A 72,089-nucleotide genomic window follows, 5' to 3' on the forward strand; every position below is an offset into this window, starting at 1 on the left:
AAGCCACCCCACATGCACCCTCCCTTCCCAAAGACATCTTCACTCCAGACAGTCATCTTCCACTGGGCTGAATGTGAAGTCACTAGAACAGAGGCTATGATAATCCAAACCAGGAAGAGGGCTGTGTACCTGCCCTAGATGCTGTAAGAGACTCTTTGGGAGGTTTTGCACTTAACTTCAAGACGTCCTGAGGGAGCCAGCCGAGTTGGAGAAAATGAGACCACAGGGTTAAGTGACTTTCCCAAGGTCACAGAGCTGAGCAGTACTGGGCTCAGATTTCAGCCCATGTCTGTCTGTGAGACTCCACAGAGCCCTGAGCTCCACGAAGAGGCCCTGCCACATCGCTTGGCTTCTTTGTTTTTTAATAAAGCAGTGCCACACCTTTATTTTTCTGTAAGAATAAATCAGAGAGTATGGAGACTTCTCAAATATCCCGTTCCCATACAGGGCACGGCCGCTCTTGCCGTCTGCATCCCCCACTGGAAAGGTCCACTGATAGCCCTCCCCGACACGCCCTGATCACCCACAGCCCATGTTTACCTTCATGGCGCACACATTCTGGGAGTGTGTGTTAAAACGACTTTTGTATGTCTATGCTTTTTTGAGACAGAGTCGCCTTGCTATGTAGCCCGTGCTCACTTGAACTCACTATGCAGTCTAGGCTAGTCTAGAACTCGGAGCAGAGCAATCCGCTTGCCTCAGCCTTCTGAGTGCTGGCATCACAGGGGGTACCAGCATGTCTGGCTTAGGTATCCCCATGACAGCGCCACAGGAGAGTCATCTCACTGTGCTCCGGAGACACACCTGTTATCCCAGTGCTCAGGAACTGGAGACCAGAGGATGAGAAGGTCAAGGCCATTCTTGACTCATAGCTACACGTATTGAGCTTGAGGCCAGCTTGTCTTTTTCCTGGAATATCAGAATACCATGGAACTGGACTGCACAGTAAATTGTCTTCTAAGATTGGCTCCACGCACAGTAAAGACATTCGAGTTCCCACCACGTCTTTTCAGGGTAGATAGCCTCTCTCTCTCTCTCTCTCTCTCTCTCTCTCTCTCTCTCTCTCTCTCTCTAGCACTGACTAATATCCTATAGAGTAGATTGCCATAATTTGTATAATTTGTTCATTCACCTACAGGATGATGGGATTCTGAATTGAGCATGGTGACCCATACTGTAATCCCAGAACTCAGGAAGTTGAGACAGAGGGATTTTCATGAGCTAGGGGGCCAGCCTAGGGTACATATGGAGGCTACTCTACCCTATGGAGATCTTGTTACAATCAAATAAAACAGAGCAAATGAGCCCCGCCGAGCTCTTAACAAGTCCCTGTGATCTGGACCCTGTTACCACATGGGTCCTCTTTTCCCTTCTGTCTGCCCATCACTCAGTATTCCCTGAGCACTGTCATGGCTTAGCGAACATTGCTGCTGGGTACTGTGGAACATGCTTCTTATCTGAGCACGTGGGAGACTGAGGCAGGAAGACAGCGAGTTCCAGGCCACCCTGAACTATAACGTGAGACTGCCTTAAATCTCCACACCCTAGTAAAGAACATTGCAGCAGATGGGCAGTGGTGGGACACACCTCTAATCCCAGCACTCGGGAGGCAGAGGCAGGCAGATCTCTGTCAGTCATGAGCTAGTTCCAGGACAGGTACCGAAAATCTAAAAAAAAAAAAAAAGACATTGCAGCCTAAAGCTTTAGCTCCAGGGTGACGGTGTTGGGGTGTGGATACGTATGGATTACAGGGGTCTTGCTGTGTAGACCAAGCTGACCTGAAACTCACTATGTAGAACAGGAGAACAGGCTGACCAAGGACCTACTGCAATCCTCCTGCCTCGGCCTCCTCAGTACTGGAACTACAGATAAGAGCCACCATATCAAGTTGAAGCAAAGCTTTTGGGAGGTGACAAGGCTTAGGTTACGGCAGGAGAGTGAGACCCGGCTGATGCGGTTAGTGTCCTTATAATAAGAAGAAAACACGGACGCCCTAACCTCCATGGACACATCACCAAGGAAAGGCCCTGTGAGCAGGCTGCAGGAAGGCAGCCGTGCACTAGGGAGCATGAACCAGGAAGCACGCACCGGGGAGCTGCTCTCACCAGGGGTAGGATCTCCTTAGACATGGACTCCCCAGACTCCAGAACTGTGAGAAATAACCACCTGCTGGGTGTCCCTTGGTCCACGGGAATCTGTGAAAGCAGGCTGTCCCCGTGTGTTGTCTGTTGCTCTGGTAAACACCATAACTGAAAGCAACTTGGGGAGGAAAGGGTTTATTTCAGCTTACAGGTTATATGGCATTCCTCGCCGAGGGAGGCCCAGGCAGGAGCTAGAAGAAGAAACCAGGAGGAAGGTTGTTCACTGACCTGTTCTCTTGTTTGCTGTCTGCTAGTTTTCTTACACAGCCCTGTCTCAACCGACTAGGCATGGTGCTGCCCACCGTGGTCTGGGCCCCCTTCACCAATCATCGGTCAAGACAATTCCTCACAGATAAGGCTGTGGTTGAGGCAACTCTCCCATGAGGCTCTGGGTTGTGTCAAGTTGACAAGAAAACAAGTCTAGCTAAGACAATCATTCACCATGAGCGACCAAGGACAGTAAGGCCTTGGAGGACGCAGAAGCCATTTACACCCATTTTTTTCACAGTTCTACCCTCTCAGATCCTCCCTCCACGAATACTCACGAAGGTGAGGATAGGTGTGGGCAGAGGATGAAGTATTGACTGAGAATAAGAAGCCTTTGAGAACCTCTCTGGGCTAGTGAGGGAGCGCAGTGGGTTAAGGTGTTTGCCTCTAAGCCTGCCGGTCCCCAGGATCAATACATTGGAAGAATAAATTGACTTTTACAAGTTGTCCTCTGACCTCTATGAACATGATACCCACAAATAAATGTAATAAAAACAGCGATCAAATTGCAATGATTATTTTATGGGTGACATGTATAAGCATAAAATTGCCGTTATTACTGTAGCAAACCCCTTTTCTTTCATTTTAAGACCTAAACTTTTACAGAAATGAGAAAGCTAATGTTACTTCATGGACTGGACAGTTTATAATATAAATAAAAAAGTTTCAGATAAATTCCTGGGATGCAGTTGTATAAGTTACAAAGGGGTAGGAATAAGCAGGGTGCATTTCTGACCCGTGAGTCGGAAGTCACAAAAGGCAGTGTCCTAATCCTTCCCAAACATCGTAGGAGCTCTGTTTGAAATAGGAACACTCTAGCAGACAAAGCTCACGGCTCGCCAGCATACCACTGCTGGGGAGTTGCCACGGAGTTGGGCTCAGCCACAGAGTTGGGCTCAGCCACGGACCTCTGAGTTCCACAGGCGTGCAGTTGATTCCCAGCCCCTGGACCACTGCCCACTCCTGTGAGAGTGTGTGCCCACTGCTCTCGGTCTCGAGAGTTGCTTGGTGCTCTGCGTCGCCAAGTGAGTCAGCACACAGTTGGGAGTGGTCCAAGGGCTCCTGCTCTTTGCTCGCCGGGGCTGTTTGCTGGCGATCACAATCCTTCCACATTATTGGTGGCTCTCAGTGACATTTAATGGAGCTTCTGGGGTGGCGAGTGAAAACTGGGATCTCAGAAAATCAAAACCTGCGATGACACACAGGATCTTGCTTACTGCAGATTTAAAAACAGCAGAGGACCTCAGTGTCATTCCATGGGGAGAATCAGCCCCTGGGTCACCTGTCTGGAAGCTAGGTGGAAGAGAGGGGGAAAGGACAAGCTGGCAGTCTTGGGACCATGTTTCCAGTTCTTCCTATGACTTCAAGCCCATGTTCATGCGCATGCACAGCCTACTACTCTTTGCGAGCACATTTCTGCCCATTGTCTTACCTGGGCCTTTTTTTTTTCTAGTTGTTTCTGATCCCCTCCCCCATCTTTTCATTATTTTCTTGGGTTGGCTTACAAAGAACTAGGTTTTGCTGTGACATTTTCATACATAGGTCATTCTAGTCATAAATAGGCCATTCTAGTCATAAATAGGCCATTCTAGTCATACATAGGCCATTATAGTCATACATAGGCCATTATAGTCATACATAGGCCGTTATAGTCACACATAGGCCATTATAGTCACACATAGGCCATTATAGTCATACATAGGCCATTCTAGTCATACATAGGTCATTATAGTCATACATAGGCCATTATAGTCATACATAGGCCGTTATAGTCACACATAGGCCATTATAGTCATACATAGGTCATTCTAGTCATACATAGGACATTATAGTCATATAGAGGTCATTATAGTCATACATTGATGTGGGAGTGTCATATATCAATCTGTTGATTTCATTGGTTAAGCAATAAAGGAACTCCTTGGCCCTGATAGGTTAAAAGATAGGTAGGAGGAGTAAACAGGAGGAAGAGGAAGTGAGGTCAGACTCTGCTCTGCTCTGGGGCAGAGACGCCATGCTCAGCTCTCCCGGGTAGACGCGATAGCTCTGCTCTCTGAGGCACACGCGATGAAGATGGACATAGGCTAGAATCTTCCCAGTAAGCGCACCTTGGGGTACTTATACACATTATTAGAAATGGGCTAGTCCAGGTGCGAGAATTAGCCTGTAAGGGCTAGAGTTCATGGGCCAAGCAGTTCTTAAATGAATACAGTTTGTGTGTTGTTATTTCGGGCATAAGCTAGCCAAGCGGCCGGGGTGTTGGGGACGCAGCCCCGCCGCTCCTATTTCAACAATACATAGGCCATTCTATTCATACAGAGGCCATTCTAGTCATACATAGGACATTATAGTCATACATAGGTCATTCTAGTCATACATAGGTCATTCTAGTCATACAGAGGCCATTCTAGTCATACATAGGTCATTCTAGTCATACATAGGCCATTATAGTCATACATAGGCCATTATAGTCATACATAGGTCATTCTAGTCATACATAGGACATTATAGTCATACAGAGGCCATTATAGTCATACATAGGACATTATAGTCATACATAGGCCATTCTAGTCATACATAGGCCATTCTAGTCATACATGGGCCATTATAGTCATACATAGGACATTATAGTTTGTTCTTGTTCTCCTCCTTCACTGTCCTCTCAGGCTCCCTCTTTCCTTCTACTTTCTTGCCCCCCATTACACTCTTTCTCTCCTCTCAAACTCCTTTTACTCCCCTTCATCCCAAGTCCCTCCCTTTTTGTTTTAAAGATTTACTTTAAAGTATGTGACTGTTTTGTGTCTCTGTGTGGGTATGTGTACGAGTATCTGCAGAGGCCAGAGGTGTTGGATCTCTTGGACCTGGTGACAGCTGTGGCTGTGAGGAACCAGATGAGTTGGGAACTGAACTTGGGTCGTCTGCAGGAAGAGCCTTAACTGTTGAACCATGTCTCCAGCTCCCAGAGCTCCCTTTCTACTTCAATGTCTCTCTCTCTCTCACACACACAGATTTATTCTAGACTCCATATATGACAGAAAAAAACATGCTATGGTTTTCTGAGTATGGCTTAGGTCATGTAACGTAACAGTTTCCAGTTTCATCCATTTCTACAACAATTTTCATTCTTTGCCTATAAAAATTCCATTGTAGGGGCCAGAAAAAACGGCTTGGCAGGTAAAAGGGCTCGTCATCAAGCCTTAGGGCCTGAGTTCAATCCCTACAACCTGCATAGAGGAAGGAAAGGGCCAAGTTGTTCTCTGATCTCCACAGGTACACTGTGGTCCCATACCCACCCACCTACATATAAATAAACCAATAAGTTTTAAATTCTATTGTATATATGGAACACATGTTCTTTAACCATCTGTTGATTGACATCTGGGTTGTTCTCTAGCTGGCTATTGTGAATAGTGCAGCAATAAACGTGTGTGTGTGTGTGTGTGTGTGGTTTGTGTGGTGTGTGTGTGTGGTCCGTGTTAAGTTCTTAGGACCCTCTACAGGTCAGAGGACTGTGACCTCACTGGATATCGTGCTGCAGGGTCCTGTACCAAGAAGTGGCTGCCCAGCAGACTCTCCCTGGGTGCCTGGGGGCGGGGGGGGGGCTGAAGGGGGGGACGCCTGGGGTAGCTGGGGAGGCCTGGGGCTTTCTCCGTCTCTTGGGGGGCACAAACGTGTTTTGCCACAGACTCCAGGCATGGGGCAGAACAGAAACGGCAGAAGCATGAGACTGAGGACAGGAATGGCTTCTGTATGTCCACAGAAAGGAGCTTCCGTGTGCTGGCACGTGTAGCCCGAATACAGGTCTGCGGTATTTAGGGAAAGGCCAACAGCCAGAGATGCCACCTGCCCTGCTGGGCTCCCTTTCCACTGTGCAGCCTCTCGGACGCTGTTCTTGCCATGAGGTTCACAGGGCAGGGCTCAGGCCTGGGGTAGCTCAGGATGGCTGCAAGTTCCAGACACCGGCAGGGGAGACTCCGCAGGGTGGGCCTCGGGTCAGCCGAAGCCTAGCACCCGAAAGTGAGGATTCTGGAGCCAGCCCTGTGGGCAGGGACACCGACATCACCCGAGGAGAGGGAATGGAGGCACTGGGGAGGGCCCTGAGGCTATGGCAGTACTGGCGCGCGCAGGTCCTCCAGGAGCTTCCGCAGGCCACCTCCGCAGGGGACGAGAGCTCGGCTCAACCGCCCTTGCGTGGTTTCGGCTCACAAGTGTGCAGCGGTCGCCGTGCACAGCCGGCCCCGGCAGCCGCCTCGGGGACACATGGGGCCGCTGCGGCCCCTTTAAGATGGACTAAACTCGAACTTTCCGTCACGGCTTCTTGGGGCGCACTTACGTCACCCTTCGGGGACGGGCCTGACGTCAGCGCGCCCTCCGCGAGGGGGCGGGGCCGATGACTCACGCGCAGTCCGGCCTTCGCCCCGCCGGGCTGCGTGCACGTGAGCGCGCTGCTCGCCCGTTCTAATTTTAGCAATGAGGTGTCAGGGTCGTGTGAGGTGAGGCTGCGGGGTCCCTGCGGGGACAGGGTCACGTGAGGTGGGGAGGCGCCCCCTCGGGGGAGGGGGGAGATGGGTCACGTGAGGTGGGGAGGAGCCCCCCTCGGAGGAGGGGGGGAGATGGGTCAGTGAGGTGAGGGAGGCCTGCGCGGGTGGGGGCCTCCCAGGGTCTCTGTGGCCCGAGTCACGTGATGTAGGAGTCCCCTCAGGAAGGGGGAGATGGGGTCATGTGAGGTGAGGTGGGAGCCCCCGCAGGGGAGGGGGAGATGGGGTCACGTGAGATGAGGGGGCAGGTCCCAGTGTGGGTCCTCTTGGTGGTTGGTGGTAGTGGGGTGTCTCCAGGGTCACATGACGTGACTCCACAGAGTCTCCACAGCCCTGGTGTTCCCAGGTTCGTGTGAGGTGAGGCTGTGGAGTCCAGCGTGGATCCCCTGGAGGGGACTGGGTCACGCGAGTTGAATCCGTGGGATCACCTGTGGAATTGTGGTCACGCGAAGTGCGAGCATACACAGCCCAGAGTCAGTGCCAGTCAAGGAAAGTCAGTGGAGCCATGCTTTTTCCAAGGGAAGCAAGTTCTAGAAAGTTCTCTGGTGGGTGAACCGGACCAGAGTTCGAGTTTAGGCAGTGTTGGGATTGTAGTAGAAAGCCGTGAATATCTTCGTGCTCTAGAGACAATGTTGAGTTCCAGGCTGGCCCAGCCGACTGCTGAGGAGACTTCCATGAGGAAAACAGGACACACACATGCCTCCGTCATCCAGAGTGCCCAGACCAGGGATGTGTGGTTAGACCGGGAGGGAAGACATAACCGGCACACCTGCTTCCTCCAACACCACTTGGAAGACAGGACATGACCGACCCCGCCCACCCCCCTGGCTCACGTGGGAGGGTGACTGGAGGGTCCTGGTGTGACCTTGGAGATTTGTTGTAGAGTGGGACCCGGACTGAGGGTACCCGAGGGACCTTCCAGGAACCAAATATGAGTTTAGTGTTGAAGAAATAAATGCCAGAAACCTTGTAAAATTGATGCTCAACCCTGCATTGGAGAGAAGTACTAGAAAAAAAAAAGCCTTTTCAGCAGAAAACTAGTGGGAGGCTGCTTGTTGTTTCCCTGCTGGCTTAGGTCTGAAATAATCACACAGAAACTGTATTAATTAAATCACTGCTTAGCCCATTAGCTCAAGCTTCTTATTGACTAACTCTTACATATTTAACCCATTTCTATTAATCTGTGTATTGCCACATGGCTGTGGCTTACTGACTAAAGTTCCCAGCATCTGTCTCCAGTGGCTACATGGTTTCTCTCTGACTCCACCTTTCTTTCTCCCAGCATTCAGTCTAGCCTTCTCCTAGTTCTGTTCTTCCCTGCCATAGGGTCAAAGCAGTTCTTTATTCATTAACCAATAAAAGCAACACAGAGACAGAAGGACCTCCCACACCAGAACATGAGCAGTTTGCTGTGTCCCAGTGAGTGCTTTGCGCTAGTGACAGATCTTAGGATTATTACATGCCGATTGTCTCCAGAGGCTGTAAAAGGCCTTTGGCCTTTGTGTAAGGAGAAGTGTTTAGTGATAAATGGTAATACAGGAACAGTGTCTAATGGTTAGTGCTTCAGTTTTTTCTTTCTAACCTCCTTCCCCGCTTTCAGAGAGAATCTGATGTGAGTTTTTTCATTTGCTTTCCAAAAATAAACACCCCACTGTGAATGTGTACAAATGCATGTGTACAAGTATTTTAAAATTTATTCCCATAATGATCCACCTTTAACCAGTTTAAAAGCCCTGAACGTTCAAATCTAATGTTGGTATTTTTGACATACCTGTATTCATACAGCCATCTCATGACCAGTGGTTCTCAGCCTTACAAATGCTTGACCCTTTAATACAGTTCCTCATGTTGTGGTGACCCCAACCATAACATTATTTTTGTTGTTACTTTAGAACTGTAATTTTGCTACTGTTATGAGTCATAATATGATATGCAGGATACCTGATATAGGACCCCTGTGAAAGGGTCTTCAACCCTTCCCAAGGGGTCATGACCCACAGGTTGAGAACCACTGCTCTTGACTCTAGCATGAAAAAAATGTATGTGCTGTTGACAGTTAAGCTGAGGATTTCGGTGTATTCTATAGCCAAATTGTACCTTGAGTTGTCTTTATTAATTTCAGTTTTGGAGATACTCTAAGTTGTACAGGTTGGCCTTGAAATTGTGATCTTCTTGGCTTCACCTTCACAAAGACTGTGCCACTTGGCCCAGTTTTTCTCTGCCGCCATGCACAAGCAGGGGCATCCCCTTCGAAACATTCATTGTAGAGGATACATTTGGAGGTCAGAGGCCAAGGGGCTGGAGAGAAGGCTCAGTGGTTAAGAGCAGCTTGAAACTTTCTGTAACTCCAATTCCAGGGGATCCAACACCTGCACACAGGTACACATGCCAGCAAAACAGCAATGCAAATAGAATAAAGATAAATTATTAGGAAAAAAAAGAAGCTTACCTGCCGTACCATCTTGCTCTCTATCTTTATTCCTTATTTTTCTACTTCCATCTCTCTGATTTTATGCCCGACTGGTCTGCCTTTCTTGGACCACATTTTTCATTTCCTCTATAAACTTTCTATTTTGGAAGGGTTGGGTTTTTTTGTTTGTTTGTTTTCTGATAGATTTGTGAGACAGGATTTTTTTGTTATACAACCCTGGCTGTCCTGGAACTCACTGAATAGACCAGACTGGCCTCAACTCAGACCTGATAGATTACCTGTGCCTCACAAATTCTGGGATTAAATGCATATGACCAAGTGTAGTGGTTCACATCTTTAATCCCAGCATGAAGGGGGCAGAGGCAGGTGGATATCTGTGAGCTCAGGACACCTCGGTCTACAGAGTGAATTCCAAGACAGCCAGAATTGAATAATTGAAAATGGCCATTTAAAAAAAAATGGCAAATGAACGAATGCATATCACCATAACCATCCCTACCTTGGAAGCTTTAGTTTGATAAGATATGAATGACACCGAATCATGTTCTCAGCCGAGCTGGTGTGTGTGTGTGTGTGTGTGTGTGTGTGTGTGTGTGTGTGTAATTTGTAAGAACCTTACTCTGGCGTTCTCTTAAACAGGTGTTTGTTGGGGTTTTGTTTGTTTTTTTGTTTGTCCACCAAACTTCTGTATTGTACTCAGGTTACTGGAGAGAATACAAGCTCCAGGCTTAACCTAGGTTGACTCAGGGTAGAGTGTGGTAAGAATTGCCAGCATACTCGTGCACGTTTGCTCCTTGCTGGGTCTGGTGGTGCAGGCCTGCAATCAGGTACTCAGGAGGATAGGAAGTCAAGGCCAGGTTGGGCAACTTTATGAGGCCTTGTTTCAAAATAAAATTTAAAGAGGTAGATATGGCTTAGTCTGTGTGAGGACCTGGATGCATGTAATTTATACATAGATATTAGTAGTAGTAGTTCAGTCTTTTCATAGAAAATTGGCCATTTGCTGTTTTTAAATTATTTGTGCCTGGGGATAGGGTATTGATGTGGAATGTCCTTCTGTATATGTGTTGCTTTTATTGGTTAATGAATAAAGCTGCTTTGGCCTATGGCAGGGCAGAATATAGCCAGGCTAGAAGAGATAGATAGATAGATAGATAGATAGATAGATAGATAGATAGATAGATAGATAGATAGATAGAGTACATGGAGTCAGAGAGATGCCATGTAGCTGCCGAAGGAGACAGACAATGGAACCTTACCAGTAGTACACAGCCTCATGGTGATACACAGATTAATAGAAGTGGGTTAAATTGTAAGAGTTAGTTAGTAAGAAGCCTGAGCTGATAGGCCAAACAATGTTGCAATTAATATAGTTTCTGTGTGATTATTTGGGTCTGGGTGGCCAGGAATGAAAGAGCAGTCTCTGTTTACAAGGCATGAGGACAACGTGGAGTTGGCTCTAACCTTGCACCATGTGGGTTCAGGTATCTCAAGCTCAGATTCTCAGGCTTGGCAGGTACCTGCTGGACCATCTAGCTGGCATGTTAAACTTTTGGTCACCTGCTTCTACCACCCACGTGCTGGGATTCCACACCTTTACTACTATAACCAACACCAGATTTAAGGATTTATTTATTTTTATCTATATGAGTATTTGGCCTGCATATGTGTTTGTGCACCACAAACATGCTGGTACTTGAAGAGACCAGAAGAAGGTATTAGGTGCCCTAGAACTGGAGTTACAGACTTGTCATAAGGTTCCTGTGGGTGCTGGGAATCGAACCTGGGTCTCCTGGAAGAGCAGCTATTGCTTTTAACCCCTGAGCCATCTCTAACTCTTCTCTCTTCTCCTTAGTCCCTGTGTCACCAGATGATAAGCACCATGAAGTCAGGCCCTTTGTATTGTCAGTGCATGGTACATGAGTGTTGTTGGATTAGTGGATCACTATGTATGGTGGGTTAGATAAAGTTACAATAGGATCAAAATCTGGGAAAGCCTACAGTGTTCTGCTTGGTCAAAGTCACAGGTGGTTTTGGAAAATGGAATGATTTACTTATGCCTTAGATGAAGAATCTGTATGTAAAATACAGGCCAGATTTCATTTGAGAAATACCAGCATCAAAACCAAGTCCAATACCTCTCAAGACATACTATCAGGAGAGAGCCACTAAGAAGACTGTCATACAGTATCATAAAAGATACCATCCCAACAGATGAACAGTTAATTCTCAACACAGAAAACACAAGAACAACAAGGAGCAAAAAAACAGTTAAATGAACTAAAGAAAGCGACACAGGATCTGAAAGGGAACTGACAGAAATCATGGACCTTTTGAATTGTTAGTGTCAGACAAGAACAGAAGAAAAAAGCATGAAGAGAAAATCCAAGAAATTTAGGTTTCTCTTTTTAAAAAAAATCAAACATTTGGATTATTAGCATACCTGAGGAAGAAGAGCTACAGGTTGTGGGCATTAAAAAAAACTTAGTAAAATAATAACAGGAAACTCCCCAAATCTTTGGAAAGACATGGACATCTAGGTGCAAGAAGCATTTAGAGCCTGAAACACATCTGACCATAGAAGTAATAGTTAAGTTGTAAAGAGTACAAGACAGAGTGCGGCTAGCTAGTAACTGCATGGGAGAACACTCATTTAGTCACCTGGCAAATGAAAACAATGAGATTCCATTACAGTTGAGAAATAGTTTTTTTAAGGTAGAATTTGAAGAGCAGCCCTTATCATGCTTGTACTGTTAGAAGTAAATTAATACCACTAATAACCTTTGTGGGACACAGTATGGGAGTTTCTCCAAACATGAAGGGTAGAATGACTATCAATTAGCTATCACATTTATGGATTTTTTTTTATCAGAAAATGGAACCAGCATACAAAAGAGATATCTGCATGCTTACTGACATTTGCCGTAGCCAAGGTGTGGACTCAGCCTAGACTGTCAGTAACTGAAGGTCGTATGTAAGCAGTGGTGTTACTGCCATAGAAATGGTGGTAGCAGAGGACATGGTGCGTGGGATAATTACAGTTGTGTTTCTTTACACATAAATAGAAAAGGGTTTGAAACTAGAAGTGCTATTGGGGACTGGAACGGGGACCAAGGGGAAGAAGACATAATGCATTCATGTATGGAGATGCCATAGTAAATCCCATTTTCACAGTTTTAATAATAAAATGGTGGCAGATATAAAAACAGAATATTCCATTTCTGTATTATGCCATATTTATTGGAGGGAAAATGAAGATGAATGTCATTTTTGAGATTTTTAGATTAATTTTTAATTTTGTGTGTGTGTGGGGATGTGTGCGTGTAGGTGCAGGTGATTGTGGAGGCCAGAGGAGGACGCCAGCTGGAGTCAGAGTTAAATCAGCGGAGGGTCCAAGGACCCTAACTCTGGGTCTTTGCATGTGCTCATGCTCTTATCAGTCCTGGGTTCGCAGTGTTAAGTGATTTGTCTTGCTGTAAGTTTATTTTGTCAATGAAATAGAAGAATACTTTTCAACATTTTAGAGACAAACTTGGAGAACTAGTCAAGTACAATGTCTTTTGTTTTGGACTTATTTTCTATTAAAGAGACAAAAGTTATTATAAAGGTTCATATGGCACCCAATCTTTCTAACTATCTTTTCAATCCTTAGAGCTTATCAAATACAAGAAAGTGTCCACTACATTATTGAGCTTTAATGACTAGCAAGTAACTGTAGAAAGTTATCACCACCATATTGTTTTTGAGCTGTGATCTTCATGTGTAATCTGGCTTGGGACTGGACGTCTGTCCCAGACTTTGAGCATTCAGCTGCTGCTGCAGCTCTGCACCACCTAGCAATCACCAGTTACGAAATGGATCAAGTCTCTCTTCACCTAGAATTTCTGTGTCATACGCTTAACTAGGTCTGGTCTTCCTACCCCCTCAAATATTTCAGTTCAGTTTTCTCTTTCTACACTAAAAACTTATCAAGGCAACATCTCTATTATAGTTTAGATATCTGCTAAACACTTGCCCAGGTAAAGATACATAATTTCATACATCAGTAGAAGGAAAAGAAAGTCATTTTCCAGAGAGGGCCTGAAGATGAGATGAAGCAAATGTCAGACAATTAGCAGTAAATACTCTGGTCCCCTGGGGCTGTGGCCTGGTGTGTGAGAGAACTTGCTGAACAAGCGCGAGGATCCACCCCAGGACTTGTGTGAGAAGCTAGGATGTGGTAGCTCATTGGCCAGCCAGCCCCCTAACTGAAAAACTAAGCTCCAGATTTAGTGAGAGACCGTAAGAGGACAAGGGCAGAGTGCCCGTGCCCAGGTAAGCTTCTGCAGACACAGCACACAAAATGCCCTGTGGAAGGCGCACATGCTAGAGGACATGTGTACCAGAGTGCTGCTGTCTGTTTCCTCTAGCCCCATGTTGGATGGCCAAAATGGTATTGTTTGGTTTTTAGTCTTTTGACTTTTTGGTCTTTTGGGGGCCCGCCACCCAGCACCCAAATAAACCACACATGGAGACTTATTCTTTCTTATTGCCTGGTCTTAGCTTGGCTTGTTTCTTGCCAGCTTTTCTTAAGTTAAATTATCCTGAATACCTTTGCTCTGGGCTTTTTTCTTTTTTTACTTCCTTGTATCTTACTTACACTCTTACTCTGTAGGTGGCTGAGTGACTGGCCCCTCACATCTTTCATTATTCTCATGCTTCTCCTCATTTCTCCTTCTATTTATTCTGTCTGCCAGCCCCACCTATCCTGGCTCCTGCCTTGCTATTGGCCGTTCAGCTCTTTATTGGGACCATCGGGTGTTTTAGACAGGCAAAGAATCACAGCTTCACAGAGTTAAACAATACAACATAAACAAAGGCAACACAACTTAAAATAATATTCCCCAGCAAAGGAGCCTGTGTTCTAGTACTGATAGTTCCTCCTTACTAGCCCTGAGACCAAAGCTAGTTCCCACACCTCCTTTGCTACCTCATATAAATAAGAAGGCTCTAGAACTTGTAAAATTCCATTTCTTCTGTGTCTATGGTTTTTAGATTTGAACCTTTACCACCCTCTTTTTCTGCTTTCACTAAATCACCCCCACTGTTTCCTGCCTCTGTTTCCCAGGCAGGATTCTAAGTTGGGTAGCTAGGTTTCCCTCACACACTTAGGAACAGAAGCTGCCCTTTCAGGACTGATCTTGTTCTGCCTGACTCCCATGCTGGCCCTACCACTATCTCTTCACCCTGTCAGTGAGCTTAGAGTGAATGGCTTTACATTTCGCACTCTCTACCTGGCTGGTCTACAGTTAGTAACCAAGGCTTTCTGAACAGCTGCAGTGTAGAGTCACCACGATTCCGGTTTCCCTTTATCTTCCGTGAGGAACTTCTAACTTACGTTTCTTCCAGTGTCGTCACTTTCTTTTCTTTATATTCTCTTTTGACAGTCTTACTATATCCCTGGCTGGCCTGAATATATATTAGCTGTGTATTTCAAGGTGGTCTCCAACTCAACAGCAGTTTTGTCTCAGCTTCCCTAGTACTCAGTTTAAAGGGATAGGTCACCAGGCTTGGCTTTTCCTGGCTTTGTTGTTGTTGTTTTGTTTTGTTAAAGACATAGTGTCTTAATTACTGTTCTATTGCTATGAAGAGACACCATGACCAAGGCAATTCTTATAAAAGAAAGCATTTAATTGGGATTGCTGATAGTTTTTGAGGGTTAGTTCATGATCATCATGGTGGGAAGCAGGCAGGCATGGCACTGGAGAGGCAGTAACTGGGAACTTTACACGCTGATCTGCAGGCAGTAAGTAGACACTGGGCCTGATGTGGGCTTTTGACAATGACACATCCAACCCTTCCCAAACAGTTCCACAGTGGGACCTAAAGGATTTGAACCTGAGGGGGTGCAGACAGCTGATCTGGAGGTAGCTGTCCTTGTAGAATCCAGCTGTTGTTTGTCAGCTGAGCTCTGGGCCTGCTTGTCCATCCATTCCTGGTCGTAGTCTTTTGTATTCTCTTTGTGTTTCCTACGACTGCAGCGTGTCTTTCCCACAGGTGGCGAATCATGCATACGATACGTATCACAGTAGTCACAGTACAATTTAGGCAGTTCTGTAGACTGAAGAGTAAAACAAACAAAACCATAAAGCATGCACGTGAGTGGTATGCTTCCATTAATGTTAAAGAAATCTTGTAAGGAAAATTTGGAAACTAAAGGAAGTGTTAGTGATAGCTTCATGGTATTTGGGATGAGAAGTCAAAAATTATTTTTCCACTAAAACTAACCAAACAACAAAATAAATATTAACCTATGTGGTTGTTTTGTTTGCTTGTTTGTTGACAGGGTTTCTCTGTGTTGCTTTGCAGCCTGGCCTGGAACTAGCTCTTGTAGACCAGACTGGCCTTGAACTCACAGAGATCCACCTGCCTCTGCCTCCCAGGTGCTGGAGTAAAGGCATGCGCTGCTACCACTACTCGGTTTATTAACCTGCTTTGTATAATCTCTTCAGGAGAAGGACACAAGGCTTTGAGAACTTAAGAAAATTTGTTTGTGTCTTTAGTACTATTTATTGTTTTCTTTATATGTGAGAAAAGCATTAAAGTTTGTAAAAAACATCAAATGTAAATAAACTCATCTTTCTTTTCATTTTTTTCTCTTTTTTTTTCTTTTGAGACTGTTTTTGTTTTTTGTTTTTTTTTTTTTTTTTTTTTTTTTTTTTTTTTTTTTTTTTGTTTTCTTTTATTTTTTTTTGTTTTTTTTTTTTTTTTTTCTTTTTTTCTTTTTTNTTTTTTTGTGTAACAGCCTTGGCTACCCTGGAACTCACTCTGTAAACCAGGCTGGCCTCAAACTCAGAGAGACCCGCCCGCCTCTGACTCCTGAGTGGTTAAAGGCTTGAACCACCACCATCTGGCCAAACTCAAGGCTTTTACAGGAACAAAGAGGGAGAGTTTAAACTGTCTCCAAGATGTGTGGAGTTGGAGTGAAGCAATCCAGATGCTAAGATCTTTGTGTGTATACCTTGGCGTATAAGACATTTTCCTCTGGGAGTGCCCTCAGACATAGAAAGCTGGACTTGCTCAGTACTGTAGTCTTAAAAACCATGTGGCTCCTTTATCTCAGGATCTGATGCTCAGGTGTCACGCTGGATTGTTCCAGGGCTGAGTGATTCAGATGTCAGGACAGTTCTTTACCACATCTCTTGCTAGTAAGTTTTGGAAATTGAGAGGGTCTGAGTGGAAGAAACACTTAGATTAGAAGACAGTGTGTTATTCTTAGATACTGTGAGTGCAATAGTCTTTCACAAGGAATTATCCTATCCTGGAAATACGAACAATGTACAACATTTTCCTGCTCCAGTATGTCTGTACGTGCCTACCCAGCAGTAACACACTTCCTCCAACAAGGCCATACCTATGCCGCAAGGTCACACCTCCAGTAATGTCACTCCCTAAGGGTCTATGGGGACCATTTTCATTCAGACCACCACAGTTTATGTAACTTACATGTTCTGGGTGGTTTTGTGTGTCAACTTGAGACAAGCTAGAGACATCGGAGGAAGTGAGATCCAGCTGTAAAGCATTTTCTCATTTAGTGATCAACGAGGGAGGCCCAGCCCATGGTAGGCGGTGCCATCCCTGGGCCGGTGGTCCTGGGTTCTATAAGAAAGCAGGCTGAGCAAGCCATGGGAAGTCAGTCCATAAGCAGCTCCCCCCATCATGGCCTCTGCATCAGCTCCTGTCTCTGGGATCCTGCCCTGTTTGAGTTCCTGTCCTGACTTTCAGTGATGAACAGCAATGCTTAAATGTAATGAAGCCAAATACATAAACCTTTTCCTTCCCCAATGTGTTTTTGATCCTGGAGTTTTGTCGCAGCAACAGAAACCCTAAGACAAATTGTCACCAGCATAGTGAGATATTGCTGTGACAGACCTGACCATGATTTGGGAAGGATTGTGAAAGGACTTTGGAACTCAGGGCTAGAAGAGCTATTGAGCGTTAAAAGCTCTGTGGGACACTGCGGGAACTTGGAAGATAAGAATGTTAAAAACCAGTGCAGGAAATGGAGGCCTGGCTTGTGAAGTTTCAGAGGGAAGTTTAAAGACTAAGGGGAGCCGGGCGGTGGCGGTGCACGCCTTTAATCCCAGCACTCGGGAGGCAGAGACAGGCAGATCTCTGAGTTCGAGGCCAGCCTGGTCTACAAGAGCTAGTTCCAGGACAGGAACCAAAAGCTACGGAGAAACCCTGTCTCGAAAATTCAAAAAAAAAAAAAAAAAAAAAACCCACGCCAAAAAAAAAAAAAAAAAAAAAAAAAAAAAAAAAAAAAAAAGCTAAAGACTAAGGGGACATTTGTTACTTTGAATTAAAATCCTGTGGTTCTGGTTAGCTGGGGCTGAAAAATCAGCTCTGATGGACAAGATACCAGAGCTAGTAAATCGAAGCCTTGCTTTTCTAGGATGCTTGATGCTGGTCGGCTAGAGCTAAGAAAAAGCAACGATTCAGAAGAGGCCAGCATCACTGAGGTGAAATCTTCTAGTAGATGTTTCCTGAGAGCACAGAGAGGCTGTGTTCTAGAAGTGGTCAAGGTTGTACTTCGTGCTGGCGGCCAGATTTGATTGATAACGTGTTAGAGTCACCCAGGTGGTTCTGGTTTTGAAGGCGTGAAGGGATCACGGAGAGCAGCTGAGGCTTGGCGCTGTGAGGCCAGGAGAGGTTATTTGTGAAGGTACAGCCCCTTTTCTTTCTTTCTTTCTTTCTTTCTTTCTTTCTTTCTTTCTTTCTTTCTTTCTTTCTTCCTTTCTTCCTTTCTTTCTTTTTCTTTTCTTTCTTTTTTTTTTTTTTTTTAAAAAAAAAAAACAGGTTTCTCTGTGTAACAGTTCTGGTTGTCCTGGAACTCATTTTATAGACCTGGCCTCAAACTCAGAGATCTGCCCGCCTCTGCCTCCCAAGTGCTGGGTTTAAAGCTGTGAGTGACCATTGCCTGGACTTTTCTTCACTACACAATTGTAGGCACATTATAATCCTTTTCAATAAAATGTGCAAACACATTATTGCATTTATACTGGAAAAACAACTTTATTTTTAAGTTGGGTCTTCCTGGGTAGCTCAGGCTTGACCTCTTAACTAGTGTTCTCCTGGCCTCAACCTCCAGAGTGCTGGAATCATAAGAGCTCAGAAAATTCCTTTTGAAATCTAATCTACAGGGAAACACTCTTCAGATATTTATATGTTTGAGAATGTGGGACAACTATGTAGCCTTTAGCGACAGATATCAGAACAAAAAGCTCATCCAGATACAATGTCTCATAACTATAATTCCCACAGTTGGAATATAGGCAGTGAATCAGGGTTAAAGGTCATCATCAGCTACATATCCAGTTTGAGAATAGACTGAGCTACATGAGGTGTAGTTTGATTTTGTTTTGCTGTTCTTTTAAATGGTGCAGAGAGACAGGTGCAGTGGCTCCAAGAGTTAGGACTCGCTGTGCAGCATGAGGACCAGTCCTCAGAACCTGCTGCAAGGGACGGACTCAACCCTGGAGGGTGCCCTTCGCTTTCATGCGCACTCACCCACAGAATAATCATTTTTAATGCTAAACATGGACTCTACAAGGAACCAAAACAAGACATGGCAAACCTGGGATCCAGGCGAAAGCCGACACTAAGAATGAACCAGAGTGGAACCACAGAAAACGGAAATCAGCAAGTGAGGGTAAAATGGTGGGAGATAGGGACATTAAACATTTTTATAAGGTGAACCAGAGGAACAAATAAGAAAACATTACGTTACTAATAACTAGGATGGTAGAAATATACGTTTACTAGCCCGGTGAACTTAGGTTGAGAGGGGTACAGGGAGGCTGCCTTTGTCCCAGTGACCTCCCAGCTTGGCAGTTGTTGCTATGGGAATTACCTTTTAAAACCCAGTTTTGTAAGCTGTAAGTTGAAAGTGATTCTGTTGGGCTGTGGCAATGGCTTGGTAGATAAAGTACTTGCTGTGCAAGCATGAAAACCTGAGTTCAGATCCTGCCAGTCCATGTAATTGCTGGGTGTGGTGGTGTGTACCTGTAACTACAGTGCCCAGACAACAATCTCGGGGCTTGCTGGCCACACACAGGCACACTCACACACACCCTGTAATTTTGCCACTTTAAAGGGCTATTATAGAGGACACTGTGAAGCAGTGTGAAAATAGCACAGTGACATACAACTGTGATTCCTAAAATTTTGGGAGGTAGAAGCATGAGGATCAGGAGTTCAAGACCATTCTCAACTGTAGAGCAAGTTAGAGGCCAGCTTGGGCTACATTTTTAAAAAATGGGGGTCAGGGAGAAAAGGACATAGCCTGGCAGTCGAGTTACTTCCATATCTCTGAAAAACACACTTCCATTTGTTTCTAGTCTTTTCGTGATACCTTGGATAATGGACTGAGTTGTTTCACATTCTTTCTTGTTTGTTTTCCAAGATGGTTTCTCTGTGGAGCCTTGGCTAGCCTGGAACTCACTCTGTAGACCAAACTGTCCTTGAACTCACAGAGACCCACCTGGCTCTGCCTCCCAAGTGCTGGGATTAGAGGTGTGCACTCATTCTTATTTATAGTCTGCATCATGAAGTATTGCTAAATCCTGACTTAATTACAGAAATCAAGTCCTGGAGATGGGACTCAGTTGGTAGAGTGCTTGGCTAGCAAGTGTGAAGTTCAGGCTTGCGTCCTCAGAACCAGAACCACATAAGCTAGGCACAGTGCTGCACACCTATGATCCCAGCTCTTGAAACGTAGAGGCAGGAGGATAAGAAATTCAAGGTTATCTTTAGCTCTATAGCAAGTTGGAAGGCAGCTTAGAATTCATGAGACTGTATCTTTAAAATAGAAGAATAAAAAAATCTACATTTGCCCTGTAGTATCAGTATTTCTTGAAAGGAAACACCATGATGCTTGTGAAACATTTAGTATTAAAAATATAAAACAAATTATTCACAAGTTGATATTTGAAAAATCTATATTATAAAAGTATGCATTTTGTTGTTGGCGGCTATTCCCCATCCCCAGATTTGTTTTTGAGATAGGGTCTCATTTTCTAGCCTAGCCTAGCCTCGAGTTCTCCATCCTCATGCCTCCACCTTGAGTGTACAGGGACGGCAGGTGGTGACGTCACCCTGGCTTGTGCATTGTACCTGGTCTTGTTATTACTGGTGACTATAGTAGCAGTGATCATCAGTGTTTATTCCTGCCTTCTCCATCTACTCTTTGGGGTTTGTAGTGATGTAGTGCTACTTGGAACGATGTGACGGAAGAGACTCGAATGAGCATTTACCTGTCAAAGGGACTTTGCACAGAGTGGGGGGTGGGAGCACTAGTACCCCCTTCAACCCGTGTCATGGGTAATAAGTTAGACCAGAATGGCCAATCCAAACTATAATATACAGGTGCGGGAGTTCCAGATTTACAGCTCTGAGCTCAGTAAAATTTCAGCAAGTTAAGGAGATTGGCCTTGAAGTGCCACCCATTAACTCTGCCCAAGAGAAGACGTAAGGAAGAAGCGCTGGGCGGGAGAGATGAGCAGTGACTAATAGTGCTGACTGCAAGCAAGCATGAGGACCCGAATTTAGATTCCAGCCCCTAGGCAAATAGCTGGAGCAGGGACAGGAGGATTGCTAGGACTTGCTGACCCCAGCCTAGCTTCAGGTTCAGTGAGAGATCTGTCTCCGAGGAATGAGGTAGAGAGTGGTAGAGCAGGACACCCTTCTCTGGGCACCACATGCAGGCCCTACTGGCACACATCCTTCCTAGTGATGACAGGTGGTGTATACGTGTATATAGTGCATTTTAGTAATATTTGTCCTCATTACACCCCTTGTCTCCTTCCCACCTCTTCCTCTTTTCAACTAATTCCTAATAAATGAAGGTATCACTAAAACCTGATAGGAAGCACAAAAGTATCAGTGAATCATCCACAGGAAGTAACAAAGAGGGACTGGAGAGATGGCTCAGAAGTTAAGAGCACTGGCTGCTCTTCCAGAGGTCCTGAGTTCAATTCCCAGCAACCACATGGTGGCTCACAACCATCTGTAATGAGATCTGGTGCCCTCTTCTGCCCTGTGGGCATACATGGAGGCAGAATGTTGTATACATAGTAAATAAATCTTTTTTTTTTTTTTAAAGAAGTAACAAAGATACCTTTAGACAGTTCCACATGGGTGTACTAAATTAATTTTCATATTGCCAGGGATAAGTGAAGATGGACTAGTTGAATCCTATGCACTGATTCTGTGGGCAGTCCCAGACTCCTGCAGGATGGATGTAGAGTACAGGGATACGCAGGCGACCTTTTGGCCCCAGTCCCACTGTCTGGGCCAAGGTCTTTGCCTGAGCAGAGACAGTGCTGGTAACCTCTGGGAGGGAGCCTGCTATGAAAGCCAGCCCAATGCCAAGACTTCACTGGTAATTGTTCCAAAGCCACACAATCACTCTGAGAGTTAACTCCAGTGGAACAGACCAGCCAGGCCTTTGTAGACCCTTCGTAGCAGGGTCTGACCACAGTGAAGCTCAGTGCCCTTTCACACAGAAAAACTTCTGTGATATGACAGAGCACTGTTTTGACCAATTTGCTGAGGCTGGTCTGAGACCACAACAACCAACTAGTTCTGAAAACCAAAAATAGCCTACAATCTAATTCAAGACCCATAGAGAGTGACCATCCTGAGTCACCCAACTCACTTGCTTACATCTGTTATTTTTGGAAAACTTTAGTGGGATTGAAAGTGCTTAGTTGCTGGTCCTTCCCTCCAAACAAGAGCACAAAGTCAGGAGCTAGGTCATGTGGCTTTGTCTGGCTTACCACAAAGACTGCCGCTGGTGTGATGTGGTTCCGTGGCTCTGGGAAGCCCGCTGCCAGCTGGGGTGGGCTGGTGAGATTCGAACTGACTGAGCTGCTGAAAGGGTCTCGCCCTCACAACCTTTCCCACGAAGCTTGGCTCCCTGAGAAGCAAGTTAACCTGCCCACAGGTTCTAGTAGATAAGAATTTCCGTGGGGTGGATGAAAAAGGAGCCTATTTCCCTCAGTTAGGCTTTATGTCTACTTAAGATGTTGAACTAATTTTACAAGGGTTTATAATTTTCTTCTACAATTTTATTTATTTTGACAATTTAAATGTATGCAATGCATTTAATATCCCCCCCCCCCCATTACTTTCTCTTGCCTCCCTCCCCTCCCGCTTCATTCCAACTAGTACAGCCTGACTGGGAAGTATTTACGAGTGCATAGAAAACCTAGCTACTTGCCAGGAGCTCCACTGCTTAAGAAAACGTCTCCCTCTCCCTCAGCAAGCAGTAGTTCTCAGGGCTCAGAGGGTGGGGAGGCCTGTAAACTCTCTCCTATCCGTGATGCAGTGTTGACGGGCCCAGTACAGCGCAAGCGACTGCAGATACTCTGAGCTAGTGACGGGAAGACAGCTACCATCACATTCCTCCCCTCTGAGCCCTCTCACGTTCTCTCAGAGGGAATTCTTCTGTGGTGGTCTCTGAGTTTCGGAGTCAGTGATGTTGCTCTCCTGGAGGGCTAAGCAACCACTTATTTCTCGGTGCTTTAACTGGATATGAGTCTTTGGAGTAACTGCTGCCCACTCCAAAAAAAAAAGCGCTTTGACCACAGCTGAAAGCAATACTAATCTATGGGCATAAACATAAGTATTTGGAAGATGTTCTGATGGGCCCAATATATCCACTGAGAAAAACACAGTAGTGCACCATAAAGCCTTACCCTCAGGGCCTATGGACTCCTGAGACACAGGCTTCTGATTCGGTTGTCAGTGCCACGTATAAATTCCCTCCTATGGAACAGGCATGAGATCCAGTCAGAAGACAGTTGTCCTCGTAACAGTTGTGCTCCTGATGCTTTGGGGGGCACATCTTGACTGTCAGGTTAGTAGGATAGCACACAGGGTTCATGCCTGAAGAAGACTGTTTGGTGACTTTTCTAACTCCCGGCATGATGAAACCAGGGAGAAAGCTTATACGTTAGTTCTACTTTGATTTCTCTATCTACAACCATGGAGTGTGGGATTTTGGCAATATCATCTTATCATCTTGTTTTGGTGATCGTAGTCTGTATTGTTTGGGAAGCCTCAGAGGTCATATTAACTCACAAATCATAGGGAGGTTCAGCACACAAATTTTCATTTTAATAGCCTCTGCTTTCTGGGGTACATGCAGTTAGTTCTGCTCAAATGCTTTTTAAATGAAAATTTTAGTTACCCTACAGAGTATTGGTTTCCTTTTGACTTTTTGATCATTCCTTAGTTTTGGTTGACCTTTTCTTATTCCTTCTTCTCCTCATCCCCCATTGCTGTGTGACAAGACTTTTCCTGGGGAGATGCAACCCCAACAGGAAGCCCATGACAGAAACAAGTATGGATACCACCAAAGTCCAATTTGGTGAACCAGTAAATTTTATTGGTGTTGCTTTCAGGAGTATTGGTGAAGGATTTCTTACAGGAGCAGAAATGACTCACAGACAGCTGCATCACCAAAGCCCACCCCTGCATGGTGACAGCTCACAGAAGCTGGACACCTGGAGCACACTGCACAACCTGCAGGCTGCTCAGCAGGTTGGAGGCTGTCTGTTGAGGTGCTCAGTTGGGCTAAACCTCTTCCAGGCAGTAGAGCTGGTTCCTGCTTCTTCCAGGCAGCTGATCTGCTCTCACAGTCTTCTTGGCTGTCTCAGAGTGACTCTGCAATCTTTACTATGGCAGGGCAGAGCCTAGTGAGTCTGGTCAGTATCAGGGACTTCCTGAAGCTATTTTGAGTTGTTTAACCTTTCACTTTAAGGCACTTCCCTGCAGGACAGAATGTTTCAAGATTTTGGAGGAAATTTATTCAACACCCATCTCTTTCCAAACCTCTTCACCCATAGCATTTCCCCTCCATTTATAGTGTGGACTGTAACTCTTACGAATGTATCTCAATTTATCAAATAGATTACCTTTCCATAAACATTATTTTCATAAGCACACTACCAAGTTTCTCTAATTCTTACCACTCCAACTTTATGCCTTGTTTCTCTCCATCCACTGCTGCTCGGCATTCTTATTCCTGCAAAGGGCCAAGGTCATTCTTCCTTAGCCTCTTCGCATCCACTGTTTGCTTAGCCTGAGTGGCCCCTTCCCCTCTGTGCAGTTAGCTTCTTTTTGTCACTTATGTCTCTGTTCAAATATCCCTTGGAAAAAATTATGATCATTTTGGCTCAAAGTCCATCTCCATCAGTTCTCCTCCAATGTATCGCCTCATTTGGTCATCTTTAGAGCATGCCTGACTACCTAATAACTCACCATTTAATTTACTTACTGTTTGTTATCTACAGTGAAAAGTCAATGAAAACAGCAAGTTTCCCTGCCTTCTTGCAGCCCAGCTGTGCTGTAGGTAGTGTCTAGCATGTTACAGCAATAAGTGCATGAATCGTTTCAAATTTGCCACCTTTCCCAGAGACCCCATGCCTGGACGGCACAAAGGCTGACGTGTTCAGCAGCTCTGTTGCTGACAACAAGCGTGGGCTACATGACTCATGATTTAAGATTTCAGTCATCTGGCTTGGCACTCTCTAATTGATCCTGTCACTGAATAGCTGCCAAATACCCATTTCACTTAAGTTAGTTCACCTTGAGACCAAAACATGATAAGGACATAAATAAAATTTTAATATTAAAAAAGAAAGATGAGATGTGATTTAGAATAAACAAGCAAAAAAAAGTATCTGTTTTGAGCTAGTAGCTTTCAAGGTAATTACTAACAGGAAAAAAAAAAAAAGCCCTGAAAATAAAAGCCCCACTCTCCCCTATTTACAATATTAACTGGGAAACCAATGCAATAAGATGAGAAAATTAAGACTGGGACAACAGGCCAGGCATGAAAGTCGAGGGACTGTGGCAGCTCAGGTGTGGTGGGCGTGACTGGCAGGCCTGGCCCTTTCTCCCATACCCTCTGCCTTGTTCAAAACCGTTACATGCCTGGGTTTAGGGTTCTGAGCCAGTAGTTTCCCTTTCAGCGGTGTATGGCTATAATCTCTGCACTCAACTCATCAGCCTGGGCTGTGTGGGAGTTCCAGGCCAGCAAGATTTAAAACACAGAAGAAAAAGAAATTATCTCTGTAGATAATGATTACCCATCAGAAAACTACTTCTCCCACTCCTCGTATATTCATATTCATTCTCATTCTCTCTCTCTCTTTTGCTTGAAGCTCACTATGTATTCCAGGCTAGACTTGAACTCACCACAGAGATCCTTCAGCCTCTGCCTCCTGAATGCTGGGACACAGCTGAGTGCCACCACACCAGACCGCTGCTAATGTCTGTATTCCTTTATTTATGGTTCTAGCCTAAAACATGGAGAAAACAAAGGACAAATATGCTACAAGCTGCAACCTTATACGGTAACTGTCAAGCCATCTTTTCACAAGCGACTTAACAGAACCAAGGGATCTGAGAAGGGCTAAACCAAAAAGCAAGGTTTTTTTTTTTGGTATTTTTGCTTTGTGAATGAGTGGTTGTCCTTTGCTAAAGATTTTGCTGTAGCTAACTCCCTTTCTGTTACATATTTGGGGATTAATTCCCACAGTTCAGAACTGTTTTGTGAGAACAGTTTCCCACTGGCCAGGCCTTGTTCCTCTCTCCTGGGTAAATGCAGACTTCTGCCTTCCTGCAGTTTTCTTTATCAGCAGGCATTTGGTCAGTGCTTAGGGTCTAGGCATAGAGATAGTCACAGATCTCCAAGGACATCTAATTACTACCTGCCCAAGCTGCTGTTCTGGTTTTACCCCACAACCAGAATGGCTGATAGCAGCATAGCCCAAAACTGATAATTTAGAGGCCTGGGTATCTTCCTTGTTTAGAGCAGTAAGTCTAACGCCAGACTTAGGCCCATAGAAACTGCAGCGTCTGGTGTATGTGCTATCTGATCAAGAGCCATCCAGTTTCCTCCTTACTGTTTACATAGGTTGCCTGGTTACCTGGTAGCCTCTATGCTTGCTGGGAGAAAAGAAGCGGTGCACTGATTTAAACAGTCTGTGCCCTATTCATAATTTTACTGAAAATAAACCTTTTAGCTTTTACTTCCACCTAAAAATGTAGCAAAGCACACTAACCTGTGTATTATCAGAATTCTGATAACTTAATCCCGTTCTTAACTAACTTTCTCATTAAGGAATTCACTGGATGTGCACGGATCTCTCTCTCTCTCTCTCTCTCTCTCTCTCTCTCTCTCTCTCTCTCTCTCTCTCTGTGTGTGTGTGTGTGTGTGTGTGTGTGTGTGTGTGTGTGTGTGTGTGAAAACTCTTATCTGATTTTCTATGGAGCAAAAGAATTCAGGCCCTGGAACCTGCTAGGGCTGGGGAATCACCGGTTTTAAGGATCTATATGACTGGGAACATTTGTAATGGGTAGAACTAGGGACAATGTAGAACAGGAGAACAGGGAAGAATAAGGATAGAGAGAAGAATAAAGAAACATGGACAGATGGTTCCTGTTGTGAGTAGATTTCTTACCTCTCAGATCTTTACCCTCAGATTTTAGCCCCCCCTTTAGTTATTTGTGGCATCTTTAATTGAACCCCCTTACAAATAAGAAAACATCATCCCTGCTCTTAAAGACTTTGATATTTTTCTTCTAGAAAACAATGCACGAAAAGCTTCTCAGAAACCATTCCTGGCAATGTTCATTTAGAGTATGCATACCACCGTCTGTGCTGGCAGGTCCTTGGGTGTTCTGTGTTGTAGGCTTTCTGGGAACTGGGACGCTGGAGCTCTTCTGAAGGACATTGTCGTGTGCTAGCCTGTCCCAGTAGATTCTCCCTCAGAGCCGGAGCTCCAGCTCTAACAAAGCAGGGATTTTTATACGATTTTGGATTCTTTGTCTCCCATGTATGTCTGCCTGGGTGTTTTAAACTGCTAGCAGGTAGATCAAGGATGATTGGAATGTGGAGGAAAGGAAACGAATAGGTTGTAGGAGAGCTGTGGTGGAGTTGCATGTACACACAAGGACACTGACCATCCTGTGTCTGTTTCCTGTTTGTCTTAGCTCTGGGGGCCCTACCAGTGTAGGTGGAGCAGTGGTAGAAATGACTAGTGATTGGAACTGACTCAAGACCAAGTTCCCAGCACAAAGGAGACTTATCTGCTCCAGAGGGCCAGAAGGCAGGGATAAGGAGCAAACACAGGAGATAGGGGAAGAGGGAGAAAGGGAAGGGAACAAGGGAAAAGGGGCAGGGTATTCGTCCTGGAGGGAAGGAGAAAGGACAGCCTCTGAATAGAGAGGAGACAGCCATGGCACATAGGAAAATGGTGGATTATAAAGGTAAAATGGGAAACCCTGTGTTAGGATGAGGTGTTTAATTTTAATACGGGAATGTTAATTAGGTGAGCCAAAGGGGGCTTTTGATTGCTTTACTTCAGTACTTTGATAGCTAGACCTTGGTAATCAGCCTCAGGAGGAGGAAGTGGCCAAATAAGGGAATAGATTTTGGTGACTAGCTTTAGGAATATAATCTTAATGGCTTTTAGCAAGGCAAGGGAATGGGGGAGAAGGACAAGACCAGGCAGAGCCATGCTCACCACACTCAAGCTGGTCAGAGTCCCTTCAGTGACCATACAGATAATTGCAGGACTAAATTAAGAAGTAATGGCTTAATTTATGGTGGAGAAATCTCAATCAAGGATAGCATCCATGTGTTATGGTTACCGCTCACTGCTCTGGTCTAGGTCCACAGTGACAGCAACAGGTGAAGAAGTAAAAGAAGAAATACATATTGCTTGATAAGCAGAGTGTGAGGGACTGGACAAATGATTTGTTGTATAAAGTCCTGTACAACAGGCCCTGAGTTTTGATTCCTAGTAATTGCATAAAAGCCAGGCTTGTCACCCCAGTGCTAGGGGAAGTGGTAGAGACAAGAAGATCCTGGGGGTTCAGTCTAGCTGAAACAGGGAGTCCTGGGTTCATGGAGAGAGACCTTGCCTCAGAAAATAAGGAGGAGAATGATAAAGAAAAACACTTGAAGTTGACATCTGGCTCCACAAGTTGGCATGTACACACACATGTATGCACACATACACGCATGAACATGTGTGTATGCACACACATACACACACACACACAGGCCTCACATGAAGGAGTGAGTTTAAGGTTACAGACAAGGCAAGTCAAAAGCAGCTGTAATTGTTAGTGGTTAGCATCATAAAAACAACAAAAAAAAGGTCTGACACTTTTCACTGGGACAACAGGAAAAGTACCTGAGGGGGAAAAATCCAACCTATTAAAGGCTCTGTCTTCTGACATTGCAAATGCGTGTTAAAGGAGAGAGTCTTACCTGACTACAGAGAGCATGGAGAGCCTCCCTGCTTGAAAGCAGCAACCTGGGAAGTGTTTTTTCCCCAGGGTCAGCCTGGAAGGTGTACAGGAGCTGGTGCAACTCTAGTCAAGGGACCAGGCTCCATCCCACAGCGGACAGAGAACCACTGAGGTAACCGTGGAGACCCCAGAATATTAGAGATACCAGAGCCAGTAGCTTTGGAGCCTGTCCTAGAACTCACTCTTGTAGACCAGACTGGCCTCGAACTCACAGAGATCCACCTGCCTCTGTCTCCTGAGTGCTGGGATTAAAGGCCTGTGCCACCACCACCTGGCATTGTTTTAGCTACTTTTCTATTGCTATATAAAACACCATGGCCAAATCAACTTACAGAAGAAATGGTTTATTTGGGCATATTGTTTCTGAGGGGTGGGAGCCCATCATGGCCGCAGGTGGTGGGCATGGCAGTAGGAACAGCTGAGAGTTTACATTTCAGGTAGCAAATGGGAAGCCAGAGAGAGTGTACTGGGAATGGTGCAGGGATTTGAAGCTGGAAGCACTCCCTTAGTGGCATACTTCCTCTGATGAAGCCACATCCTAAACCATCCCAAAACAGCACCCTCAACTGGGGACCAAGTGTTCAAACCCCTGAGCCCATGGGAACGTTCTCATTCAGACTCCACCTTTCCTTCCTTCCTTGAGTTGCTTTTGCCAAAGCTTACAGCAGAACTTGGCAGAAAAGAACCGAATACACTTCTCTTTCCTCTTCCCTTCCCTTCCTCTCTCCTCTCTTTTCTGCTCTCCCTCCCTGCATCTTCATTTTGTTTTCCACACCACATTTCCGGGGTGTGGCACAAAGAAGGCCTTTAGTGAACTCATATAGACTGTTTTGTCAGCTTTTAGATGTGGGATTCAGAGAGACAGTTCTGTTTAGACATTTATATTTCAATGTTAATGGCATGCTTTCTTTTATAGATATTATTAAGAGGGCTGGGAAGATGGCTCAGTGAAGTATTTACCACATAAGGATAAGGACTTGTTTGGATTCCCAACACCCCAATAAGAGCTGAAACAGCAGCATGCACCTGAAACCCCAGTACTAAGGGAGGCACAGAGGATCCTGGGTCTGCTGGCCACCTAGCCCAGCAGGATCAATGAGCTCCAGATTCAGCAAGAGAACCTGTCTCAAAAATAAAATGTTGAGGAAGACAGCTTCATTCTGACCTCTGGCCTCGATTTACACATACATCCAGCACAGGCACCATTAGACACACACCACATATGTACAAACACATGTAAAAATATTCAGTTAGTAATAGGAAAGTTAGCATTTTGAGGTACAAGATTTTTTTTTATAAGTTACATTTATTGTTTGTGTGCATGTGTGTACACATGTGCCATTGATAGAGGACAGATTGCTGGAGTGTGTTCTCTCCTTCTCCCACGTGGGACCCAGAAGTCAAACTCGGGTTGTCAGTCTTGGCTGCAAGAGCCTTTACCCCAGAGCCATCTTGCTAGCCCTTATTCACCTTTTCCTTCCCTTCCTTTATCCCCATACTCTCTCTTTGAGGGTCTTATGTCACTGTGTGGTCCAGGCTGGCCTTAAACTCGGGCCTCAGACCCCCAAGTGCTGAAATTACAGTTGTGAATCACACGATTAACTGTATTTGAGACATTAGGTGGATTGTCCAGGTAAATGAAGAATATGCAAGTAGAACTGTTAGATAAGATGGACAAAGCATCAAAGTCTAGTAGACACTAAGGAAGTGTAACTGAAGTGGTGTATTTGGACACCCAGAAGGAGGTGTAGAAGGTGAAGGGAACTGGACTCAGGACAAGGTGATAGTGAGGGATCATGAGGCATGTCAGAGTTGGGAGCAAACTTTATTCAGATCACTGCATGCCAAGGGGGAATTCTGAGGACCGTAGTCAACAGCTGAAGCAGTGTCAGTTAACAGGAGTGGGTTCAGAGCTAGCGCATGTCTGGAAGGAAGCTTGGAGGTGAAATCAAGTTAAACAGGACAAAGTATAAGAGAAATGCAGTAGACTATCCTCTCAAGAAATTTAGCAGGCTGGATAGAGGGTTGTGGGCACATTTCTCTATAGATACAGTTAAGTAACTGGTTGGTAATGTGTCAATGCTACATAACAGTCTGTGTCATATTACCTCCCATGGTGTATTCTCTACTCAATAACTAGTCAGCAGGTGCTAGTAGATGCTGCGCCTACATGGCCTGGAACTGAAACCGAGTGAAGGACGTCAGGATTGAACGTGCATACACCTCTCTAGCTGCTGGTAGAAGAAGCCCTTTATTGAACAGCACCACGGAGGTTTTATACCTAACCCAGCCAGGTGGGCCAACAGGTGTTTATACCTAACCCAGCCAGGTGGGCCAACAGGTGTTTATACCTAATCCAGCCAGGTGGGCCAACAGGTGTTTATACCTAACCCAGCCAGGTGGGCCAACAGGTGAAGACTGATCCTCGGTCAAGGCCAGGGCAATGCGTGCTCAGGAAGCAGGGTTGATAAACAAGTTTGATTCCGCTCTCAGAAGCTCAAATCAAAAGGGCAAGAAAAGGTCACTAGCAGGGAAGAGCAGCTGGAATCCAGGACTCCAAATGGTCCCAACAAGTAGAGACAGGCAAGATGACTCAGTGGAAGGTGCTTGCTGCCAAGCTTGATGATTGAGATCAGACCCTGGACCCACTTGGTGGAAGGAGAGAACTGATTCCTGCAAGTGTTCTTTGACCTCCACACATGTGCCCCACAAACAAACATTCCAGTGGCCTCCTGGAGCATTAGCTGGACCTGGAGCAAATGGTGGTTGGCAGTGTGGGAGACATTACATATGTAACAAGAAAGCACAGGCCCAGAGAAGTACTCAGCTGGTTCACAGCAACAATGACTTGTTCTGTGTGGCTGGGGTTTCTCTGTGAGAGACTTAGTATTAAGTATAAATGCTCAGCCAATAGCCTAGACTTGTTACTAACCCTTACAACTTAAATTAACCCATTTTCTTATCTCCCTTCTGCCACGTGGCGGTGCCTTCTCTCAACACACATTCATCTTGTTTCTCTCTGCCTCTTCTTGTAACTCCTCTGACTCTGCCCTTCTTCCCAGCATTCTCTCTACCTTGAAAATCTTGTCCTGCTTTTCATTTTCACAGTGTACAGAAGGATTATTCCACAGATTTGCCCCCTTTTGTTTTGTAACCAACCTTCCCTTAATGATAACAACCATCCATAACCCATCTTTTGGGAATGTGGGCATTCTTCTCTAGACTGCTTCCTGTTGTCTGGTATTATTGGGGGAACCATGGGAAAATCAGGTTAATTGCTAAGTCTTGACTGGATTAGTCTGTGAGATTGGATCATCTCATTAGCATCCTTGAAACTGCTTTAGATGCAGAATTCTGAGGAGACTGTAACAGGCATTTTGAGATGCTGGATCACCTGGGCCATCATTTTTATTGGTGTCTGGTCTCCTTGTTCTGAAATACATAAAATTTTAAAGGTAACATACATTTTTGTATTAATACAAGTATAGACTGTATGTTGTACACAAGTTAGCCAAAGATGATTTTTTGTTTTATGTTTGAGCAGGTAAATACAGGACTCACGTTTTGTAGTTTCTCTACGTCTATTTCTTTATGTCTGTAGTCAGGATTTTCAGAGGGTCTTGTCATCCCTGATTAAACCTGATTCATACCAACCTGAAGTGAATCCCTAGCTTCCCATTTCCTGTGAAAGTAAAAGCATGACCTTTTCCTCAAAGTAACCTAACTGTTGACTTCCATTTTGAAGTCAAGATATTTTTAAAATATATAGGTTAGTTTATTAAAATATATAGGTTAGTTTAATCCAGCAGTTTTTATAATCTAGTGTGATTTAGCCACTGTTGTTCCTTCATTAGAAATCAGAAAATCTAAAGACAACATAGTAACACACAGAATTCAGACTCTCTGTGTATTTCCCATCTTCCCCCTCCCCCCAAAGATGAGGTTTCTCTATATACTACTCCTGGGTGTCCTGGAACTAACTCTGTAGACCAGGCTAGCCTCAAACTCACTGAGACCCATCTGCCTCTGCCTCCTGAGTGCTGGGATTAAAGACGTGCATTATCACCGCCTGGCATATTCCCCATCTTTACATAGCTTTTTTTTATATCTATAGATAATAGATATTCTTCTTAAGGACTTTACTTACTATTTTTTAATCTATAACTGTCTCTATCCTTTCTCTTTTCTATTTCAAGCATATGTGTATTTTTAAACACACTGTAACCCATTTAGAGTTTTTTTCATCTGGATCCATCTTTACTGAGCATTTGTAACCTTTTCGGTCTGCATGAGCAAAACCCCAAAATGTCACACATCGACCTGGCTGGACTTGCATTGGCAGCCCATGCCTCCAGGCAGTATCTGGGAGATGCCTCTCTGTACCACAACCTGTGAGGGAGACTGCAGGAATCCTCATGGCTTAGCTCATGGCCTGCTGACAGGGCTCGTCCTGGTGGCTCAAGTCTGCAGGAAGCTGCAGGGAGGTGTGTCTCTGTACTGAGGTCAGCATGAGAGGTACAAGACTAGGAAGCCGTGTTTGGTTCATTTTTGTGTGTTTAGAACCCTTTTGGCTTTCTCAGGTTTTATGTGGATGTAGGTGCTGGATGTTCAGGCGTCACGAGTAGACAGAGTTTCTCTGTGTCCTGATAGTTGCGCCCAAATAATTACTCAGAGACGTAATATTAATTTTAAATCTCAACCAATAGCTTAGACGTGTTACTAACTAACTTTTACAACTTAAATTAACCTTTTTAGGTTAATCTACATTCTGCCATGGCATTACCTCTTTCATCTTGTACCTCCTGTTTCCTCTCTGTGTCTTGCTGGCGACTGCTCTGACCCCACCCTTCTTCTTCCTGGTGTTCTTAGTCTGGCTTTCCTACCTCACCTTATTCTACCTACTGCAGTTCTGTACCAGGCATGTAGTCTGGGAGGAGCGAGGTCTGTTCCTAGCAACAGTGGCTGGGATAGCAGGAAGGATATCACTAAGTTGAGTTTGACATTGGCCTGCAAGAGCCAGAGTGGGAAATGGGACCCTTCAATGGTGGGACACACAGAAGGACAGCACAGAGCATGGGGGCTGCCTCCCTGAGGGCCTTTGGCCTTTCCCAGAGCTGTCTTGGACGTAGAGGGCTTAGGAGAGAGCAGAGTTATAGAGGGGATCCCAAAAGGTATGTCTTTGGCCCACAGAGGTAGCTCCCCCTTGGTGTGGAAGTACCTGAGATGTCACCAGAGCACCAGTGGTTAGGAACAACATTTCTAAAAACAATGAATAAACCTTCACAATCGTAATGTTCATGTGAAGGACCTTTTCCCTGTGATCAGGAGAATGTGAACAGTCTTCCCAGATGCTCTGTAATCTTTCTCATCATGGTCATGAGACTTGGCATGAGATCAAAGATGCAATGTGACTCAAGTTTTCTTCCAAGTAGTGTAAAGAAGGTCCCATCAAAATTCTTCACGGATCTTGAGAGGACAATAATCAACTTTATATGGAAAAACAAAAAACCCAGGATAGCCAAAACAATCTTATACAATAAAGGAACTTCTGGAGGCATTACAATCCCTGACTTCAAACTCTATTACAGAGCTACAGTAATGAAAACAGCATGGTATTGGCATAAAAACAGAGAAGTCGACCAATGGAATCATATAGAAGACCCGGATTTTAACCCACAAACCTATGAACACCTCATTTTCGATATAGGAGCTAAAAGTATACAATGGAAGAAAGAAAGCATCTTCAACAAATGGTGCTGGCACAACTGGATGTCAACCTGTAGAAGAATGAAAATAGACCCATATCTATCACCATGCACAAAACTCAAGTCCAAATGGATCAAAGACCTCAATATCAATCTGAAAACACTGAACCTGATAGAAGAGAAAGTGGGAAGTACCCTACAACAGATGGGCACAGGAGATCGCTTCCTAAGTATAACCCCAGCAGCACAGACATTAAGGGCAACATTGAATAAATGGGACCTACTGAAACTGAGAAGCTTCTGTAAAGCAAAGGACACTGTCACTAAGACAAAAAGGCAACCTACTGACTGGGAGAAGATTTTCACCAACCCTGCAACAGACAAAGGTCTGATCTCCAAAATACATAAAGAACTCAAGAAACTAGACTTTAAAATGCTAATTAACCCAATTAAAAAATGGGGCACTGAACTGAACAGAGAATTCTTAACAGAAGAAGTTCAAATGGCCAAAAGATACTTAAGGTCATGCTCAACCTCCTTAGCGATCAGGGAAATGCAAATCAAAACAACTTTGAGATATCATCTTACACCTGTCAGAATGGCTAAAATCAAAAACACCAATGATAGCCTTTGCTGGAGGGGTTGTGGAGAAAGGGGTACCCTCATCTATTGCTGGTGGGAATGCAAACTTGTGCAACCACTTTAGAAATCAGTGTGGCAGTTTCTCAGGAAATTTGGGATCAACCTACCCCTGGACCCAGCAATACCTCTCTTGGGAATATACCCAAGAGATGCCCTATCATATGACAAAAGCATTTGTTCAACTATGTTCATAGCAGCATCATTTATAATAAGCCAGAACCTGGAAACAACCTAGATGTCCTTCAATGGAAAAATGGACGAAGAAAGTGTGGAATATATACACATTAGAGTACTACTCTGCCATAAAAAACAATGCCTTCTCGAATTTTCCATGTAAATGGATGGAAATAGAAAACACTATCCTGAGTGAGAACCTTCATCTGGCGATAGATGGAGATAGAGACAGAGACCCACACTGGAGCACTGGACTGAGCTCCCAAGGTCCCAATGAAGAGCAGAAGGAGGGAGAACATGAGCAAGGATGTCAGGACCACGAGGGGTGCACCCACCCACTGAGACAGTGGGGCTGATCTATTGGGAGCTCACCAAGGCCAGTTGGACTGTGACTGAAAAAGCATGGGATAAAACCAGACTCTCTGAACGTGGCGAACAATGAGGGCTGATGAGAAGCCAAGGACAGTGGCACGGGTTTTTGATCCCACTTCATGTTCTGGCTTTGTGGGAGCCTAGCCAGTTTGGATGTTCACCTTCCTAGGCATGGACAGAGTGGGGAGGACCTTGGACTTTCCACAGGGCAGGGAACCCTGACTGCTCTTTGGACTGGAGAGGGAGGGGGGAGAGGAGTGGGGGAGGGGGGGGGGGGGGGAAATGGGAGGCTGGGAGGAGGCGGAAACTTTTTTTTCCTTTTCTCAATAAAAAAAAAAAAAACTTAATAGAATTAAAAAAAAAAAGAAACCAGCCAAATCCTGAGTTACTCAGGCTCACTTGACATTAGACCTTTAAAAAAGTTGTTCTTTTAAAATATATTTTTAATGTGTGTGTGGTGGGATGGTATATGTTCATGAGTCCAGATGCTGTGGAGTTCAGAAATCATGCCAGCTCCCCAGAGACAGAGCTACAGGTGGTTCCAGGTCACCACATTAGTCCTAGGAACTGAACTTGATCCTCTGGAAGAGCAGCAAGTACTTTTACTCCATGAGCCGTCTCTGCAGCCCTCTAGGCTTTCCTCCTCCCTATCTCCCTCCCTCCCTCTCTCCCTTCCTCTCTCCCTTCCTTTCTTCCTTTCTTGTTCCTCTCTCCCTCTCTCCCTTCCTTCCTTCCCAATAAGCTACTTCACTTTTAATATTGTGTGTAGACCAAGTGTTCTATAAGGTCTTTTCCAAGTTTTGTCTTTGTCTGAGTGTTTTATTGCTATAAAGAAACATCATGACCAAGGTAACTTATAAAAGAAAACATTTAATTGGGGGTCCACTTAGAGCATAGAATCTTGCCCTCATGTCTGGGTAAGGCTGTGCTGGCAGCCACCATCTGAAAATGAGAAGCAAGTCAGTGAAGGGCTGGTTAGAGTCGTGCAGTCTCCACTGCACTTGTGTTTGCTCTGACTCGGTGGTTCCTTTGGAATTTTATCCATGAACTCGGGAGGGGGTTATAAGAAAAGGCTGAGCATCCAGAAGCAAAGTCAGCTTAGTCTTAGGTACTCATCACCAGCACTCAGCTGCTCTGCGGATGGGACTCATGAGACCTGTTTCTGTCTTCAGTTGTTTGGTAAGCATAGTGGATATAAAGATGGTTTCTTCCATCATCACTGTTGGGCTCAGGTCAGGTTGGGGACAAGACTGGGGGTGCCCCATAGGCCACAAGTTCCACAAGGTCTCCATTCCTTTAGCAGGGACAGAAACCAGGAAGAATTCTTACCTTTATTTATAACATGGAACTTCCTGATTCTGTGGCTTTTTTTTTCTCCTTTGAGTGTACAACAAAATATTTGGCAATAACGACAGTGTAGAGACCCAGAACTCACTGGCTCTGTGTCAGTGGGCTTCTCATAGCTTCTCCATGTTTTACAGCGGAATCAGAACCAGAAAGAAGGTTGCAATGAGAGTCAAGGCCATGTACATACCCCACCTAGTTCTCCACCCTCCTCCAGTCACCACTAGCCATACCCCTGCCTTTCAACATTTGTTTCCTCCTTAAACCCTCCTGCTTGAAGGCTGGTGAGATGGCTGGTGTGGAAAACATTTACCCCAGTTCCCGGATCCACATGCTCCCTCCCACAAGTTGTCTTGGAGACCTCACACGTGTACCTGCACACAACACATGCAGAGAGACGGAGGTAGAGAGACAGAGAGAGGGAGGGAGAGGAACGGGGAAGATAAATACGGTCTTTAAAAATGAAAACAACTAGGGCTTACATTTTTATTTCAACACGATTTATCTATCTTGAAGAAAGTTCCATTTCTATGCAGAACTTGAGTTATTTCATGTTGTCCAAATCTAGTGATTCACCATAGGACAGATATGCTCTGAGGGACATTTTCCCTGTTTTGTTAAAGGAAATCAGATCTTGTTTCCTACACCACTAGATGAGGATGGGATCCTGGGGTTCATCTTCCCACCTGCTTATTTGAGCTTGACGAATCTGCAGTACGAGTGTCTGGGGACTTGGATGTTTCAAGATTTCCACCATCATGAAGGATGGGCTGGTGTTCCTTCTCTCTGGTGTTATTGGAACTGTGCGTTGTTATTTGGGAGTGCCTCAACAATGCTCCAGCTGCCGGGAGCGCTCCATCTCCTGGAAAGTCTCCGGGCCAGGAGAAGGCCAGTGCAGAGTGACACATTGTCTTGGTTTCACGAAGAGCACATTTGACGGGAAATGACTTAAGGTTACTGTATCTGCTAGTAACCCTGTGATGCCATCCCGACAGAAAGCACATGACTACTCGTAAGCCTTCACACAAGCAAAGGAAATTGGATTCTGCTCAGAAAAACCAGGCTGTAGTCATCCTGATCCAATAATGTAGCCCTGCAGGGTGACGTCATCAGCCCTGAGACACAGAGAAGGAGGGGGACAGGGAGGGTAAGCACTCCGGGAGGCAGTGCCCAGCTCTCCAGACATTCAAGCCAATGAAAAATTCATGAGGCAATGTTTTATAGCCAATGTCTAATACCACTGCTGGGTCACAAGCTGATCCAAGCCAATCAATAGAATTCATCACCATGAAGGGAACTAGCAAGGGAATGTTTATGAGAACTGGGGGTGTTTCAAGCCAAGACCAGTTTCTGGCTACTTAATATATGTCACCCTTTTAAAGGCACAGAATGTACTTTGAAAATGGACTTGGTAAGAAGAAATCTCCCCTAGATTTCAAAAGTCTCTCAAACGTTACGGAGGGGGAGGGGAAGAGGAGTGTTGTGATCATTTTAGAGAGCCAACCCGAGGACCACTCGAATAGAAACTGCTTTGTTCCAGTCTGCCGCACTGTGATTTCTTTTTACCAGTCTAGATTTTTTTTATTAAAAAAAAACTATTCATTTCCTCCAGATACAACTGGAAATACACGAGAATAAAATTATATATATAAAAACTATAGTCAGAGTTGTAGGTTATGTCATCAAGTCGCAGTTTAATGATAAAAAGCTTTTAAGGCCATAGGAACACCAGCCCAACCCTTGTGGCTTTCTCTGCCCAGGTGCTGTTTCAAGCAGAGCCTTGGTAGAAATCAGAATGGGCTCAGAAGTCTGCTAAGCACTTGAGAGTGGCAGTCAAGCCTGGTTAGGTGGGAGAAGAGCTGTGACAACAGGCCATCAGTTTGGATGTTCCAGGCATGGCTAAAGCAGGGCCCTCCTGAGGTCGTCTAAGTAGGTTCCATTAGGTGTCTTCTCTTCCATTCCCACCAAAGTTACTTTTCAGTTTTGGATCCAACCTCAGGAGATCACGAGTGGAAAGTCGTGGAAAATTCACTTGTGAGATAGGAGAGGAATGCCAGAGAGGGGCGAGGTAAGGTCCGTTCCTGATGGTGGCGTCATCACCACCATCAAGATGTGCCTTGCATTTTTGTAAGCAGGTAAGATTTTTCTGGGCTGCAAACAAGATCACTGTTTGAAAACTAGAAGACTCAGAATAATGAAAGAAAGAAAATAAGGCATTCATGAGATTAATATCCTGATAAACCACTTAACAAAGTGGCTCATTCTTCCAAGTCTAACAAGCATACATACATGTACACAGACATGCATGTGCATGCTGCATGCACACATGCACAGATACTCAGGTGCCCGTGTGAATGGTTCTGTGTCTTGCGCTTGTCATGTATCTTACTTTGACACATTCACATCTTATAGTCAGATCTACTTCACTGTCCAATGGGAACTCTGTTAAAGAGACACACTCTTGTCACAAGGTCATGTGTTTTTTAAAGCCCCAGGCCTAGTCTACCTGCACCATCTTTGTTCTTGAACACTTGTTTCTTAAGCTGAAGCCTGCTCTGTTCTTCCTTGGGAAGTTCAGGTTTGGGGGTACAAGGCTGAGCTGCAGCCCTGAAGCTGCCCGCCCTGGGGAGCTTCTGAAGTAATCTAATCTTTATATATCACCCACAGCAGGGAGATAGTACTTCTTATCCGGGAGTCATGCTAATCTAAGGACTGGCCAGGAGGATGCTGTGGTGTTTCCTCCCCACTCTGCCCTTTCTTGGTTTTCTGTTTTCTCTCCAGAGCAGGGTAGTGGTTAGGAGTTTGAGTGAGCTTGGGCAAATGGCCTCATATCTCTGTGCCTCAGTTTCTTCATCTGGGCTATGGGTCTAACAGTACTTATCCTATATTACAGGCTTCTGAAAAGATTAAATCAGGGGCTGGACATAAGGTGCTTGATGCCTGCTCTTTTTAGTCTGAGGAGTCCTTTTGGGGTGGTTATTGAGAAGGATGAGATCCCCTCATGACATTACAGGACATTCTCCTCAGTTCACTGTCTCCTTCAATTCTCTGCTGACTTTCAGAGCAATCTAATGCTGTCTAGGCCCATCCTCATTGCCTCCCATACCCTGCAGGGGCCTTTGGTCATTTGGACTTCCCCAAAGTCCCTCTTGATGGGCATCTTGGAATGGAGGAGTCCTGGGCAGTGGTCTGAAGAGGAGGAAACCCTTCTCAATGACTTAGCATCCCGACACCAGATCTGACAGTTCTCAGAAGGTGGTCCTAAGAGGGACACACCAAGAGTAGCCTCAGCAACCTTCACACCAGGACCTCATCTTCGGGTGCGTGTGTATGGGGTGTCTCTTTCTGACAGGAAGGTGGTAATGTTCTGGATTTGATGTAGGCTCACAGGGGAGGACAGTTCTTACCTGGATGTGTCTGCCCTACCACACTGTAGACTAGCTGTTGTCAGTGTGGCCCCAGAAGTTGGTGTTGCAATGAGCCTTGCAGAGGTTTTAGTTGCCCTCAGGGAGAAAGGATAGGAGTCGAAAGGTCGGAAGTATATTTTTCTGAAACTGGCTGAATTCCTGCCTTGAACTTTTGTTGTTGTTGTTTTAGGTAGGGTTTCTCTGTGTAGCCTTGTCTGTCCTGGAACTCACTCAGTAGACCAGGCTGGCCTTGAACTCAGAGATCCACGTGCCTTTGCCTCCCGAGTGCTGGGATGAAAGGTGTGTGTCACCACACCATGCCTGCCTGACTGCCCCAACTTCTCATACTAATTATTTACTTGACCTGGCTTCAGGTCTCTGAACCAAAGAATAGTAGAGTAAAAACCTTTTAAAATTTCTTTCTTATTTTCTTTGAGATAAGATCTGCTGTGTAGCCCAGGCCAGCCTCAAATTTATCACAATCCTCAATCTCTCGAGTGCTGGGATTGCAGGTGTGATCCACCATACCTGGCTGAAAATTTGAAACATCTCAAAGAACGGTTATAAGATAAATGAAGCTTTGTAGTGCCTGGGCCCCTTGCTTCACCATTGTCTGTTTTTGAAGCCTGGAGCCCTGCCGGGGGGCCTGCTAGTGACAGCACAGTGGCCCAGCATGGAGCCTGGCATCGCTGTCTCATGGTTGGTGAGTATCTATTAGTAGGAAAAGCACATCACACTCTGGCCATCAAAACCCTTCACCAGAGGATGCTCAGTAGGATGGGGTCAGGAAAGAGACTAGCTGTCCAGACAAGGGAGCCAGGAGAAAGTGGGGCTAGCCAGGCTTTAGAATCCAGCCTAAAGGTTCAATTCTACCTCTACTGTCAGACATTTAATCTTTATCTTCCAGTCCAAAAGGAGGAAGCCATTCACCTTTCTACTTCTCTACAGCAGACAGTGTGACAAAGCTGCCCGTCTCTCAGTGGCAGAAAGAAGCCTTTCGTCAGATATTCTGTCCTAGGCTGGGAAAGTAACCTGGAGCACTACAGAGGGTCCTGAGAGCACTTAAGTTCAGCTTCCTTTTTCTCAGGGGTGGTTTGGAATCTGATTCACATTGTTGTCTTCGCAGGGAGTCTTTACAGTTCTTCTCTGGTGTTGCCCAAGATCACTGAGACTTTTCTAGTCACGTGCATCTGTATATGGTTTCTTAGTGCTATATCAACAACTGGTCTCCAAAGCTTGGTCTCTTTGGAGGATCAGGTGTACGCGACACACACGCATCTACATACATGTAGAAGGAATAGTAAAACCCAGGGACAGAAATTGGGGTTCAACTGAAAACTAGAAAAGCAAGACAGCCAAGCCACTAGAAAAGTCTTACCTCTACCAAGGCTGGGCAATCACAAACTAAGCAGACAGCATCTCTCTCCTCTCATTTTATATTCCCTCTATAGCTGGGATTAAAGGTTTGTGACTCCCTAGTACTGGGATTAAAGGTGTGAGCTACCACCACCTGGATTTGTTTCTACATTCATCTTGTGTAGCCCAGGGTAGCCTTGAACTCATAGAGATCCATCTGACTCCCAAATCCTGGGACTAAAGATCTGTGTCACAAGTGCCTAATCTGTAGTGGTTCCTTCTATGGTTCTCTCTCTGGACAGAATGAAAATTGCAGATCTGCGTTACTTTCCTGTCACTGCTAATGAGTGAGCGCATGTGGAGTTATAGATGTTAACAAATAATTATTTTACTTATCTACTTTGTTTTTATTTTTGAGGCAGGGTCTCACTATGTAGCCTTGGCTAGTCTGCAGCTCACTGTAGACCAAACTGACCTCTCGTCTCTGCCTCCCACATGCTGGTATTAGAGAGTGCGCTACCATGCCTGACTTACAGAATTTAAGAAACATTACCAAATAGTTCAAAAGGCACCAAAGAGACTAGAGTGAAAAGTAGCCTTTCCACCCATTTAAAGACCAAGGGGCTCAACTGGCTTTAAGTTTGCCTGTGGTGATGATTGTCCCTGGAAATTTGTGTCATCTTTTGAGGTTACAACATAATTTTAAAGATACAATCTCAGTTTCTCCTCAGCCAGTGGGAAAGTGGAAAGTCTTCTTCATGTTGCCTTTGCAGTCTTAGGTCTTTACTTCTAGCCAGCTCTCTCTCTCTCTCTCTCTCTCTCTCTCTCTCTCTCACACACACACACACACACACACACACACATCAGGCAGTCCCTCCACGACTCTTTTGTAAGCCTTCTGCTCATGTCTACTCCTTAGCTGGATCACCCTTCTTCTGGGCCTCCAGAGGACTCTGAGGCCTCTGACTTCCCCAGGAACCAGACTCACATGCACATACCAATACAGAGAGAAAGAGAGAGAGACAGACAGACAGAGAACTTCAGAATTAACACAAGAGCCTGTGATGTGAATGGGACTGGGAGCTCATGTGGGGAGCACCAGCTACCAAGCATGAGGACCAGAGTTCCCATCTCCAGAGCACATGGCAAGCTGGGCAGACAGCATTATCACTGTGTTTATGAAGTGTCCATAATAAAGAGGAGTAGCAGTTATGTTAATTTGAAGGATGTTTTATCTAGATCTATGCATAGATTGGTGTGTATCTATTTCTGAAGATCATATAACCAAGCCTTTTGAAGCAGTCCATGTCTAAAATAATTCCTAGGACTATGTCATGATTCCTTCCCTCTCTGCCCGCTTCTTCTTTCCTCAGGTTGTCTTCTGTCCGTGAGGATCTACATAGTTCCTTTCTTTTTATTGTTTATTGTGTTTGTTTTTGTTTTGAGATTATGTCTTGTTTTATGGCTCTGATTGGTCTGGAACTCTCTATGTAGCCCAGACTGGCCTCGGACTTGTAGCAATCTGCCTGTCTCAGGATCCTGAGTGCTCGAATTATAGATGGTCCCCATGCCCAACTCCATGTCCACTACAACATCTTGGTGGCTCTCCTTTTCCTTGTCTCTGTAGGCACCATCCACATTTACCAACCTCAACCTCAGACTCAAGTCTCTACCACAGCCTTGAGGCTGACCTTCCAGCTTCTCGTCTCATGCCCTTCTTGTTCTTCAAGTTTCAGCTGGGGCCTCTTTCTTTACAAAGCAAAACTTACAGTGTGCTTGGCTTAAATGGAAAGGTCTAAGTTTCACTGTGCTCAGCAAACAGTTCCTTCATTCTAAGATCTGGCTCCCCCTCACCTCTCAAGCCTCCTCTCCTTTCTAGATCTGCCAGTGTCCGTTAGCTGTTGCTGGTGTGTCTTCCTAGGGCTTTCCTCTTATCTCCAGGCCTTGCTGGGCTGTTCTGTAGTCATTGCAGCCTACCCTGAAGTAGCCCTACTGACTCTTCCTGCCTCAGCCTTACAGACTTGAAGGAAACAAGGCTAAGACAAAAACATATATGATGTAATTGCTAGCCTTTATTATATGTGTATAATATATTTATAAAGTAAATATTTATTATGTATATGCCTTTATTAAAACATGGGATGCAAACAATCCAGCAATTCCTCATCACAGAAGAATTGCAGTGTGGTCAGAGTTACTGCTCATGATAGAGCCGATTCCAGTGAGCCTATGGTGGGGCAAGCTTTTTGCTGAGCCAGTCAGTCATTCAATATTTCCATCTTTGGACAAAAGGCTGTGGATCAATGAGGATGCAAGTTCACTTATTGTGATGGTTAATATTGATTGTCAACTTTCCTGGATCTGGAACCAAGTGACAGACAAGTTGATAGACACACTTGTAAAGAATTTTCTTGATCATATTAATTGAAATTAGAAGACTCACCCTAAATGTGGACTGCACATTCCCACGGTAACCCAGCTCAGATACAAGGAGTTTCGAGAGAAAGCTTTCTTCCCCTCTTAAATATCACTGAGGAATTCATCTACCCTGTTTGGGAGCTGTCTGTGCTGACATCAGACCTCAGCTTCCCGAGGTCCCAATGTGGTCTAGAAACCAGCGGCTCTCCAGGAATCTTCCAGGTCTTCAGCACCAGGTTGAGTCTGCTGTGGTATGAGCCTCATGGCCTGAGCATCTGCTGAGTCTCAGCCTCTCCAGTGTGACACAGCACACAGAGTAAGCTTATCTAGCCCTTGACTGTGCATCTTACCAGTCTTGTTCCTGTAGAGAACCCTAGTACTCAGACCTATCAACATTCCACTTTCCCCATGCCACGACAAGAACAAAAACAGTGTCACAGAGGAAATGAGGTTTAACCAGTAGATGAGGTACTAGAGATGGGAGGAGAGGGAACGAGAGGGCGGGTCATTCCAAATGGGGAAACAGGTACAAAGATTGGCATATACAGCGGCCCAAGTATGGCATGTACGGTAGTACAGTGTGCACACTATATATACTATATACAATACATCTCTAGAGTGTAAGAGGGTGGGGCTCAGATGCCTTCACCACGTTGGAAATACTTTTTTCATCCTTCAGATGCTTCAGCTTCTCTGTAAAACCTCTTTAAACTATGTACCAAATAAATGGGCACTTGATTTATTCTTGGGCGTTTTTGTGAGACAATCTCATATAGCCCAGGCTATCCTGAAACTGGCTATGTAACCAAGAATCATCTTCAGCCTCTGTTCCTGCTTCTGCCCCTGGAAAGCTGGGATGAGTGTGCTGTCCTGTCTGGTTTATATGGCTCTAGGGACTGAACCAGGGTGTTGTGCTCAGACAAGCACTCTATCAGTGAGGTACACCCTCAGCCCCTCATCTGGTTTTGTATATTACCACCCAAGATTTCATGACAAATCCCACCTCCCACCAAACTATAAACTCCTTGAAGACAGGGACTGTGGTTTACATCTGTGTTTCATTTCTTCAGACACCCAGTCCCCAAACCCAGTGCTGCTATGTAGGACTCATTGAGGTAATACTGGCCTGGAATTTCTTGAAGTCCAGGTCCTGAGTACCCATGAACCTACCAGCGAGCAGTGGCTTCCTTTCCTCTGCTTGCAGTGATGTTTACTCAGGCTTAAGTGCTGCTAGCTTGCACTTCTGATTTTTGGAGAAGCGATGAGTAATAACTTTACAGGAATTTAGTAAGATTCCCATTCGAAGGCCCTAGCTCTAATAGCCCTTTGAATTTACTGTTAATTAACTTATCAACCATGGAAAGTTGTTATCTGGGAAGACTGGGACTTAACAGATGAAATAAATCTTTTTTCAGCTTTGCCAAGTGTCAGCCTATGACATCAGGCAAGCTGTCTATGTACTTGTAACTAAAGTTTTCTCCACTAAAATGGTTGTTTTAAGTGTGTGTGTGTGTGTGTGAGAGAGAGAGAGAGAGAGAGAGAGAGAGAGAGAGAGAGAGAGAGAGAGAGAGAGAGAGNNNNGAGAGAGAGAGAGAGAGAGAGAGAGAGAGAGAGAGAGAGAGAGAGAGAGAGAGAGAGAATAGGTACCAGAGTTGTCCAGAAGAGTGTGTTGGAATATCCAGAGTTGCAGTTATAGTAAGCTGACTGATATCGGTGTTGAAAACTGAACCTAAGTCCTCGGCAAGAGCAGTATGTACTCTTAACCACTGAGCCATCTCTCCATTCCTGAGTTTTTTTTTTTTTTTCCATTTTTAACACTAGAATAACAGGGGCCAGGGACATGGATCAGCAGGTAAGAGCGTGTGCTGTTCAATTTCTCAACAACCACATAAGAAGTTAGATGTGGCCTCTCAAACCTGTAACCCCCAATTGATTGGGAGCAGAGACAGGCGGCTCCTGGGGCTCAGTGGCTGCCGGCTCTGTGTTCATTGAGAAACTCTGTCTCAAGGGACTACAGCAGGAAGTGAACAGACACCCACACAGAATGCACAGCACACACACATACATATACCATGCACATATCTACAATGCAGTAAATAAGTAAAGAGCTTGTGATGCTTTTGAATTATAAGGATTAAATGTGGGATAGATATGAAATTAATTGGTAATATGTGAGCCATCAATTAAAAATCAGAATTTTTATCCTTTTACAGACTAAAGTGATCTTGTTTTATTCCTGGCATTACCTGAGAGGTAAATCTGAAAAGTTCTTTCAAGGCACTAAAGTTTGTTCATCCATCAGTACACACCTAGGAGAGCAGCTAGGCACCTGCTCAAGCAGCTCCCATGTGTCAGAATGGCCATGTCTGCATAGTTATCAGGTCATCAGGGAATTTGTTGTAAGAAGGTGGGTATCAGCACAAACACACAAGTGGACCCCAAAATGACTCCAAAAGAGAAGGGGAGGGAAAATTTCAGGGAGAAATAGTTGTGTGTAATAGCAGACACCACAGAGTTCTGACTCAGAGCCTATAGCTATATAAGGTGGTGGTGCAGCTAGGTATGAAGTAAAAGTTAAAAAGTAAAGTTTTTTCTAAATTCTTCTTTCTGTCCCATACCAGATAGCTCCTGACATGAGACAGAAAGTCTGAAATTTTCTTTTAACAACATGCTTGAATTTAGAAAAGGACAGAGCCATTGTCCAATTCCAAAGCCAGCTTTGATTTTTAAGTGAATCGTTGCTATAATTCTATTTAGTATTCAGAGATTCTTAACCTCTGAATACCTGTCCTCACAAGTGATATTCTCTTTGCTTGGTGATCCTATATGGATTATTATCTTTTCCTCCTAGGCATCTAGATGTCCAGGGTCTCTTGACTTTATTGAAAGTGAGTGTTTTCCTGCAAAGACAAGAACAGAACCCTGCCCCAACCCTTATGAGGTTCCCTTACCACCTGGTTGTCATCTCTATGGATGAGCTATCATTTCTCTTTTTCAAACCAAATATTTATTAATTTTGATGGTATCCATAACTTTTCTTCTCCTGTTGAAATAAGAGCAAAACCCCTTCCCCAGTATAACACATCTCCTGGTTTCTATTATGAGGTCAACACATCCTTGAAACACACCAGGTGATTTAATTCAAAAGCCTTTTCTGTTATCCAATGTCTGTCTGCTGCTGTTGTTCCTTTCTCATTAGCGTTAAGAAAATTCAAGGTCAATAAAGCATTATGTAGTCTATTTCTGGGGGTATTTTCTATTCATTTCTATTTGTTTAGCATATCCCTTATAGTTCAATTTGATCTTTCTATAACTGCCTGACCTGCAGGATTGTGTGGTATATCTGTAATATGCTTTATATTATAATAAGCAAAAAACTGTTTCATTTTCTTAGAGACATATGCTGGACCATTATCTGACTTTATTTGTGCAGTTATATACATGATGGCCATAACTTCTAATAAATGTGTGATTACTGAATCAGCCTTTTCTGAGCTCAAAACAGTTGCCCATTGAAAACTTGAATAAGTGTCAATGATGTGGTGCACATATTTTAATTTTCCAAATTCTGCAAAGTGGAACACATCCATCTGCCAGATTTTATTCCTTTGAGTACCCTTTGGGTTACTCCCTGACGGTAGCAGTGTTTGGTTATAGAAAGAACAATAGGACATCTCTTTATAATCTTCTTAGCTTGTTGCCATGTAATAGAAAACTCTTTCTTTAAACCTTTTATTGACATGATGTTTCTTATGGAATTCTGAGGCCTTCAACACACTTCCAATCAGTAATCAATCAATTTTTGCATTACCTTGTGCTAGAGAACCTGGCAGACCCATATGGGATCAGATGTGTGTTATGTATATGAAACAGAGCCTTTTCCTGATTATATCTTGAACCTCCATGAATAATGAAGTCAATTCTGTATCATCTGATATAAATTCAGCAGTTTCAATATGTAAGATAACTCTTTCTGCATACTGTGAATCAGTAACTATATTAAGAGGTTTTTTAAAATCCCTTAGCACCATGAGAATAGCATATAATTCTGCCTTTTGGACAGAATTATAAGGGCTTTGTTCCACCTTACTTAAATCTTCTGATTTGTAACCTGCCTTCCCTGATTTATTTGCATCAGTATAGAATGTACAGGCTCCAGTTATTGGTGTGTCCTATACAATGCAGGGAAGGATCCAAGTAGTTCTCTTTATAAGGTTAATTCTATCACTTTTGGGATAATTGCTATTAATCTCTCCTAAAAATTAGCACAAGCTCTTTTCCAAGGTTCATTGTCTTCCATTATTTTTTAATTTCATCAGCAGTAAAAGGTGCTATAATCTCTGCTGCATCTATACCTGCTAGTTGATGAAGTCTCAATTTTTCTTTTATAATTAATTCAGAGACTGTTTCCACATAAATTTTTAATTTTTACTTGGTTTATGTGGTAAAAAGATCTATCCTAAGATAATATCTTCCCTTTGCATAAAATTCTTGTAGGGGAAATTCTGGAAGGCAATATGACTAGAATACAATTAAGATTTGGATTCACCCTACCCAAATGTGCCTCCAGTAATTTTTCTTCAACAACAATCAATTCTTTTTTTACTTCAGCTATTAATTCTCTGGGACTATGTAAGTCTATGTCATCGTCTAAGGGTTTTTTTTTTAATGAATGATTAGATCAGGTGTTATCCCAACAGCTGGTTGTAGACTGGACATGTCTCCTAACAATCTTTGAAAGTCATTAGGAGTCTGCAATTGGTCTCTCCTAATTTGTGCCTTTTGTGTTCTAATTTTCTGTAAACCTATTTTTATCACTTAGGTAATGACAATCTCCTCTCTGTATTTTTTCAAGAGCAATTTGTAACCCCCATTTTGGCAAAACTTTCTTTACTTCTTCAAACATTTTTTCTTAAGTATTTATGTTTGAATCAGATAGCTAATGTCATCCACGTAATGGTAAATTATAGATTTAGGAAATTTTTTACATATTATTTCCAGTGGTTGACTTACGAAGTATTGGCATAGGGTAGGGATATTGAGCATTCCCTATGGAAGGACAGTCCACTGGCATCTCCTAGTAGGCTGAGAATTATTATAAGTAGGCATCGTAAAGGCCAATTTTTCTCTATCCTTTTCTTGTAAAGGTATAGTGAAGAAACAATCTTTTAAATCAATAACTATAAGAGGCCATCCTTTTGGTAATAGAGAAGGCAGAGGAATTGCAGATTGTAGAGGGGTCATAGCTTGAATTACCTTGTTGACAGCTCTTAGATCTGTCACAATTCTCCATTTACCAAATTTCTTTTTAACAACAAATACAGGAGAATTTCAAGGGCTGGTTGATTCTTCAATATGGTGAGCATCCAATTTCTCCTGTACCAGCTGTTCTAAAGCCTGCAGTTTGTCTTCTGTTAAAGGCACTATTTAACCCATATGGGTTAACCATTTTAAAGGTAGGGCTGTTGGTACCTCTAAAGTTTTGCTAGTTGTTTTATGTTCTTGTACAGTCTGAATGGCTGGTGACCTTTGTGTATAGTACCTTATAATATCCTTCCCAGAATTATGAGTTTCTGGGACTGCAGGAATGTTAATCCTGGTATTCCTTTGCTGCAGCAGGTCAGGACCCCATAAATTCACTGCAATATTAGACACATACAGCCTCAGCCCTCCTCTGTGTCCTTCTGGCCCTATGCATTCAGCCCATCTTGTACTTTGTTTCTCTTGAGATATGGTTCCAATTCCTAGGAACTGAACATCTGCCTTTTGAAGAGGCCAATTTGGATGCCAAGATTCTGGAGTAATGATACTCACGTCCGTACCCATGTCTATCAAACCCACAACTACAGTGCCATTTATACACACCCTTAGCTTTGGTCTTTGATCATTTATAGAAGTCTGCCAGAATGTGCATTTCCTATTTCCTGATGGAATTTTTGATTTATCCTCCATATTTATTCTGTCCTCCAGAACAGCATGGTCTTTTACAGAAGGCTCTGGATTTTTTAATTTTTCTTGTGAGACATGTCTTCCACAGTGACTGGGAATGACTGGATCATTTTTGACTTGAGGGCCTCTTGAGAGACCCCCCCAAGGAGTTTCCCAATGGTATGGGGTTGCCTTGTCTGTCTTTTATTGATCTGCATTCATTGGTCCAATGTCGACCTTTGCCACACCTTCTATATATACCTGAAGGCTGAGTCTTCCTGTTCTTGCCATTCCCAGAGCAGATATTATTCCTAGGAATTCCCTATCTACAATCCCTTCTCAGATGTCCTATTCTACAACAGTTAAAACATTTGGCATTTTGATGCCTCCTCATACCTTTGGAAATTGCTTCTCTTGCCCAAGATTCAGTATTATAGTTAAATGTCTCAATGTTCATTGTATGCAGGATCCATTCATCCATAGGTGCTGATCTAACATTTAAAGGCCCAAGTATATTTTGCATACTAAGCTGACATTTTCAAAACCCAGAGATTCAATAAGTACTCATCTAGCATCTGGGTCTGTTACTCCTATTTGTACAGCCTTAGTTAATCTTTGTAAGAAGTCACTAAAGGGTTCTCTCTGGCCCTGTTTATTTTCCTAGTTCCTGAATCCTGTCCCAAGCATTTAAGGCTGTTTTGTGGCATAGGGACAAGATTTGTTCATTGTAAAGAGCTTGAGCTTGTGGGTCAGCATAAGTGCTCTTACCAAGAATTTGATCTTGGGAAGTCTCAAGTTTTTTTGCTTTTCCCCGTTGTTCTAAAATTTTAGCATCTTCCCTGAAATAACATTTAAACATCAGTTGAGGCCCATCATTGGGGATTGCTGAAACTAACTGAAGCCAGTTAGTGGTGTAACTTTAATTCTAGAAGCCCATGTCTTTACCATCTCCCTAACAAATGCGAAATACAAGCCATAAATTACAACACCTTGTTTAATTTCTTTTAGATAATTCATTCCTATAGGTATCCATCTACCTTCTTTGGATCCTTTTGGACCTTTAGAACTTGATGCTTTGTCAGAGTAGATTACAGGGTAGGAAGTAAAACCCTGGGTAAGTTATCTCTTACCCAGCTATGTTTAATCTTGTCCTTGTACCTTTATCCCCTGCTCATCAGCTCAAATAATTTCCAAAATCATTTCAAATCTTTTTACTACTGTGTTTTATAAAACTGGAATCTCCTAGCCTGTATATATCTCAGTGATTTCATTGAGGCATTTAGCTTCTGGTTCTCATTCTGCACATGTGATTCCAAGGTCTGAAATTTTTCCTTAAAAATAACATCCCATCTTTGGATATTGTTTGGATAGCATGCAGATTGCCATCCTGGAGAGATACTCTATCTGCTATCCTAAAATTCTTGATGGCAATATTGTCTGCAATTATATTACTTTCAAGTTTATTGATTTATTAATAAAATATTTACCTGGTATGAGGTCCAGTAAATTATCTTAGGGGTAATAATCTTCATTGTTCAGCAGTTGTCGTGTTGTGGTTGCAGAGTGGCGGCAGTGGCGATATGAAAGGTCCTGAGCCGCTTTGGTTTTTCCCCTTGGTGCTGGTTAAATACTGAGAAATGTGCTTTGCCTGACAAATTAAAAGCAATTAAATCAATTCCATACGTGGAGCAAGCAGCCCAGAACTCACGGGCAAGGAGCACAAACAAGAAGCTGTGTAAGTCGCCATGAGGCAGGGAACGTGGGGTGGGGAGTGCATGAGCTTGGGAAATTTCCAAGTCGCCACAGGCAGTTAGCTCTGCTGTGGTGGGGTTTTTATATATAAAAAAAAAAAAAAANAAAAAAAACACTTAGGTAGAAGCAAACAAGCAGGCAGGGGTGGGAAACTTTCTGGGCTGTGGACTGCCTAGGCCTTTAAGCCAGTCCACCCAGTAGGTGTGGAATTCGGATCCACATGGGGCACCAGATGAAGATGGATGCTTAAAAGAAATCCCACACCACTCAGAATTGAGCATAATAGAGGGTTGTTTATTTAGGGGTATCACAAATCACGGTCCTCTGCTTAAACGGGAAACAGCAACCGAATCCCATGGCCAGAAGAGAGACCTGAAGCACACTTTACCTCGGCATATGTAGCATAAGAGGCCACACCCAAGTGGGTGGGTAACTTCAAGCCTACTAGCTGTAGGAATTCCTACAGCACGCCTCTGCCCTCCATGTGCTGGGACTCATAGTGTGTACAATCGTGACACCCCTCACATGGCTTTTTATAATACCTGTCATACATGACTGCTGCCACACAGCTCAGAAACACAGTAAGAGCTCCCGGGACACAGCATCCTGGAAACGGGCAGCTTGTAGCTCAGCTAAGACCTGCCCAGGAGTCTGACTGACAGCTTTACTCTACCTAATCCACGCTTACATTAAAGCCCCATGGGCCAGTGCTGTGGGGGTAACAGACCCCCATCCCCCTCATTGTCCACCCACCCCGCTGACACAGAATTACCTGGTAACTCTGGCTTGGCCTGGACCTGTGCTTCTACGGTGCCCCTTTTTTTGCATTTGTTTCCAGGGGCACCTTTTGGCATTTGCTCTCTGGCTGGGTCCTTACTCCCTTGTGCAATCAGGCTCTGGTGGCCAGTGCTATGATGAATGGGCTTCCTCAGGCAAGCAGGCAGTGACTGAAGCCCTGCCAGCTGTGTGGCCTCAGCTTGCACCGCACTCCCCCAGGATGAGCCTGTGTGTCACAGCACTGGGCAGCAGTTCCTGGAGGCAGCGAGCCCTTTGCTCGAGCCATGGCCTCTCAAGTGGTTATAATTTCATTTGGCTGCTAATTGGTTGGCCTGTTGCATCACACTGCCTTGACCCCTCCTTTATACTGGATTTTTTTTTTTCCAGGAATACTTGTGTGAGGATGAAGCTATCTCAGAATGACTGATGTGAATGATGAAAACAAGGCTGCTGTTTTAGCAGGGAACATCTGTCCTCTTGCTGGTCCAGAGGAGGAGGGACCAATGCGGTAGCCTGTGAGCCCAGCACCTGAACCTTGGTGGAGAGCAGGGTCAGTCTTATTTTAAAATTCACTTTAAATTAACATGTATATGTGTGTATGAAAGAGAGACAGAGAGAAAGAGAGAGAGAGAATGAACAACTTGCAAAATCCATGGTCTCTTCTTTTATTGTGTGAGTTCCAGAAATTGAACTCAGGTCACCAGGTTTGGCAGCAAGCTCTTTTACCTGCTGAGCCATCTTGCTTGTCTTCATTTAGCACATTAAAAATGTTTACTCTTATTTTATGCACATGAATGTTTACCTGCATGTATGTAATTGTAAACACCACATGTGCCTGGTGCCCAAAGAAGGCAGAGGAAGTAATAAGAGCCCTTTGAACAGGAATTAGAGACAGTTGTGCGCTGAGAACCGAGCCCAGGACCTAGGAGCTGTCTCTCCAGTTCTCATTCAACACTTTTTTAAGTGAACACATGTTGTGTGCCAGGCACTGGGTATATGACATTAATCAATATAGACAACAAGCTTGGCCCTCATAAGGCAGATCTTGTGTGATGAGAGTGGGTGTGTCACAAACTACTATCAGAAAGAAAGGGGGAGAAGAACCCGACCTCAGGGACACTTCTCAGTACCCACACAGCCCCCAGCTGAGTCTCAAGTTTGACTCTCACATCCCAGATGTATGTGATAAGGACTACTGTATAGAAAGATCCCCCTAGAGTCACCCCCAAATCTTTGTGTTTGGAGACAGGGTTACTCTGTGAAACAGTCCTGGAAATCACTGTGTAGGCCAGGCTGGCCTTGAACTCACAGAGATCCGCCTCTTCCTCCCAAGTGCTGAGATTAAAGGCGTGTGCCACTATCGCCCCGCCTCACTCCCAAACCTTGATGGCAGACGAGCTGTTGCCCAGGTGGACTCCATCTCCCCTGCCGGAACATCCTGTCTGCCAGGGCATTTTCTCCTCTGTCTCTCCAATCCTGACTGTAAAACCAGATATTCCAGTCTACACTGTACAGTGGGGCGGTCAGTCGGCTGACAGACCAGGACAGACCTGGCAGCCTGGGCCTGTGCCAGAGGGGCAAGGAGCCGCACCTCACCCTCAGTTAGAACAAGAACAGTCCTTTCAACCATTGCCTTATTACCCTGGAGCAGAATCACCTTCAAGAATCTCTTGTCTTTTTTCAGTCACCCAGTTTCTTTGACTGAGACATACTCCGAATTTGTTATTTGTTGTTGTTGATGGTGGTATTTTCTTTGTTTGAGGCAGGTTTTCCTGTGGCTCAGGCTGGCCTTGAACTCATATAGTTGAAGATAATCTTGAATTCCTCATCCTCCGGCCTCCACCTCTCAAGTGGGGATTATAGGCAGGTGTCATCATGCCTAGTTTTATTGCAGTGCTCGGGATTGAGAGCCCAGGGCTCGGTCCATGCTGGGCAAGCACTCTGCCAGCTGATTGGTGCTCATCACTTGTCGCCTGAACACAGGGAGGGCTGGGGTCTAGTGATGCCCGTGTTCCATATCCCGGGATCTGGGCGCTGCTTGGCCCTGCCCACATTGCATTGCACAGCTTTCTGCATTTTGTTTCAGCAAAGCCCACCTGCCCATCATTGCCTGACCACTTTTCATTTTGCATCCTGGGCCTTTGCTGGGTTATCATTCTTGTCTGGATGTGTTTTCCCTGGTTTGCCAGTTCACTGTCAGTGACCAAGCTGGGTGACTGTGGACGACTCCACCCTTTCTACCTCTGATGTGTCTCAGAGGACCCACAGTTCTGTGGTTTTGGAGTGCAGGTAGCTGGGTATAGACCTTCTCTTCTGATTGACTCTATGGTCTCTAGAGCTTGGCAAAGCGTATGACATACAGTAGGTGCTTAATCATGACTAAAAATGAAGTGAAAAGTGAGAAGGTCACAAAAGAGAAGACAAAGATGGAGAGCAAGCCCAGGGTCAGAGGAAGAAGGGATGGGGCTGCCATCTTGTTACACTGCAGGAAGAGTTGGCTGACTTGGCTCCCCTTTCTTCCTTTCTCTTCTAGCTAACACTTCAGTTGCCTCAGCCCTTGTTCCCACGTCAGTCTCATTTCCATCCTTTTAATCATCTTGTTCTTCATGACCCTTCTTGGTGAGGCCAGACTTTTCTTGCTGTTCTGACATCTAAGAGATGCTACATCTGGTCAGATATGATGGGATTTGGGGGAGACACGCTGAACACCCACAATTTCTAGCTCCTCTGTTTACAACAGTTCCTTTCTGGCTGATGGAAGCCCTCCCCTGGATCAAACCTGTACCACCCGTTTGTTCTCATCAGCCAACTCCAGCCCACTCCATCTCTCCAGGGGAGGCTTCTTGGACCAGTTCCTGGTTTCTCTCATGCTTCAGCAGCCCAGCACACTCCTGTTGTGTTCACTGAGGCCTTTGTCTTCTGACCTGAATGTTTGTGCGTCAACCAGTTAATCAGATGTCATTGAGGGGCAGGAACTGCTGCGGCTGAAGGGGATTCAAGAAAACAAGGCAGGGCCCCTGTGCTTAGAGGGTGTTCATGGGTGGGAAGGGCAGGTTAGTGCAGAAGTTTGCATATTGGACGTCATCTTATAGCTTCAAGACCTGTGTGGAGCCTGTTATATAGCAAGGGCAATCAGAAACACCTCAAGACCTCACTGTGCCCTTTTCTGCCTTCCTATGCTATCCCTTTGGCAGCTGTTCAGAGTCCAGGGAGTAAACTGCTTGGGAAAAATTTGGTGACTTTAATACTTGGCCACATCCAGATCTCCCTTGGTGACGGCTGGTCTAGGACCATGAACTTAAGAGTTGTTGGAGACTGAATTTAGGATCTGACCCACCCACACTCAAAGCCTGGTAATGCCATAGCTTGAGCCTTGGGGAAATTGCCACAGTTTGCCTCAGCTTCTCTCCTGTCAAGTAGAACACGAGTCCCTGGCTCATGTGCTAGCCACGAATCAACTGGTGCCCACCCTTCAAGAGAAGCAGCAAGAGGGTTGGTCACAAAGGAGAGAACGGGAAAGGCAGGCAGTAAGCCAGAAAGGTGAGTGGCACTGCTGGAGTTGAGAAGGCCAACACCGTGTTCTGGGGCACTTGCTGCGCACTGGCCCTCTGCTCAAAGCCTCATAAGGCCCAGATTACAGCGAGAGAGAGCCTAAAGGGATTAAAGAATCTGTCTGACATCGCTCAAAGCCAGGATTTCAATCCTAACTCCCGGCTACCAAACCCTGCCCCATCCCTCTCCAGTGCTGCCAGTGAGGGCTGAGAAGCCAGGATCTGTCCCAGCAGGGCCTGAGGTGTAGGGCCTGCACGATGAGAGGGTATGCGAGCCGGGAACTAGGCTGGAGATTTAAAAACACATGCACACAGACAGAGACACGGGGACACAGGTCATCCTTGAAACAAGAATGCCAACTTTATTGTACTCCAGGAAAGCCTATATAGGGATCCTTAACCAATAGCCACGCCCCAGCTCTTGGGATTTTCAGCTGTAAAACCCACCAGAATTCACTCGCCCGCCATTAGGAACTCATGAGGCCTCATGCTCAGAGCGGCTGCAGGCACAGGAAAACAGGTTGTTTCATTCCAGCAGGCAAAGGGTCCAAGGCAGGGAAAGAAAGTCAAGGGGTCAGGGGCCCGCAGCCCCCAACACTGAGGCAGACAGAGATCCTCTTAGTGTGAACTCTCCACACCCACCTCTGTAAAATGCTAATGAGCTGCCAACTCCAAACAGCTATGGTCATGTGACCAGCGGCCCTCCTTGTTCTCCAGAACTCTGCAGGAAACACTAAGAACTGGAAATGCCTCTGTCCCTTCAGCTGAACTGTTGGGACAGTTCCATGATAAGTGGGCTATGAGGAAGAAATTCATCAGACTTATCCCTGTGGGAGGAGCATGAGGGACAGCCGTCAGGCTGATGCCCCCCAACAAGCTGTCCTGGGTCTGATTTCCTCCCTCATTGCAGACCTGAGACCTAACACAGGTGGGGACAGCAGGAGGGAAAGCTGTGACCAGCTAGGGAGAAAGAATTTTCTTAAATTTCACACTAAACATGTGGGTCTAGAATTACCTTTTTGTTTGCTACCTTGTGTCCCAGGAGGCTAGAGCTTGCCCTCCCCAGGATGGGTCAGCCAGCAGATATTTCAGAGCCTGGGAGAGATTTCCTGTTCTGCCTTTGAGTCAGAAGATGACAAGAGAGAAAGAGAGAGAGAGAGAGAGAGAGAGAGAGAGAGAGAGAGAGAGAGAGAGAGAGAGAGAGNTCAAAGCTTAGTAGAAAACAGAGAAAGAGAGAGAGAGAGAGAGAGAGAGAGAGAGAGAGAGAGAGAGAGAGAGAGAAATAGCTCTAAATGCATCAGTTCTTCTGAGACTGGGATTGTTCTTTTCTCTTAAAATTGTGTAACACCATTTTCATGAGGAAAAATGTAGTCTTCAGAATTAGTCATAGACTCGGCCACTGAGAGGAGCCGTGTGGGAAATACCTTCAAGGAGTAGGTAGCCATCTCTTCAGAAATATCTGCTATTCTCCACGCAAGGCTGGGCTCTCCTGCTGTGGTGGGCAGGCAGTGTGAGTGTTAGGGATCTGATTGGTACTTTAAATGGACCCAAGATTGTAAATGGAGACTGTGTTTTCATTTCCTGACCGCCCAGTCCCAGATAATCACACAAAACTATATTCATTACAACACTGTTTGGCTGTTGGATCAGGCATATTTCTAGCTAGCTCTTATATTTTAAATTAACCCATTTCGAGGCTGTGGCTTACTGGTAAGATTCTGGGGTCTTTCTCCTTTGTCAGCTTCTACCTTCTTTCTCCCTGCATTCAGTTTGGTTTTCCCACCTAGCTATATTCTGCCCTACAATAGGTCAAAGCAGATTCTTTATTAACCAATGGTAATAAACATATTCACAGCATACGGAGGGGAATCCCACATCACAAAATGGACCAGGTGAAAGCTAGAAGTCACAAAGGAAGCACCGAGCAACAGCCATGGAGTATATAGTACCAGTTTCTATGACACTCACTCCCCTCTTAGAAGAAACTGTCCGGATTTTTCTCACATCCTAGTGTCTCCTTATTCTAATCATAATTGTATCATGATGTTACTTCTGAACCCAAACTGTATTAGAAGCACGCACATTGGAAGAGGTCGCACCCTAGAGGTGTGATACTTAACCAAATTTTGGGAGGGAAGACCTCTGAAAATCTGACAGAGGCTGTAAACTAGAGACGTGCATGATGGGGCTGGAGAGGGCTCCCTGGTAAAGAGCAAGTTCTGCTCATACTGGTCACATTTGTGTTGCTTTGATAAGCTATCCTGACCAAAGGACTCATGGAAGCTGATCACATTAGTTAGAAGTGATGCTGCATTTAACTTCTGCCATGTTCTGAAAGCACCCCTTAGATATGCTATCAGAACATGAGGGGCGTCCCAGCCAACAGCTAGCATCAAGCACAAGATGCCAACCAGGCCCCCAGCTCAGGAAAACGTAAGTAATGCACAGAGGAGCCCTGTGAGCTACAGTCAAGGGAAACGATGATCTCCATCTTCAGCCCCGGTTCCATTATACAAGAGTGATAGGTCTCCCCAAACCCCATTGTACCCACCAAAACTGAAGCTACAAAGCCAGTCAGCGGAAAAGATGAAGAAGGTTTATATGCTAGCACTGGGTAGGATACAGGGGGCTAAGGGAGCAGCTACTGACTACAGCTGGAGAGGATATTGTTTCCAAGTGGGAAGTGATGAGACACCCTGGCTTTGATTGACACCTAACACCTCATATACCCAGCTTGGTGGTGCACACCTTCAGTCCCAGCATTCCAGAGGGGAAGGCAGGAAGATCAGAAGTAAGTACATCATCATCCCAGACTACATAGTGAGTTTAAGGCCAGCCTGGGATACATGAGACCTTGTCTCAAAATAATAAAAAACCACATACACACATGTATACATACATGTGCATGAATGAAACAAAAACAATTTTTTGCTAAAGTATCTGGAACTAAATTTCTGGGTTTAATGTCTATGTTCAGTGATAACAGATCCTGACTGAGTCACTGAACTGGCTGAGCAATAGTTTTATCTGTCTTACCCAAACAATATGAGGATTAAATATAATTTCTGTTCAGGGGCTGGCACAGAATAGGTATCCAATAAATCATAGGCATTGTGACTATTAAGATTTGTGAGAAATTCAGTGTGGAGTCAGAACGTATTCCACTGTGCTAGGTTTGGAAGGAATAAGACAGCCTGACAAAGAGGGGAAGAAGCAGGGCAGAGAGCCGGATTAAATGCCACCCTGTGTGGTCAGTAAGTTCCAGCGTTGCTAAGCTGGAGATGTTCTGCGGGTTCCTGCCCCTCCTTCCATATTTCGGTTATTACTTGGCTTTTAGGGCGGGTTACCAGAAGCTGGGTCATAGCAGAGTGACTTTTCACACAAAGGCCTAATTCATTCCCAAACATGCCTCCAGGTTTTTCTTCCAACACAATCGCCCCAAACAACAAGCTGCCCCATGCATGGGGCCCAGGAGCAGCCTGGGCATGGCTATCGGCGTGCAGAATCCTCAGGCCAAGCTGAGGGCTGGAGTAAGGCAGAGAGGTCCTGTCCTGACCTCCCACAGGCCTGGGCTCTGAGAAGCCCACTATGATTCTGCACCCCACCAGCTGGCCTCTGTGGGGCCCAGTGTGGAGCTTCTGGTCTAAATGAGTGCCTAAGTGTTTATCAAGTGGACTGAATGGGAGACGTCTCTAGATGCTAGCCACAGTTCTGGAGATGAGACTTAAACTAAACTTAACTTTGTCTTTTCTACATGTTTCCAATTGTCCACAATGACCACCTGTTCCCGTTGTGATTTTGGTTAGGAACAACAATGTAATCAGACTTGGTATAGCACACACCTTTAATCCTGGCACTAGGTAGTTAGAGACAGACAAATTTCTGTGAGTTCAAGGCCAGCCTGGTGTACTTAGTTCTAGCATAATCAGGGCTGTGTAGAGAGACCCAGAATCACGAAGATGATGATGCTGGCATGACCAAAAGGTACAGAATTCATGAAAGAAAGGAAGCTCCCAGGGCTCTGTAACAGGAAGGCTGCTTGTTCGTCCTGCTGCCCAGTTCCCAGCTGCCTATCTAGCTTATACCCAAAATAAATCACACAAAACAGTATCAATTAAATTACTGCTTGGTCCATTAGCTCTAACTTCTTAATAGCTAACTCTTACATCTTAATTTAACACATCTCCATTAATCTGTGCATCACCACAAGGTTGTGGCCTACCATCAAAGTTTTGGCACGTCTATCTCTGGCTGCAGTGGCTCCATGGCATCTTGCTCTGACTCAGCCCTTCTTCCTCCCAGAATTCAGTTCCTTCTTCCCCGCCTACCTAAGTTCTGCCCTATTAACAGGCCAAGGCAGTTTCTTTATTCATTAACCAAGAAAAGCAACACACAAACAGAAGGATCTCCCACACCATTTCCCCTTTTCTGTTTAAACAAAAAGGAAGGCTTTAACTTTAACATAGTAAAATTACATATAACAAAACAGTTATCAAGAAAGAATTACAGTTACAATATCTACTTTATATTTTATCATAACTAAGGAAAACTATATTATGACTATCTATTCTTCAACTCCAACAAAGACTCCAGAAGGATATAATATTACATGAGTAAACAGGAAATACATTGTAAGCAATTTTCAAAACTCTAGAATTGACAGAGACATTTCGCTACCTGGACAGTCACCCAAAGTTTCTCTGTAACGTTGGGGCATCCATCTTCAGCCCACAGGCCCATAGTATCCAGCAGACTTTTCCATGAAGCAGGAAATGTCAAAGACAGTTCCACCTATACTGGCAGTTTGTCCGTCACATTTGTGTGTGTGTGTCCTGCAGAATGTCTCACGGACTCTTTCATGAAGCAGGAACCCTGAAGGATTGTCTCACGTTTAGGCAAGTTTAGCAGTCATTTCTCTGTGGGTTCTGCATGTTCAGTTTTTACAGCATATTATGAAGCAATCCAGCCAGACAAGAGCAGTTTCTTGCCCAAATGGCTAAGGAGCCTCTCGGATGCCCATCTTCCTCTCAAAGTAAGTGGTGCTGCTAGGAGCAGATGTGTCTCATTGTCATGATAAGTCCCAAGTTATTAAACATTTAAAATGCCATATTCTGAAGGTCTCTGAAAGATTTGAAGAATACCTAACTGAAATATATCTCTATACATCTAGAAAATCTAACTAATATAACTACAAGCTTCTTAATTATACATTACATTTTAAATGAGCTAAACAAACACAATACCTTAATCAAGATCAGAAATACATATACATATAACAAAATTGTCCTCAAATTTGTATCAATAAACCAAGATCCATACCAATGCAAATTATTCATATCTATATCATATTCCCCTTTAAATGTAAACAAACATTTACAGACAATATTTGGGGATATGGGCATATATTTGTTCATATTGCTTTCTGCTGTTTGGGGTCACTGTTAATCAGGTGTGCTAGGTTCATCTCAGTCAGCAGTTGGGTGAAGTAATTTTTTTAGGGTGTTCACAGCAACCTTTCAGGGGGTTTTGTTCCATGAAAACATATTGGTCTAGAAGCAATCAATGGGTTCTAATCTTCTGTGAAAACAAAAGAAGAACCTCTTTTCCAAAGCACCATATCCTTAGGCCCAAATTCTGAAGTCAAGATACCTTTATAATATACATGGTGCTTTAACTTAGCAGTCCATACAATGAAATGTCTCTCTGTAGTTAGCTCATTCACAGTCAAAAAATTCAAAGATAACACAATAATATACATAATCCAGACTCTTGTTCTATGGTCAATCTTTATGTGTCTTACTTTTTTTACTCCCCTTAATCTATGACTGTCTATACTTTCCTCCCAACCCCGGAGTGGGCACACAAACACCTGGGCCCACAAATGCCATTAAAATGCTCCATAGCCGGAATTTGCACTAGCAGCAGGGCTCAGGAAGCCGCTTTTAAAACCCTGCAGCTTTTTTTCTGCTACAGCTGAATCAGGGAAACCTCTCTTAAAGGAGCTGTGGTACGCTGCCAGCAAACAGCAAGGAAACTGTGTTAAACTCTGTATTTTTTGTGTCTAGAATTCCTTTTCAAACTATCTCAGGTTTCTTTTAAGTGTCCTTCTTCAGGGCTTTTAAGAGATAAGTTACTTTCAGCTGAGAATTTTGTCCCTCTGGCCCCTAGAATGCTATGTCCATAAAAATTCTGCAGACTCACTGGTTAAACATCCTGATTGCAGAGAGTTGAAATGTCTCAGCTCCAGAGTCAGAGTCATTGGGGCTGTCTGAGCTTCTCAGTAGTCCTTTGTCAGCCACCGAATCCGACTAACATCCTTCTCGTAACACAAACCTTTGGGATGTGTCAGCAGAACACCAGCTTCCACCAAGCCCACTGAAACCTCAATGGAACGTGTCCCCCCCACCGGATACTCCCTCCTTTGCTGAATCCTTCCTACCTGTTGTCCCCATCAGTGTACTTGGTAATAATGATTTATGACAACCTTTGATCCATGGCTATAACAGTCCATGTAGGGCTGGGGATAGGGCTCAGTGGGTGAAGTGTTCCCCTAGCATGCATGAAACCCACACAAAACCCTCCTGTGTGCATGCCCAACACATGAAAGGTAGAGAGAGGAGGAGTTTAGAGTTATCCTCAGGTCTATACCGAGTTCAAAGACAGCTTGGGCTACATGAGATCCTGTCCCCCCAATGCAAACAAAACATGTTCATGTAATCATGTCCACAGTAGAACAGGTCATTTGGGACCTCTGAATCCATGTTTCCAGGCTCTGGCCATCATACTGGGCTCAGAATTTGTTCCCTTTGGAGTGAGAAGTGTGCTGTGGACCAACACCACCAGCTCCCTTTGGGGCCCAGATATGTGGAAACAGTTGGGGTGTGGGCCTGGCTGGGCCCAGAGACAGCCCAGAGCCCTTATTGTTGTCGCTAACCTGGCCCTGTGGCTAAACGCCATGTATGTGTGTCTGTTCTGCTCACAGCAGTTTCAAAGTGCCTTACACTGGGGCCTGGGTTGGCTTTGGGGAGACTGGTATAGCTGAGGGGTGCCATCCTGATTGCAGAGGTAACTTTCCTTTCCTGGTAACTCTTCCACCCCCTCCTCAAGCTCTGGACCCCAACCCTGTCTTTGCTCCTCTCTTCCGGCCCCACTCTTCCATCATGGTGCCCTTGACTCCTTTCATCAACCTGCTCTTCCGCTTGCATTCTTCCATTTCCAGGCCCCTGCACCAGCCTCACCCTGTTCTTAAAGCTTGCCGTGAACAAGTGACTTTAAGTCCATTCATACACTGGGGCTACTGACATGATCCCGAAGACAAATCGTGGGAATCTTGGGAGTGCCAAGCCCAAGTAAGAAGCCCTAGGTCCTGCTGCTCCCCAAATGCAAGGCCATCCCAAAGGAGATCCTCAAAACTGTGGGTTCGCTCTGGTAAAGTGTCTTCCATGGTCTGCTTCCAAGCTTTGCATCTACATCACCCCTTTATGGAGCCAGCAGAAAGAATGGCTTGCTGTCTCCTACCCTCTGCCCTTCAGCTTCCTCCTCCTTGGAATTTCATCTCCAAGCCCTTGTGCAAGCTGTTTCCTCATTCTAAATGTCATCTCTGCTGTCTTCATGGGCGTGAGCTCTCCCTCTTTGTTCAAAACGTCACAGGATTCCAGCTCTCCTCAGTAGCCTCTGCCCTTCTGGATTCTTGTAATTCTCCTTGGCCCCATTGCCCTGTGTCACAATTCCAGGGCTGTAAAGTAGAATGTTGCATATTAGCATGGGAGCTGCAAATCTACGCGTGGAGCTTTGCCACGCAGTCACAGTCAGAGGGCAGCTTCCTGGCTGGCCTTGTTCCTCTGCTGTCGGAGTGCAGCTGTGTCCTCTCCGCCACCATCTTGGTGAATACACCAAATCTATCTTCGAGTCAGCAAGAGCTACATGGCCACTGCAGCCCAGACCCCTGCTGAGCTCACTTGCTGTCTGCTACCTACTGGCTCCTTGTAGGGATGTCTGAGAGGATCACCATCCTCATAGGTCGAAAACCAATCCTCCATCTTTTCTCCTCCTACAGTGAGTGATGGCAGAGCCACAGTTGACTTCTGTTTCTCTGAAGCTCTGGACATTTCCCCTCCCGCCGTTCTGCTGTGAGCCACAGCTAGCCCTCACCTGCTTTGTGGTACCTTTAATGCATCCCTTCTTCTTCCTGTGTTTCTGTAATCTGAGGAACTACCTCGGCAGCCTGACCTTCTGGGAAGTCAAAACTCAACTCACAGTCTCCGATGGTCTCATGTCTCAGTTCAGTTCACAGTAAGAGTTGGCATCCTCGCAGTGCCCTGTGTGGCTCCCCAAACAGGGTGTCTCACTGCCACCAGCCACAGGGGCCTAAAGAACTCCAGATCCACGCCTACTTCCCAGCCTGGGCAGCCTCCTCTCTGCTTAGAACATGTCTTCTTGGTGTCTGCATGGTGCAGTTTCGCCTGTGGGTTTACTCAGGAGGATTTTCTCTACATCCCCACCCAATTTTTTCCTCTTTTTGTTGGTAACACTTAACTCCAGTCAACCATGCTGTATACCTTTTACTTTATTGTCTTTCTGACAGAACACAAGCTCCTGGGGGCCAAGTTTTCATCTGGCACCTGGTGGATGCCTAGTGATTATCTTTAAGTGAAGGAATAAGCAGAAATTAATGGTTCAGACGTGCCTGGATTGACGTTTTGGGGAGCAGGTTTTTCTCATCATGTATCAGACTGGATGCCAGGCAATAGCTGGGGGAGACATGCTTCAATTCATCAAGTTTAGCTGTTCCTTTGAGTAGTGGCCGGGCCCAGCAGGAGAGGCATCTCAGACAGCGTGGCTCCTGATGCTGGACTCCTGGTGTCTCAGATAAGTTCCATCTTTTAGTCTCCTTGTTGCCATATTCTGACCGAATTTCTAGTTTCATGAGCTGTAAATTTAGAAGAAAGCATTAGGTGTGAGGAATGGGTATTTTTAGCCTTGTTGGTTTCTTGGTGTGTGCGTCTGTAGGAAGCTCGGTCTGTACTTAGTATCAAATCAGGAAGTAAGAGGCGTGAGCGGTGGCTCAGCTTCTCTGGGGGTGGCTGCATGAGTCTGTGGTCACTCAGGGTTAGGCCAGAGCAAGTTCCCTGGAAATGGCCCTGCAGAACCTTCCTGTTCCCTTTCTTCCATCAGACAGAGGTGCCAATGAGAGTGGAAGGCATTGGGCAGGTCGTGGCCAATTGGGCTCTCAGGAGGGCAGTTGGGACTCAGAGGCTCGGGCACCAGCAACGGCCGTGGGCCATGCTGGGCCATGCCTGTGCCAATGACATGGGACTAACGCCCCCTTTGGGGTTCTCCTCAGGCTGCCCCAGCGAAAGGCCTTGAGAGCTGAGAAGATGAAAACATTCGGGAGGGCAAGGGTCATACGCACTTAGAAATGATGGTTTGCCAAGAGCACTGGCAGAGGAGTGCTGGGAAGTGGCCTGGTTGGTAACAAAGTCTATAAGACCCCTGCTCTGGTTCGATTGTCCCCACCAAAGCCTCATGTCACAATAGCCATGTGGTGCAGTGTCGTGAAAGCTTGGTCCTTAGTAGGTTGTCCCGTCCATGGGTTCATGTGTTTGTCAGCTTTTTCTACCTACAAGAAGGAAGGGCTTATTTGGGTTCACAGTTTCAGAGACTTGGCCCCATCGCCCTTGGGCCTGTGATGAGGCAGAGCATCATGGGTAGTGTATGTTGAAGCTAAGCTGCTCACCTCATGGCAGCTGGGAAGCAGAGAGCTCAGAAGGGCTGGGACACTAATGCCCAATGCCCATAGTAACCACATGACCTCCACATTGGGTCCCACCTCTTAAAGGGTCCTCAGAAGATGGAGCAGGGCCAACGGTGAGCTTTCCAGCCTTCAGAGCTGTGAGCTAAAGGAACCTCTCTTCCTTATGAAATGCCCAGACTCTGGTGTCCTGTCATGGCAAGAGAAGACACGACGAAGCTCACAAGACTTGCCAGTGGGCCTGCCATAGAATGAGACGAGAAGAGAGGCTGTGGTGGTGACTTCTGGGATTTGGGTGACCAACCCAGTAACCAACAATCTCTTACTATAGTGAGAAGTGAAGTGGGCTGCAGAGTGCTTTGAAGACAGAGACAGGGTCAGCCTCCATGCAGCTGGGTTCATGAGAGGAGGCCCAGACACGGCAGCCCTGCAGGCCGACACAGGACGTACTCTGGGAAGCGGCTGGGCTTTGATTTCAGACCGTGCTGATTAGTTGTTTGTCAACACAAGCTCAAGTCACCGGAGAGGAGGGAGCCTCAGCTGAGAGTGTGCCTCCGTAGGACCAAGTATAGGCAAACCCATAGGGCACTTTCTTATTAGTGACTGATGGGGGAGGGCCATCCCTGGCCTGCTGGTCCTGGGTTCTATAAGGAAGCAGGCTGAGCAAGCCATGGGAAACAAGCCAGTAAGCAGCTCCCCTCCATGGCCTCTACATCCTGCCCCCAGGTTCCTGCACTTGTTGAGTTCTTGTCCTGACTTCCTTCAGGGATGAACATAAAGCTAATAAACCCTTTCCTCTCAAAGTTGCCCTTGCCGTGGTTTTCATCTCAGCAATAGTAACCCTGAGCAGGACACGGAGCTAGGCGAATGCTGCGTGGACGGTGCAAACAGTTCCCAGACACTCTTCATCATCTTCCCCAACACCGAACGTGAAGACAGTCACCAATACCAGGAAACTAGCACGAGCTACTGACATCACTGCAGCTCTGCCAGACTGCCCCTGATGCCCAGGTCTGTGGTGCGAGATGGCCCCACAGCTGGCTCTTCAGAGACCTTCGTTCTTCTGAAAGGTGCTTCCTGGGTTGCTCATGTGTAGAACGCCCTTACATTTGGCTTTGGCTGGTATCTGATCATGCTGGACACTTGACTGGAACATCATAGCGGATGCTGATCCTTCCAGAGTCTCATGGCGGATGGCCCATGAGGTCCATGTGTTAGACTACTGCTGTGATAACAACTCTGGTCACCTGGGTCAGGTGCTGTCTGCCAGGCTTTCCACCGTAAAGTCACCACCGCCCCCTTGCCGTGTTAAGCGTCTCATGAGGAGACACTGACATTATGCAAGCATCCTGTTTCTTATCATATTTCCTCCCACGGATGTTTGTTTCCATTGGTGCCTCTTACTTAAAATAACAGTCTCTGTGCTTGTCAAGTGGGTATCTGTTTCCACCATGCTGACTCTCTATAGACAGGAACATCTGTCCCTTCTCACTCGCTGTTCATTCATTCATTCGTATGCTCATTCATTCATTCACATACAGTTATCCCCGCTGTCTCCAGGAGACATGGCTGTCACCAGGACCCATTGAGCACGCTAACGTTCCAAGAGACTCCAAGTCCCTTATCTGAGATGGTTTGGCACTTGAATATAACTTATGTATCCGTTCCTCATAGCCTCTCCAGCACACTTAGAATGCCTAACACAGTGCAGCTGCTGCACAGATAGTTGCTGAATATGTTGCTTAGGGAATGAAAGAAAAACAGTTCAGTAAAGATGGGATTTTTGAAGTAATCTCGGTCTGCCGTTGGTAGAGCCTACAGAGAGAGGCTGGCACTGCTTCCCTATCAGCAGTGTGACTTATTTTGTCTCCACTGTTATGTGTATTGTGATAATGTTTGTGTTGTCATTCAAACTTATTCCTGCCCATGTTCACAGAGGCTCCTGTCTATGGCTGGTTGGCCCCATTGCTTTGGGCCATGACCAGGGACACAGGGTGGTGGAATCAGCTGGTAGGCCTTTCAGTTCTTGCCTGGAACCGGAAAGAAAGGAGAGGAGAAAGGAGCTTGAGTTCCCAGTATCCTCAATAAAGACATGCCTCCAGCAACTGGAAGACAGCAGGCCCTGCCTCTAAAAGGCCCCCTTCCAATGGTGCCATTCTAGGGAGCAAGCTTCACCACATTTAGGAGACACTTACCCTATGACTGCATTAAATATCTCATTTCTTCATCTCCTATATTACAGAAAACCTGACGTGGATGGGCCAGGGCTGGTGTGGTGGTTCCCTACCCTGTGTTTAGTTCCCCAGGCTCCTTCCGTTCTACCATAGTTAGGATGTGGTATGCCTTCTGTTTTCAGGGTTGCTATATGGTCATCACATGGCCACCATGACTCCAAACATTGTACTCTCATTCCAGACTGGAAAGGGGGGCAGTAGAGGAAGAAAGGGTGCTGTCAGCTGAGCGACATCGGCTTTCATCTCTGACCCCACAAGTGAGTCTTAAAAATATAGGTTCTTAGCCGGAACATTGCTCCCTAAAGTAAACAGTGGGGCGCCTAACAAAGAAAAGGATGGGTGGTTATGGGGGTGAGTGTGCTCCAGGTGGGACGGTGGGGCTCTAGCGCAGTTGAGATAACACACAGAGGAAGGGGAGCTCTGGGAAGCTCTCGGTGTTCTCAGAACACTGCCGAGAACACCGCCGGTCCAGGTCTCCTCAGAGAACAGTCTCCGATTGCTCAGGTGGGAATTTTAAACAGGGAGCACTTACTTAAGGCTTCATTCTGAAAATAACCTAATCTGTTTTATAATTTAAAAAAATCACATGTTCAGTGAAAAATGGAAGTGGACATTTTCAGAGCGAAGAGCCTTTTTATTGGATACCCCAGATGCAGGGCAAGGAAGGGCACCAGAGGATGGGGCAGCAAAGGGGGCCTTAGGTGATCTCTGAGGATGCCGGCCATCTGGGAAGCTCAGGTGGATGGAGGCAGATGTGTGCGGAACAGGCTGCTGCTCTGAGTCCTGGGGACATCCCTGCCCAGGGCTGGTGGTCTGCAGCAAAGCTCTGGGTGTCCTTACCCAACGGCCCATCAGTGAGGAAGGACCATGTGTCCTCAGCCCACAGGAATGTCCGAGAGTGGGTCGAGGGGGTAGGGTGTTGGCCTGGCAGCAGCTGTGGCTGAGCGCCCCCTGTGGGTAGAAACTGGGACTGCATGCAGAGGGACTAAGGGTCGGATGCCTCTCCCCCTCATTCTAGTTGAGCCCTGTCTGTGGCCTGGTGTGACTGAGGACAGTCACGAATGTGGCCCAACAGCAAACCACGGACTTTTGCTATCCTTTCTATGACTTAACTGTGTAGTTCTGCGTGTAAACCTTGTAGATGACGTCACATGACAGGGTCAAAGGTTGGCCGCTCCTGGATGGTCCCCATCTGAAAACTGATCCGACTGATCCCGCCTTATGAGGTGGTATGCAAGGAGACTCCGGGTCCTGACACAGCATAGCTGCTGTGGTGACTCGTACCTGTATCGCCAGCACTCAGGACGTGAGCCGGAGGAGGCTGTGAATTCAGGGCTAGTCTAAACTACGTGGGGAGTTTAAGGCCTTATCGAGCTCGGACCAGATCACCAGACCCTGTCTCAAAATACAAAACAAACAAAACCAGCATATAACTCCCTCCCTGCTGCACTAACGCCACTGATTTGATTATTGTTTTGGTAGACAATGGTGTTACGACAGTGGTGAGTCCCAATACAGACAAAGTGGGTGATGGGGAAGAGGCTGGGCAGAGTCTTTTCTGTTTCCAAGTAAAATGGAGCCGTCCTTGACCTCAGGTGACGCCTAGGGCAGTTAAAGTGTGAAATGCAGGGACCTGGACCCAGTGCTGTCTGGTCAGGTGCAGAACTGCAGACCCTGCCCTCACTGATACTGCAAACACAGCTGAGAGCTAGCAAAATGGCTCAGCTGTGAAAGGTGCTTGCTGCTAGGCCCGGTGACTTGAGTTCAAGCTATGGGACTCACGTGGAGGAAAGAGAGATGTAATTTTTACAAGTTGTCCTCCTGCTTTCATGTGTGTGTGCGCGCGCACACATACATACATGTGTACATACATGCACACACATGATTTTTTAAATTAAAGAAGAAAAACTAAGCTCCAGCTGATCTATTGGAAGTGTCACATGGGAGTTCCTAGACACCTGAAAATTTACTTTTTAAATTTATGCCAGGTGTGGTAGTACAAGCCTTTTTTTTATTGCAGCATTCTAGAGTCAGAGAATTCCTGTGAATTTGATACACAGTGAGTCTGAGGCCAGCCTGGTCTACACATTCTAATAACAACAATAGCAATAACAGTGCTTTCTACAGTTAAGCTCCGGAGGGGAGGTGTTTCCAAGCGTGCCATCCCATCTCTGCCTTCTTGTGGTGTTTCTCTGGCATCATCTCTTCTCCCCACACCTACGTCCTTGGCGCCATCTTGGTTTTGTGTTTGTTTTTACTTTGTTTTTCTAGGTTTTCCCTCACCTTCAGGTGTCTATGTTAAGATTTCCTGGCCTTTTGTGAGTCTTCCTTGAAGAGCTCTCACCTCACAACCTCTTTTTTGTTTCTTGGTTTGGTTTGGGTTTTTGAGACAGGCATCTCACTATGTGCCCTGGCTGTCCTGGAGCTCACTCTGTAGACCAGGCTGGCCTTGAACTCACAGAGATCCGCCTGCCTCTGCCTCCCAGTGCTGGGATTAAAGGTGTGAGCCACTATGTCCGGTGTCTTACTGCTGCTCTGGGGTTGAGACTGGACACAGAAGCTTCAGCCCATCTCAGGACAAAGGGAACTGTTGCACATACAGGCGCTTCACTATCTCTTTCAAAACTGCCATGTCATTTTCTCAACAACCCTGGGAGACGGAAATTTCCATCTCTATTTATAAATCAGTAGACTTGTTATAAATTTATATTTGTAAACTGTTTATAAATTTCTGAGGCTCAGAGAATTTGGACAACTTGTCTAAAACCACACAGCTAGGTAGTGGCAGCCGAAGCAAAGGGAGGCCCACCTCCTGGAGGCCTGATTCTGATCCCAGGCCCTGTTCTGTAAAGCAATAACTTTGGGGAGGGGAAAGGTCCCATCTCATGAGTGAAGGATTTCATCACACAGTCCTGTCTGTGTTTGGCTCTCTGGGAGGAACCTGGCTCAGTGGAGAGCACCTCCCCTCATATGACTGGGGCACACAAGCCAGGTCATGTGATTACCTTTGCCCATGAGCAAGCATTTCTCTGAATGACATCATACTGCCATTGCTGATTGCTCAGGTGTTTCACGGCCTCCCAGGGCCTACCCGGAAGTTGTGTCATTTCTGCTGCTTGGCTTCTAAGTTGTTTGTCTTTGGTTAATAGTAAAACTGGAATGAGATCTGGAAAAGTTGTCAAGGCAACCAGACAGCAAACACACTTGCTGTGGCCCTCCGGTGAATCATTTCATAGGCCCGCGGAAGGCCAGGGTTGGGCTGGTCAGCAGAAAACCCCCATACTAGGTAGAAGAGACCAAGGCAGGCACCTGAATTGGGCACTTGACCTGATTCACTATGTGGCCTCCTCATAGCCTCCTGAGAAGGAGCAGGCAAGGAGCCCATTCTCCAAGCCACAGGTCAAAGCTTGGGCCCGGTGGGCTTGGGAAAGGTTCATTCCTCCATGTCCCTGGAGGGTCTCAGACCTTGTGTGCCCACAATTCGCTAGAGGGCTCGAGAGGACACAGCTTGGTGAGCCCCACAGCATCTAAGCTTACCATCTGGTAGGTCTGAGGTGGGGTCATAAAAGTCACATGCCTAGCAGCTTCTCAGGTATTGTAACCCATGCACTTGTGATGGGTAGGACAAGGGGAGGAGCTGCCTCTGGTGCTGGCTGTGGCTCTTCAGCTCTGGGACTCTCTCAGTCTGTTCATTGAGTGTGAACTTGGCTCTAGGACTCTCTCAGTCTGTTCATTGAGTGTGAACTTGGCTCTAGGACTCTCTCTCTCATTCTGTTCATTGAGTGTGAACTTGGCTCTAGGACTCTCTCTCTCATTCTGTTCATTGTGTGTGAACTTGGCTCTAGGACTCTCTCAGTCTGTTCATTGAGTGTGAACTTGGCTCTAGGACTCAGTCTGTTCATTGTGTGTGAACTTGGCTCTAGGACTCTC

At 45.3% G+C, this 72,089-nt stretch overlaps 1 long non-coding RNA gene across 1 annotated transcript; it reads left to right on the forward strand.

Moving 5' to 3' along the window:
- Positions 1-6,820: 6,820 nt before the first annotated feature.
- Positions 6,821-53,372, forward strand: LOC126505381 (uncharacterized). The gene is made up of 3 exons (XR_007592887.1): positions 6,821-6,901; positions 17,812-18,081; positions 53,011-53,372. It is a non-coding gene; the product is annotated as an uncharacterized lncRNA (long non-coding RNA).
- Positions 53,373-72,089: the final 18,717 nt, after the last annotated feature.

The sequence above is a fragment of the Alexandromys fortis genome, unplaced genomic scaffold, assembly GCF_014885135.2.
Source record: "Alexandromys fortis isolate MF-2015 unplaced genomic scaffold, M_Fortis_MF-2015_v1.1 scaffold_62, whole genome shotgun sequence".
Classification (NCBI taxonomy): Eukaryota; Metazoa; Chordata; class Mammalia; order Rodentia; family Cricetidae; genus Alexandromys; species Alexandromys fortis.